This window comes from Cyprinus carpio, chromosome B18, assembly GCF_018340385.1.
Source record: "Cyprinus carpio isolate SPL01 chromosome B18, ASM1834038v1, whole genome shotgun sequence".
NCBI classification, from domain to species: Eukaryota; Metazoa; Chordata; class Actinopteri; order Cypriniformes; family Cyprinidae; genus Cyprinus; species Cyprinus carpio.
The window spans coordinates 21,261,107-21,333,195 of record NC_056614.1 but is presented as its reverse complement, the minus strand read 5'-3'; the positions used below and the strand labels follow the sequence as shown (position 1 = coordinate 21,333,195).

At 35.7% G+C, this 72,089-nt stretch overlaps 2 protein-coding genes across 2 annotated transcripts; one reads left to right on the top strand and one right to left on the bottom strand.

The window, feature by feature from the left end:
* The first annotated feature begins 24,312 nt into the window (after nt 1-24,312).
* On the top strand, nt 24,313-45,946 carry LOC109111212 (protein arginine N-methyltransferase 8-B). Its single transcript, XM_042744330.1, has 10 exons — nt 24,313-25,201; nt 29,223-29,462; nt 31,405-31,560; nt 37,636-37,699; nt 39,048-39,190; nt 39,297-39,384; nt 39,874-39,989; nt 42,297-42,447; nt 43,261-43,382; nt 43,832-45,946. The coding sequence occupies exons 1-10, from the start codon at nt 25,133-25,135 to the stop codon at nt 43,913-43,915; spliced, it is 1,233 nt and encodes a 410-aa protein (XP_042600264.1). The 5' UTR covers nt 24,313-25,132; the 3' UTR covers nt 43,916-45,946.
* A 2,381-nt stretch (nt 45,947-48,327) lies between these two features.
* Nucleotides 48,328-66,732, bottom strand: LOC109062820 (EF-hand calcium-binding domain-containing protein 4B-like). The gene is made up of 18 exons (XM_042743616.1): nt 66,445-66,732; nt 60,109-60,365; nt 57,773-57,884; nt 57,356-57,545; nt 55,856-56,002; nt 54,838-54,928; nt 54,244-54,339; nt 53,082-53,269; nt 52,318-52,389; nt 52,194-52,239; nt 52,020-52,111; nt 51,401-51,752; nt 50,984-51,116; nt 50,287-50,368; nt 49,999-50,113; nt 49,206-49,307; nt 48,898-48,974; nt 48,328-48,412 (listed from the first exon to the last, which is right to left on the bottom strand). The coding sequence occupies exons 2-18, from the start codon at nt 60,295-60,297 to the stop codon at nt 48,328-48,330; spliced, it is 2,169 nt and encodes a 722-aa protein (XP_042599550.1). The 5' UTR covers nt 60,298-60,365; nt 66,445-66,732.
* Nucleotides 66,733-72,089: the final 5,357 nt, after the last annotated feature.

Genomic DNA, 72,089 nt, shown 5'->3' with positions numbered 1-72,089 from the left:
TTTTGAGCAAAATAATTCAATCATTCAATGACATTACATCATTTTACACAAAGATGCTGATTTGTAACCACTATATTTGTAATTTCTGCAAAAGGCCTATAAATAAGTTAGTCAATCTAAATAAGCACAGTAAAAAAGTTGTAAATGAAAGATTATAGAAGGACCTTTTACAAAAAAACACTTTTTCAGCCTTTTAACTTAAAAAACGTTAAAACACTTATTAGCAGTGAAATGTCAAAAAATTGGTTCTGTAGTGAAAATTGCTGCTAGACCAAATTTGTTTCAGTCAATATTTTGGTGAACCGGTTCATAAAACTCAATTCACTCAATGAAATGAATCAAACTCTTGCCACAATTTGACGATTCACCCATTTGTCCTAATTTCTTATCAAATCCGTCAAATTTCATGAGCTATATTATCTACATACATTTCATAACTCTATATTGTTTTCATAAATCAACGATTGTCTCACAAATGTGTCAAATTTTTAGTCCTCCAAAGGAAATTTGAGACATCTGTGACATCTAAGACAATGTGAAATATGAATGGGAACTCCATCAAATCTCTTGAGCTACAAAAGAGCAAGCTTTGCACACACACACAAAAATATTCATGAGATACAGACAGTACGTGAAAGATCATAAATCTTTCTCCACAGGGCTGGAAAGCTTTTAATTAGCAAAAAAATAAAATAAAATAAAAAATGGGTGGAGATGTGTGTCCAAACCTCCCAACAAGTTTGGGATGAGTCAGTGCGGATGTGAAGAAAAGGTTAGAAGCGATATGTGAGTGCGTGACACTGTACCGCACATTACAGCGGTATCACAAGAGGGAAATCCTTGAATTTCATAATCAAAGAATCTGAGGGCAACTAACAGCCACTTTAAAGTTGTGGGAACTGTCATGTTCAAACCGCCATCACCAGAGGCAAGAATAGACTGACAGTGAAACAGCTCTGTGGCTTTTCTTTCCCATCACTGAGATGCAGAGAGAATCCAGCCATTAGAACCAGATAAACAACTTTTGGTTCTACCAAACTACAACACTCACACACACTCATGTTGCTTGCAGGCATAAAGTGGTACACCCTGCCTTGTGGCACAATGTTTGATGGGTTTCTGTTTCGTTATTACTTGGGGACACACAGACACTGATCACATTTAGACTTCTTCAAAAAAAAAACATTGCTGTTCTAAGCAATTTTTGCAATGACTTTAAACCAATTTGCATCAAGGTCAAGGATGTGTAAGGCTTGCATTCGCTCACCATAACTTGAATATAAAGGCATTTAATTAACATTCATGGATTTTTGTAAAACATTTTGCATCTCACTTCAAAATAGATGCCACTTGATATTATCAAATGCAAATGCAGTTCATATATTTTTGGGTCAATGTATGCAAACACAACCCTGCAAAACCAAAATCAAATTGAACATTCTTTTGAAATAAACATTTAATTCTGCCTGGGTTTACCGTAAGTATGAGCAGTCAAATGCAATTTTTAAAGCTGATGTAGGCCGTCTGCTGTGAATGGTATAGTTGCAGGGAGTCCCATTTGCACAAGCATCCTCATAACATCAAGATAACATAAGTGATCAAATGTGATACCACAATGCATGGCCTGCCACATGAGAGCAGCAACAGCTAGTAATGACACTGACATCTACAGCCCGATGTAAAGGATCCAAACCCTCACCAGACAAAAACAAACACAGCTGGCAGTTTATTATTTCACCGATAGGAATCCTGCCTCCCCTCAATCATGCTTTATTCGAATTCTTTGGATTATATTTGACAAACAAAAAATAAGGATACTGTGACAATAGAACTCAATTATTATGAAAGTTCAACAGACCATGATGCATATTAATGAACCAATTTATGTGCAAATAATCTTAATTAGCGCTGTCAATCTATTTAGGTATTTAACCCTGATTAATTTTATATTTCCCACAGTTAACATATATTGTTCACATAATAAATGTAGATAAGAGATTTTCTGTGATTTTAAAACAAAGACTTATTTTGATATTGAATTTACATATTTTGTAAATAATACACCGAATATTGATAATCAGTGTTTTTAGTGCCACTGAGATACTATTTATATTATTTTACTATTTATTATTTACTACTGTTCATTAATTTTTTAATACATTTTTATATTTTAATCTTGTTAACGTTTTAGTTATTTTGTGTTGTTTTGATTTTTTTTTTATTTGTATATGTCTATACAAACCTATTACTTTTTAGTTTTAGTTATCAAGTTAAATTATTATCAAATAAAAAAATGCTGCCTTGGCAAATAGCTAAAAGTAAAAGTTTTTTTATGGTTTGAATTTTAGTTTTAGTTACCTATAATAACCCTGCTGAAAACATATCAAAACTATATGATAAAATCTTTTTAAATTATGTATTATGTAAAGTACATTATATAATACATAAACAGTGACATGAAAGCTATTAAATTATTACAGAATTTTTAAAGACTTTTTTTAAAAGACTAAAAAAACTTTTTAGGTGACCCTGTTTAACAAATGGTATCAGAGAACATTTCTTAAAAACATTGAAATGTTTTCCACAGCTTTTTTTTTTCTAAAATTCTTTGCCCTTTCCTCTCATTTTACACACACTGTGCCAAATGCAACTCACTTCTCTCCAAGTGAGACTCCGCAGTCCTTAAAATGTCACAAGGACAAGAAATATTAGCCATCAGATGGACTTATTTTTAGCAGTTTCAGGTGGTATTCTTAGCCTTTTAGTTCCAGGTGTCCTTGCTAGCTAGGTGATGCGAGTCCCAGAGTGTTTGACAGCACTGTCAGATTTGCCAAGTCGATCGAGGGTTTTATCAGCACGCTCCAGATAGGACTCCTCTCGCCTCGAGCTGAAGTTCAAAGGCTTCAACCATCAGGAAGTGCTCCATAATGCCACTCCATGGATAATGGCGCAGCAATAAATCACAAACGGCTGAGAAATCATGCGCATCTTAACTCACACAATCACACAGGAGTGTTAATCCAGAGGACAGTGGGGATGGTTCCACAGACTCAAAAAAAAGCTACTGCAGCTGTTGTGTAATGGTTATTTTGACAAGGCTTTGACTGATGGACAGCAAACCGAGCGGGAGAAATGAGGAAAAAAGGAAGTCACTTCTTATTGATCATTTCGTAAAATCTATTGATTCTTATCACAGGACTGGAAGATGTCTAATCCTGATGTCTAGTCCTATGTTACGTTCTAACTCCCAAAAGGGAGGGGAGCCTGACAACCCCCTGCTCGGGCCCACCGATGCCAGCGAAGGAGGTATGGAGTCGCAGTGCGAGAAAAGGACACAAACACCAAATACCGTATAAAAACAAAGCTTTTATTTGGCCACGGTAATATTATACATAATAAACCATTTTCTGGGAAAAGGGGAGGACTAGACGGACCAAAACAAAGAAAATAAAAAAAAAAAAAAAAAACCCACCCCTAACCTATACTAATCCCCAATATAAACCCCAATAAAAATAAAAATAAAAAAAAATAATAAAAATCAAGGCGCCCTAACCAAACTTACAGCTGGTGGTCCGCCCAGGTCTAGCTAGTGTTTCTAGACAGAGAAGTATACCTACGGGTGAGGTATGTATACCCCGGGGTAGCTCTAAATCTACTCCCCAACTCCCTATAAACAACAGAGAGAAAAAAAAAAAAAAAAAAAAAGAATCCACAAACACACAAGTGCTCCGTCCTGCTACTACAAGTTCCAAAAAAAAATTGGAACACAAGTTAGGTTTACTACACACAAAAACAGTTTAAAAAAACTATTCTCAGTTGTTTCAATCAAAAATGTCAGAAAACCAAACATACTCACACACAAGGTACAAACCAAACCAAAAACAGGAACAGAGAGATCAAACTGATCCAAAACTGAGCTTTTTAAAGAGCCCAGCCAGCTGCAGCCACTGATGAGTAGGCGGAGTTCCAAGTCCCAATCAGCCGTTGAACCACCAATCAGCTGCCGGAACAAACCACAGAAGCCATCTTACCTGGTAAAAAAAAAAACCAAACACAGACCACAAGCAATGCCAGAACAAAATGACTATAAAATGAACCCAGAACTCTGGGGACGTAACACGCCCCCCCAAAAAGTGTGCAAACCACCTTTTGCACACAATTAGTCCTGGTAAACACGGGACAACGCGTCTGCAACTACGTTGGAAGTTCCTTTGACATGAGTGATACAAACGTTGTATCCCTGTAGAATCAGAGCCCACCGCATGAGGCGGCGGTTGTGATTGTACATTCTTTTGAGGAATGTAAGAGGATTATGGTCTGTGAATATTCTTACAGGCACAACACTAGAACCAACGTATACCTCAAAGAACTGTAAGGCCATCAATAGAGCAAGCGTTTCTTGTTCAATGGTAGAATACCGTGACTGGCACGGATTGAACTTCCTGGAAAAAAAACTAATTGGCCGATCTACTCCTTCCTCATCTTCCTGTAAAAGGACCGCCCCAGCCCCCACCATACTGGCGTCTACTTCCAGCTTGAAAGGTTTGTCAAAATTAGGAGCCGTTAGCACAGGAGCGCTACAAAGCAGTGCTTTTGCTGACTCGAAAGCAGAGCTACACTCTGCGGACCATTTAAAAGGTACTTTAGGACTGAGCAAGGTGGTTAGGGGTGCTACTACCGTTGAAAAGTTTTTACAAAAAGTCCGGTAGTAGCCCACCATTCCAAGAAATCGACGCAACTGACGACGTGTTTTAGGAGCAGGATAGCTAGCAATAGCATCCACCTTGCTAGCAATAGGACGCACTTGGCCATGACCCACCTGTTTCCCCAGATATGTTACAGTAGCCTTACCGAATTCACATTTAGCCAAGTTGAGGGTTAACGAAGCGTTTTCCAAACGCTGGAACACCAATCTCAACGTAGAGAGGTGTTCAGCCCATGTAGGTGAGTATATTACTACGTCGTCAAGGTAAGCTGTACAGTTGGAAACGTCATCAAACACAATATTAACTAAACGCTGAAAAGTAGCGGGTGCATTGCACATTCCAAATGGCATAACTGTATACTGTACAAAGTTATCAGGAGTCACAAAAGCAGAAATGTCAGAAGCCCGTGGGGTTAGGGGCACCTGCCAATAACCTTTAAGCAAATCAAGTTTACTTACAAAAACAGCCGAACCAATCCGGTCAATACAGTCTTCTATCCTAGGCAGCGGATAGGAATCTGGCACCGTTACTGCATTTACTCGACGGTAGTCCGTACATAAACGGGACGTGCCGTCTGGTTTCGGAACTAAAATACATGGGGAGCTCCAAGCACTATGACTACGTTTTGCCATGTCATGTTTTAACAAGTATTCAACCTCACCTTTCATTAACTCACGTTTTTTTGTGTTTACCCGATAGGGATGTTGGCGAATAGGAGATGTACTACCTACATCCACATCGTGCGCCAAAACAGATGTGCTCTTAGGTACATCTTGGAACACAGTAAGAAAAGAATGTATTAGAGACACAAGATCATCTTTTTGACTGTCATCCAAATGTTCCATTAATGAAGGTAAGTTTTGTAGCATCTCTGAATTACTAAGACGTTTACACTGTTGTAATGAGTGACGCAATTCCAAACCATCATTATTATTCTCCTCTAGGTCCACAGTCGGCACAGGCACCACCAACGCCATGCTAGACCCCGCAGACTGAACCGGAGCACTAGAGGGGTTGTCGGAAGAATTACGCACATGATAGGCTTTAAGCATATTGACATGACACAAACGAGAAGAGCGCCTGGTGTCTGGTGTTTTGATAATATAATTAGTATCACTAACTTTGCGCTCCACAACATACGGTCCAGAAAAACTGGCAGACAGTGATGAACCTGGGATTGGTAACAAAACCAGTACTTGATCCCCGGGCAAAAACGCACGGTCTTTTGCTTGTTTATCATTCTGTTTTTTTCATACGTGACTGAGAGGAAGAGAGAGACTCCTGAGCTAGCATGCAGGCAGCATGCAGCCTCTCCCGCATCTGACTTACAAAGTGTAACACATTCTTAGGGGTACTACTAGGCGCATTAGATAAAACGCGCTCCTTTAACACTTTTAACGGACCCCTAGGTGTGTGTCCGAACACAAGGTCAGCAGGGCTGAACCCCAACGATTCCTGCACTGTTTCCCTAACAGCAAACAAAACAAAGGGCACCCCCTCATCCCAATCAGCACCCGTTTCCATACAATACTTCCTCAGCATGGTTTTGAGCGTCTGGTGCCAGCGTTCCAGAGCTCCCTGACTCTCTGGGTGGTAAGCGCTGGAGACCTGGTGCGATATGGACAATGTTTTTAATGCAGAAGAAAACAGTTTGGACATGAAATTAGTTCCTTGATCCGTCTGGATCACTCTGGGGAGACCAAAGGTGGAAAAGAACTTAATCAGACTCTTAATAATTGTCTTAGCTGTAATTATCCGGAGAGGAATAGCCTCCGGGTACCGAGTGGCGCTGCACATAATGGTAAGCAGAAACTGGTTACCTGTTCGAGTTTTTGGTAATGGACCCACACAGTCAACAATCACCCTCTCAAACGGTTCTCCAATCACAGGAATCGGGTGAAGTGGCACACGAGGAACAGGTTGGTTCACTTTCCCTGCAAGTTGACATACATGACAGGTTTTACAGTATTGCACAATGTCTGATTTTAATCCTTGCCAGAAGAAATGTCGGAGGACTCTGTTGTATGTTTTAGTTACCCCTAAATGTCCGGACCATGCAGGGTTATGAGCCAGTGACAATACTTGCTGCCGTAATGGTGATGGAACAACTACCTGCCAAACTGTATCCCAGTCCTCACCTGTTTTATGTGCAGTCCATTTACGCATTAGAACACCAGCGTCCACAAGGTAAGCAGTCTCCTGTACTTTTGCGTTTTCAAAAGAGACCACAGAATCAAAGCACTTATTAAGGCTGACATCCTCTTTTTGCCACTCAATCAGCCTCTCTGATGTGATGGATGACAACACATCACCTAACTGGGGAGCGACCCCGCATCCCCCTTTCTCAGCCTGCACAGAAGGTAATCCCTCTGGTTTACTCTCTACATCTACAGTTACACCCCGTTCAAAAACAGTATCAGACAAATTCACTGTATCCCCCTGCATGTGAGCCTGTGCCCTTGTTAAAACACATGCAGGGAACACTTGAGGGTACTTCTGAACCAGGACAATGTCACAGACATTAGATTGTGGCCTGTCTATTACTTCTAGTACTGGAGCCACCTTACCCCCAGCAATATCGTTTCCTAGCAATAGTGCTACCCCTTCCACTGCTAGCGTAGGCACCACCCCAACACGGAACCGACCTGAAACCAAATCAGAATGCAAGTAAACCCAGTGTAAAGGCACAGAAATTGGGCTAGCTTCAATACCACACAAAAGTATGTGAACCACAGTATGTCTGATCAGACCATGGCAACACATCTGTAAGGATAACTGACTGAGCTGCACCAGTGTCACGTAAGATTTTAATTGCCCTTTGGTCTTCAGTTTTTCCTGTGCATGAAACACACCCTACAGACACAAACGGAGCATACACCAGGTCTGGTTTCTTTGTAAGTACCTCGCTAGCACATCTAGCTTCCTGGTAAGAAACAAACTGAGTTAAACCAACACTCTTACGGACAGATGGAGGGGACTTAGGCTTGTTCTTCAGTAAGAAACAATCTGAGATTAAATGGCCTTTCCGGTGGCAATAAAAACATTCCCTCTCCTCTTTTCTAGGAACAGTAGGAGGGTCTGAAAATCGTGATGCACCGACCACTGGTGAAGCGGATGTCCTGCTCTGACTGGATGCTGTAAACACCATTTTATGTGTTAAGGCATATTCATCTGCCAGGACCGCTGCCTGACCCAACGTCGCCACCTTCTTTTCACTAAGATGCATCACAATTCTTTCAGGTAGGTTGATCTTAAAATCCTCCAACAATATCTGATTTCTCAAAGCCTCATAAGTAGATGTTTTATTGGCTGCACACCAGCGGTCGAACAAGGACTCTTTGTCCCTGGCAAACTCAACAAATGTTTTACTACCGCTTTTTCTTATAATTTCTAAATCGTTGTCTATAAGCCTCTGGCACCAGCTCATAGGCACGCAGCACGGTAGTTTTAACCACATCATAATGTAAACTGTCCTCTATAGAGAGAGAGGCCACAACCTCCTGGGCCTTCCCAGTTAGCTTACATTGGAGGAGTAGGGGCCAGACCTCTTTTGGCCACTGTAAAGCGGCAGCTACCCGCTCAAAGGCAGAGAAGTATGAGTCTACCTCAGACTCACGGAATGGGGGGACCACCGCAATGTTCCTCCCCACATCAAAATGACCTGGCTTGCCAACTGGGGGAGAAGACACCCCAACCTCAAGCTCCATTCGCCGAATTTGAATTCGAGCTTCCTTGTCTGCCTCTATTTTTTTTCTAATTTGTATCTCATACCTCCTTCTGTCTTCCCTGTCTTTTATGTCTGCTTCCAGACGGGCCGTTTTCAGCTTCAACCGAGCGACCTCTACAGACTCGGGGGACACAGGAGACAACGGGTCATACTTTGGCAGAGTTCGAGGCACCGGAGTTTCCCCACCTCCCACACCGCCCCTCAATCGTGCAGGCGAGGGATTTTCTACGGCACCCTCGTCCTCCCTCTCATCCTCTGTTTCCACATCCTCCACAGCCATAACTCCTACCCTTGACAGACTCAATAAATGGTTTTTGATCACCATTACTAAATTTGCTTTACGAGCCTGCCTATCAACTGTAATTTTGTAGTAGTCCACTAGCGCTAACAAATCAACCTTACGCAGGTTAACCAATGAACCCAATGAGGGCTCCGCAATAAAGCCTGCCACATCTGAAGTAGCCGCCATGCTCACACCTCATCCAGTACAATCCTGCACTACTCAGTACTCAAACACCACAAGCTACAAATACTAACAAACTACACGACAGAACAACAACTACTATACTTTACTCACACCCCAACACCACACCCCAATCACCGAGCACAGGGCAATCCGAGCAGCGGGGCGCCCAGATCCCGGACGAGCCCCCATTTGTTACGTTCTAACTCCCAAAAGGGAGGGGAGCCTGACAACCCCCTGCTCGGGCCCACCGATGCCAGCGAAGGAGGTATGGAGTCGCAGTGCGAGAAAAGGACACAAACACCAAATACCGTATAAAAACAAAGCTTTTATTTGGCCACGGTAATATTATACATAATAAACCATTTTCTGGGAAAAGGGGAGGACTAGACGGACCAAAACAAAGAAATAAACAAAAAAAAACCACCCCTAACCTATACTAATCCCCAATAAAAAAATAAATAAATACAATCCCTATCTGGCACACGATCAAGGCACCCTAACCAAACTTACAGCTGGTGGTCCGCCCAGGTTTAGCTGGTGTTTCTAGACAGAGAAGTATACCTACGGGTGAGGTATGTATACCCCGGGGTAGCTCTAAATCTACTCCCCAACTCCCTATAAACAACAGAGAGAAAAAAAAAAAAAAAAGAATCCACAAACACACAAGTGCTCCGTCCTGCTACTACAAGTTCCAAAAAAAATTGGAACACAAGTTAGGTTTACTAACACACAAAAACAGTTTAAAACTATTCTCAGTTGTTTCAATCAAAAATGTCAGAAAACCAAACATACTCACACACACAGGGTACAAACCAAACCAAAAACAGGAACAAAGAGACCAAACTGATCCAAGACTGAGCTATTTAAAGAGCCCAGCCAGCTGCAGTCACTGATGAGTGGGCGGAGTTCCAAGTCTCAATCAGCCGTTGAACCACCAATCAGCTGCCGGGAACAAACCACAGAAGCCATCTTACCTGGTAAAAAAAAAAAACAAACACAGACCACAAGCAATGCCAGAACAAAATGACTATAAAATGAACCCAGAACTCTGGGGACGTAACGTCCTAATTTTCATGTTTGCGGATCATTATGGCAATTTGAAATGCTTTAATTAGATCAACCAAGATTCTTGAATTCCCTGAGGAAAAACAAAAATCCCTTTAATCTTTTTTGATCCAATTCAGCCAGACTTAGTTATCTGCCCTTCATTTGGACTGTGGTTAATAACAGGGCTGTCAACACAAGCATTGGCCTCCTGTCAGACACATGGCACCGCTGTAATCTCTGATCTACAGATATACATTGATTCAGTCCTCTCCCCTGGATCTTATCCTCACAAATACACATAGGGAACTGAGAACCAGATCTGTTTTTAAAAATACTGGAACCAAATTATTTTCATGAGATTTCAGATATGTTAATGAGTAATGCAGACAGATCACAATACTGATATACCCTTATAGTGCACCGCAACTGAATTTACATCAATATGGAAAATAAATTATTGCAATTAAAATGGTTGCAAGTGAGAAACGTGAAAACGTGACGGCCAAGTATGGTAACCCAAACTTGGAATTTGCACTCTGCATTTCACCCATCCAAGTGCACACACACACAGCATTGAGTAGTGAACTCACACACACACACACACACACACACACACACACACACCCGAAGCAGTGTGCAGCCATTTGCTACAGCACTCGGGGAACAATTGGAAAAGGGCACCTCAGCCGTAAGTATTGAAGGCGGAATAGAGTGCTGTTCATACAGCTCTATCATTGCAGTCAGCGGGTGTTGCAGTTGAACAGTCCACAAGATGTCAAATAAAGCATGTGCATCCATAATAAAACGTACCTCACAAGGCTCTGGGGGGTGAATAAAGGCCTCCTGTAGTGAATCAATGTATTTTTGTAAGAAAAATATCCATATTTCAAACTAATAAATATTTTTCTCTCACTTCTGGTATCTGTCATACACAGAAGTCTTTCCGGCAGATGAAGCAGCACATATGCGCAGCGCGCGCCACTGAGACATGCTAGTATCACGAGTTTGTTTATAGGAGCAAAGGAAGCAAAGTTTCCTTACTTAAGCAAAGGAAAACCAGTCTCCTCTTGGTTTATATCGAAATCCTCCGACATTTTTCTTTCCAAATCGTCAGTTTGTACTTCTAATTCGTGACCAGTGTTTTGTTTTGTTCTCTCTCCGCATTCGTCACTAATCACGCAACACTGATGTCTTAGGTCATCCGCTGGAACGGCTTCTGCTTATGACAGATACAGGAAGTGAGAGAAAAATGTTTATTACATTTGAAATATGGATATTTTTCTTACAAAAAATGGATTTGCTACAGGAGGCCTTTATTCACCCCCGGTAGCCGTGAATTTGCCATTTTTGAATTTTTAATGTGTATACTTCTTTTGATGATCCTGGATCAACATTAATGTCCAAAAAAAAAGAATTAACCTAATTCCTACCCCTAAACCTAACCCTACCAATAATTTATTCCTAAAATCAGTGGGAAATGATAGCTGATTTACAAGAGTGTAGAAGCACCTAACCCTGATTGTAAGCCTAAAACAGATATTTCCTGAAAAGTTACATCTCTATTCTAATTGGTTGATTGGAATGTTGTTCCAGAATCAACAAGGATGTTGATCCAGGGACATGTTGTACTTGGTGAAATCACGTTCACCTTATTTACCACCCAGAGCATTGTGAGGCACGTTTTATTATCGATGCACGCACTTTATTGTGGACTGTTCAACTGGAACACCCACTGACTGCATTGATAGAGCTTGGAATAGCCAGGACAATTTTTAATATAACTCCGAACGGATTTGTCTGAAAGAAGAAAGTCATATACACCTAGGATGCCTGGAGGGTGAGTAAAACACAAGCTAATTTTCATTTTTGGGTTAACTATCCCTTTAGGAACGCTGGGGTCTGAACAACATTAGTCCCCATTGACTTACATTGAATGGAAAAAAAACACTAAAACATTTTTCTTTGATATATATATATATATATATATATATATATATATATATATATATATATATATATATATATATATATACACACTGCCCATCCAAAAAAAAAGTCACAGACTCTAATATTTCCTTGGACCGCCTTTAGCTTTGATTATGGCACGCATTCGCTGTGGCATCATTTCGATAAGCTTTTGCAATGTCACACCATTTATTCCCATCCAGAGTTGCATTAATTTTTTCGCCAGGATCTTGTATTGATGATGGGAGAGTCGGACAGCTGCGCAAAGTCTTCTCCAGCACATCCCAAAGATTCTCATTGGGGCAAAGGTCCTGGACTCTGTGGTGGCCAATCCATGTGTGAAAATGATGTTGCATGCTCACTTAACCACTCTTTCACAATTTGAGCCCAATGAATCCTGGCACTGTCATCTTGGAATATGCCCGTGCCATCAGGAAAGAAAAAATTAATTGATGGAATAACCTGGTCATTCAGTATATTCAGGTAGTCAGCTGACCTCATTCTTTGGGCAGATAACATAATCATCCATGCAGTAATTATCCAATGGGAGGATCTTAAATTTCTTTGGGCACATAACACAATCATCAATGCAGTAATTATCCAATGGGAGGATCTTAAATTTCTTTGGGCACATAACATAATCATCAATGCAGTAATTATCCAATGGAAGGATCTTAAATATTTGCTTAGTTAAATCAAGGTGGTGACTTTTTTTTGGACGGGCAGTGTATATATAGGAAGAAATGTGAAAGTTTGTAATGAAACCAGGGTGAGCAGATGATAGAACAGTACAATTTAAAGATACACATTTAAAGTGTTGTTGTTATAAATTATACTTGAATTTTAAAGCTAAAATCAGGATAATCAAGAAATCAAGATACAATAATACTGATTTGGAATATTACTTGCATATAAGGACCTATTACTGGGTCATGGGTTTTCTTAGAAAAATCTGAAATTGCTAAGTAGAAAAAGAACTTAAGCAGAACCTAACTTTCTTACAAACCACATCCAGGAAACCATAACAGAATCTATGTCTCCCAACTATGTTTACTGATTATCTAATGTTTATATGCAATAAATCTTAAGTTTTGTCTTAAGGACATGGAATCTGTGAAATATCTATCTCTGTCATCGACAGTTGGTGTTTGTCTGCCTGAGGCTGGGATGACAATTAATCATGTCTCATTCCAGAGCAGCTACACACTGGGACAGAGAGCTGGAAGAACACGAGACTTCAATTTACTTCAATCTTCAGCTTGTTCACTGTGCTGTCTCCCACAGCCAAGATGTGGGCGAGAACATCAGAAATGTCTGACAACCAGTAAGGCTACCTGCATCTGTGCCATCAAGGCAAATATGGCTTTGCAGCTCATCTGCGCTCCCTGAATTATTGCCTACTTGTCACACTGTGGAAGAATATTGGCTCTGTTTGAGTCATTTGTGAATATGTGAGTATAAAAACAAACCTGATAGTACAGGTACAGCAGCTATAGTTGTAAACAGGAGGGGAACCTTTTTCATATGTATGGAAGAATGTTTTGCGAGTATGAACCTTTAACATCATTCCTGTGAAGCACTATGACTCTAATGGTTTGTGATTGTGTGGCTGTTATGGCTGAGCGCTAAATATACAACCACCTTAAAAAAAAAACATCACATGCCTCCAGACAAACTTGACCACTGCTAAATTGCTGTAAATGTCAAAAGGTGTAAAAGGCAGCACGGTGGGTTTTATGCCATAAGCACTTTCAAAATGCTTTTTAAAATGAGTATACATTAATTTAAAATTGAGCCACCCAACAGTGGTTTTCGACTTGCTTCAAAATATCTTCTTTTGTGTTTCGTGTTTCGTGTTTCTGAGAACTATCCCTTTAAGTAATGTGTTGTCATCTAATGGTGAGTTTGCAACTCAAGATAAATTACCTAAATTAATTAACTGAAAACCAGATGTTATTTATTGATGTATCAAAACCATACTGTACTTTCAGTAAGTGCAGAAGACGTTACCTATTATTACCATAAAGTCAGTGGTGATTAGTAGCATCATTACTAGAAAAAACTTAACCATTTTGCAAGGTGGTATGAAATCGAATGATTTGCTTCGTTTGAAAACACTGAAAATGATTTTTAGAAAAAAGCATAATGGTTCACCCCAAACCCTAGCCATCAATGGGGAGTAAACAGATCATATGAAAACATACAAATAAGATTAGCCACTAATTCACCAAATGTAAAATGCTATGAGATTGTGTTTACCTTCACATACAACACCATACAGAAATTAAAAATATTTTCATATTCAAAGAAAACAGGAACAAAAAAATCCTCTAACTACACTTTGTAAACACTAATGACAATAAAACTGCATTACCTCAAAAAAAAAAAAAAAAAAAAAAAAAACAAGTGTTCAGCTGAATTAACTTAACTTTTAATGTACTGAATGAAAAAAAAATAGTACGAATTCTTCTGCCACATAAACTTCTGCCACATAAACAAAATCCTCAGGAGAGACAATTCAATGTGACAAAATGAATGCAATAACATTCGAGAATTATTGATTGCATGATTAGATCAGTCAGTCCCACTGATGTGACTAGACCTTGGACAATTAGTTTTCCAATATATGTTCATGGAACAATTACGCCAACAATAATCAGCTTTAGTGATCTCTGTTACCCAGAGACATACTCACGGTTAGATTACTGCTAGGCACAATAATCGCTCCGGTTTCTTTAATTACTAATTTTTGATGAAATCTGAGAGCTCTCTGACCCTCTGTAGACAGCAATGCAACTGCAGTGTTCCGAGGTCCAGAAACATAAGGACATCGGTAAAATAGTCCATGTGACATAAGTGGTTCAACCGTAATTTTACGAAGCTACAATAATACCTTTTGTGCGCAAAGAAAACAATAATAACATAATTTATTCAACAATTATTCTCCCCAAGTTACCCAAGTTAAGTCTTCTGCCATTTTGGAGAGTATCCACTGTACGTAAACAACATAATCAGCGTTGTTTACGTTCAGTAGACAGTAGTCACATGGACTATTTTACTGATGTCCTTACTACATTTCTGGACCTGGGAAGAAATGCATTGCTGTCTACAGAGGGTCAGAGATCTCTCAGATTTCATCAAAAATATCTTAATTTGTGTTCCGAAGGTGAACGAAGATCTTATGGGTTTGGAACGACATGAGGGTGAGTAATTAATGACAGAATTTTTGGGTGAATTAACCCTTTTAATGTAAATAATTTAGTTTGATTTATGAATGACAGAATTTTTGGGTGAATTATATATTTTAATTTGTTATTGATTTTATGTTTTTGAATTTAATTATTATAATATAATTATTATTATTATAATTCATTTAGCTCCCTCAGATTTATTTAAAAAACAAACATTTTGTTTCTATTAATGTGAATTTATGCTGTTATCAGTTGAAGTTGCTGTGTCTGAAGTAATTTTAATTGAAAGAGAGCCATTTTGTTTCACGTTATGTGGTTCTGTTGAAGACTAGAGCTATTTGTTTACTAATGCTGTTGTGTTGTGCCCCCTGGAGCTGTAATTTCATCACAGCTGTGTTTTCTTAAAGAGATTCCATCTTACACTGATTGTTTTATCTTTAATCGGACCTAAAAATAGAACACAATGTGCACTTAATATCCACATATCTAAACAGTACCACACACATCACTTTCCAGACTTCTTTGTGGAGTTGTCTTTACTTTTCCCAGCGTGAATGAATGAACTCAGTGGATGGAAGTCCTTGTCTCAGAATAGTGAGCTGAGCATGCAGGACTAATCTGTCCTCGCCTCATTTTCTCCCTAATGAGATGAAGATCAAAGATGATAGAGGTTCCAAAACAAACAGCTAGCTCTATATCAACACAGAACCCAATCAATTTCCACACATCCTGGGCCGAAAATGAAAACATTCAGATAAGCGATTTATTATAAAGAGAATCATAATTAGGAAAGGGCGTCGCAAATTCAGTGTGAACTTAGCTTGACGGTTTCGATCAGATCTTGGAAGATGGCTGTGTGTGATCTGCCTCTAGTAGAATCAAAGAAAATTCTTCTGAACAGTGACACGGTGTCAGTTAAGTTCATTATGCCCTCTGAAATAAAACACAAGAAAACGTTCATTTATGATTCTAGGGATGGGTTTCCAAAAGTATGTAGTGAGGTCATGTACTCTTAAATACTAGATGGGCTTTTCTTCAGTAAAGGCAGTTGTATTAAGTGTCTCAGAAAGAACAGATTGTAAAGCAACTGATCCGTGCACTCTAAGGATCGGTGGAGAAATCTGCTGGCTCGGTAGGCGGACGCCAGAATGTGACACTTTTTGTGAAGAACGTTCTCGCTGGCATTACATTCACTAGGGAAGTTTTCAAGTCCTAGTGACAAGTAGGTCACTATGACAACCGCACTGGCAAAACTATGCTGCACTGATTTAAAACAGGCATGTAAAATGCAAGTGTTTTGGCGTCTTTTTCATGTAAATGTTAAAGGTTGTATCTGATCAAAACCTTAAACCTTCAATCTTTTCAACTTCACCTCAGATCATCTTTCGATGTATATGCAAAAACCCCAACGTCTCATATAACATACGCTAACATTCAAAGGTTTGGGGTCAATGAGATTTTGGAAAGTTTCTTACGCTCACCAAGGCTGCATTAATTTGATAAAAATAAAGTAAAAACATTGTGAAAGATTATCATTTAAAATAACTGTTTTCTATTGTAATATATTTTATAATGCAAATTATTCCTGTGATGCTAAACTGAATTGTTTTGTTGACTGAACAAAATGTAATAATTTTTTTGAATGATTGATGAACATTAAATGATTTGGTGTTCAAGAAACTATCAATGTTGTACTGTTTAATCTTTTAGGATTCTTTGATAAATAGAAAGTTTACAAGAATATAATTTATTTGAAAAAAAAAACAAACAAACAAAAAAAAAACATACATATCCCTAATTTTTTAACTTTGATATATGGTTTGTTAGGATACTACAATATTTGGACGAGATACAATAATTTGAAAATCTGGATTCTGAGGTTGCAAAAAATGTAATTATTGAGAAAATCTTCTTTAAAGTTGTTCAAATAAAGTTCTTAGCAATGCATATTACTAATCAAAAATTAAGTTTTGATATATTTACGGTAGGAAATTTACAAAATATCTTCATGGAACATGATCTTTACTTAATATCCTTATGATTTTTGGCATAAAAGAAAAATCGATCATTCTAACCCATACAATGTATTTTTGGCTATTGTTACAAATATACCTGTGTTACTTATGACTGGTTTTGTGGTCCAGGGTCACATATTTGTTTTTTTCAAAGTAATAAAACATATATAGTAAAAACTGCTATGTGAATAATTTGTTAATCTGAATTCAAATTTAATATAAAAATGAAAAAGGTACTAAAAAATACAAAACAGTTTGTTAATAAAGTGGTGTTTCTATCCCATGTGTTCAAGAAAGTAAAATAAATTTAGAGGAAACTGAAACATTATTATCATGAATGTTTTGATCTAGAAATTCATTGTATAAAGATGTTTCCATTTTACAGCAGTTCTTACAAATGCCTTCTTATCATATAAAGAATAAAAACAATGAATGGAAACCCAGGTACAGTTGTGCATTTCTTTAGTTAACAGAAATATCATAAATAAAAAACAGGAGGATATAATGATGTTTTGGCATATTTCCTTGTATCTGAAGTCATTTAGGGTAAAGCCAAGCCCTGACTTTTCTTTTCACCCATGTACGCTCAAAGCCGTCAAACAGATTTGACTCAGAGATCTACTGTGGCTGCATTAGCTCAGGATTCCTGCCTGACTAGAAAAGGCTAAAGGCAGACTGTATTATTGAAGAGAGTGCTGTTCTTTTCTCAGGTTAGCTCTGCAGTGGCCCATTTATCATGGATCATTAAATATGAATCCCACCCCATTAAGGTGTAAAGAGAGGAAAAGAGTCACATACCCACATTTTTTTAAATCCGATATTTCGGCAAACTCTCTGCATGTATATAAGGTTTGGATCAGCACCAGCACTGCAGGGTAACACCAGCTGCAGAGATTTTTTTGCACAATCCCCAGCCCTCTCTCTCTCTAACACCATTAACCAGGGGCAGATGCCTAGTGCTAAATTTGTCAGATACATCACAATGTCAGTGCCACAAGGTAAGACACTCCAGTGTGAGCACACACACACACTCACCCAACATGCACACAGGCTTGCACACTCACAAACTGCTAAACATGAAACAACAGCAGTCTAATTAACCTGAGAGTAACATGCCACCTGGACTCCTTCCATCAAACGACACACACACAGTTTTACACACACAACGCAGGATGTGCATTGACGCAAATCCATAGCATTTTAAATGATGAGCTTGCATTTTGTCTATTGCTGTGTTCCAAATCCTAGTGAGCTACCTTGCTGTCTACTGCCTACATAGGCAACTGTTTCCCAAAGCATTAGCACTAAATGTGTTCCTGCTGCAGGATGCCTGAACATTATTTTGCAATAAAAACATTTTGGCAGCAAAAATAAGATGTGATTCTGTGTTGACAACAAATCTGTTTTCTTGCTGCACGCAGTTCAAACTCACTCAGAACAGCAACGTCAATTTCTGACAAGTATCATTTGTATTATACCCCTTCATGTGTAACAAGGACAAAACTTCTGACTATGGTATCTTAAAGAAGATCTCACATGAGCAACTCTCTAGAATAAAGAAGAAGCAGAAACAGTGTTTCATGTGCAAAATGGACAAAAGACTCAATAACTGATTTTACTAGGTCTTGACATTAGCATGTTTTTAAGCTTTATTGTAAATAATTGTTTCCTATTTTAATATATTTTAAAATGTAACTGAATATTCAGCACCCATAACTCAAGTCTTCAGTGTCACATGATCCATCAGAAATAACTCTAATATGCATCAAGAAATGTCTTATTATTGTCAATGTTGAAAAGAGTAATGTATATAATGTGTATATACAGTATATGCATCAAATTATACAATATATAATTAATAATCAATAACAATTATGTATATATACATATATATGTATATGTATACACACACATATACATACACACATCATTACTTTCTAATTTCATATAATTAATAATTTATTCTAAATCAATTTATATAATATTTAAAAATATATATAATATTTATATTTTAATATAATTAATAATCAATTACAATTAATTATGTATATTTTGTATTCTATACTTTTTGCCATTGAATAAAAAATATATTTACAATGAATATATCTCTTTCTTCATCTACCGTATATTTTTATTTATTTATTTTTGTAGCTAGTTGCAATACATTGTTGGATCCTTCGCAGACAAGGATAAATGCATTATTTTTTTTATTTTTTTTGGCCCAAAAAGTTATCAGCCCATTCACACAGAACACAGGAATGGTGAAAAAAAATAAGTGTTTTTTAAAAGCTTAAGTTAAGTCTTTGGAACGCTGTGTCATGTACAAGATGCAAAAGACTTGAGACCATCAAAGATGTCCATCTAGCCTTTTTACATCGAAAAATAATGGAAAAGTAGTGCAGTGGATTGGAAAAATGTTGTCTTTGTGAATGGCTCCTTAGAAGATATATACCTTTTGGAAGGCCTTTGCATCAAGGATGCACTTATGATGCCTTAAAATGCTGCCAATGTAGACAGATCACTAGTTTTGGAGCAGAGCAAATGTCTATGGGTAAAAAATACTAGACTAGATGGCCTTTACATCACACACACTCAGCTGGCTCCTCCTGCAGGGATTCAGATTAGTCAGAGTCAATGGGGCTCCTCGCTCTGTGCTACCAGATTAAATATATGCTCGAGACGGAGAGACAATGATATTTCTCAAAGTCACAGCTGGCCATAGGTTATGGGGCAAATGGATGCCAAGACTTTCTGAGTGACAATTATCCTCTTTTACTGAGTGGATGTGTGCAATTGCTTCTGCATTTTGAGCTTACTTTCCCACAGTGCAATGTTCTTGTTGAAAATTTCGATTTCTGATCACACTGATGTATTTGTCATGTTGAAAACAAAGGCTCAGATGCTTTCAAGATGATTCTTTACTTGAAGGCACTGTACATTCCTGCTTGTCAAAGAAACAGATAAACCATTTCAAAGACTCAAACATTCACAAGATAAAAGCACAGAGAAAGCAAATATGAAAGTGCAAAGAGAAGTGTGTGCAGAAGAGTCAATTACTGCAAACAAAAGCAGCTTGGCCCTATTGTGAAAGTTTGTTCTTCAAAAGTACCAGACATTTCACCTTATTAACACCAAGCCACACTGCTAATAAGCTGAATTGTTATTTGAGTTTTGTGACGGTCGATACAGTACAGATTCATAATAACATTAAAAAAGTAGAGAGGATACAAAACACTTCTGCTCAGAACTTTCTTCCACTCCATAATTACCAGTGTCGCAACAACCTTGCTGAAACTGTGAAAAATCTGTAAATGTTCTTATTTGTTACCATGCATAGACTAAATTTGTCATAATACAGAATGTTCTATTGGCACTGCCATACTTTTCCAAAAAGCAATTCAGAGAGTGTCTATGTAAAGGAATAGTTCAACCAAAAATGAAAAATTGCTAAAAAAAACTAACCTTCTTCATCAGAACAGATTTGGAGAAATTTAGTCCATGTTTACTGATGGATCCTCTGCAGTGAATGGGTGCCATCAGAATGAGATTTCAAACAGCTGATAAAAACATTCAAATAATCCACAAGCAATCCAAACGACTCCAGTCCACCAATTAACACCTTGTGAAGTGAAAAACTTTGTTTCTAACTTCAAACCATTGGTTCTAGCTAAAATACAATTTATGCCTTCTCCAGTGAAAACGAGGCAGCATTTTGAGGCATCAGGACTTGAAGTTATATTTTAGGTTATAGTGACAATGCTTACAGTCTTGTAAAAGGTCAGAACAAATGCATTAGTAATCCCAAAGAACCAACTCTGCTGGCTAAACAATAAAGCCTCGATGTCATTCTTTAAATAGAAACACTTTGGGTTCTTGTCTCGAACGCTTTACATCAATATAGTTCCATGATAACAAATTATAAAACTAACATTCATCACACTGGCCACATGCAACAAGCTTAATTAGCTTTCACACATGCCATATCCACCTGCCAATCATCCAATTATAAGAGCTCTCTTGGGCTCAGAGTGATGGCTCAATTGTGGGTTAGCAGGTGTCACGACTGGGTATGCATAAAAATGAACACCAGCGGTAAATACTGATATGCCTATTTTGGTATATTAATGAAATGGTGCTCATAGAGAATCAGTATCTTGCCACACACAGAATATTCTTTCTCCCTTAGTATCTATAATATAATATAATATAATATAATATAATATAATATAATATAATATAATATAATATAATATAATATAATATAATGTAATGCATTTTAATTTACTTGAATATTTATTTATTTATTTTAAATAATTCAGCCTGCTACTATATTATATGTGGTTTAGCAGGTGTCACAACTTATTACGCCTAAAGTTAAATATCACTGGTAAATATGCCAATTTTGGTATATGAACTGGTATTTACAGAAAATGAAATATTTTTCTTTCTCCCTTCACAAATAATAATATCTAATAATCACCCTTAATATAATATATTTTAATATAATATAATATAATATAATATAATATAATATAATATAATATAATATAATATAATAATATTTATTTTAATTTCAATTAAAGATGAATTATATTATATTATAACTTTTTTTTTTTCATTTTAATTTATATAATGAAATAAATGTCAACTTTTCATCACAAGCTAATTGTGGTTTGCTCCATACATGCCAATGGAGATACTAAACACCAGGGGGCGCTAATGAGAAGTGTGAGATGAACCCCATGAACCAGGATCATGACTTTGTACATGTATTTCCACAACACAAAACCCACAAATGACAAAAAAACCTAGCAACCAACGCCTTTTGAATTACTATTAAAACAACACATAGTCTGCCTCTTCACTAAAGCTCATGTTGATAAACCAGAATTCATCCTGCCTTTTTACACCTATACACCAACTTGTTTCCTTCAGTCAACATGGCTGCAGTCAGTTTGATACATTTTCTGTAAACTCTGCGATTGCGTAAAAACCTGACATATCCACGCCTGTCCACCCACTTGGTGCACAGTTCGGCTTAATCTTCCTGAAACACCCACAAGCCCATGCTCTTGTTCTAGCACCACAACTCCCACAGCTCTCAGAAGAGTGCAGAATATTGCCTCATGCTCCGCTCAAAATTCTTGGCTGCTGCAATCTTATCTTAATATGCAAATAAAAGCAAAGCCAGATTATTTCAAGTGACATACAATAATCATTCTACTTTTATAATTAAAGACTCGAAAACCCCCACATATTTCCCGCACTTCATTTCTATATTTAGTTCTCCTAAATGTTATAAATGCAATTTAAAAGAAGTGTAAAATAGCATACAACAACATGTTGCACAATAAAATCAATGCAATGACAAAAACACAGTTGAAGAAGTTGAAGAATGACATATCCACCACATCCACCAGGTCAAAGGGCATCTTTTGTTGAGACTATACCATTATCGTTTGTTCAATTCTGTTGCTTTTTTCATACCACCTATCCTATGCTAGAAGATGAGAGGGCCATATCTTAAATTACTGCACTTTGTAAGATGAGAGCAATCTGATAAGGCCAAGAGAGGTAATTCATAGAACATTACAGCTAACAGCAGCTCTTCAGCGGAGTACAAAGTGTGAGCGGATGTTACATCCACCCTGCTGTCATTAGTTCTTTGAACCACAAGCTCCATTAAACATCACGGGCAACACAAAATTCAAAGAGGAGCCAAGAAGTTTCAGAAGATATATGGTTGTTAAAAAGGAATATGGGAGATATCATATAAATGTGAGGACACTGACAAACCATAAAGAGGTTTGATAATGGAGCAAAATTAAAAATAAATTAAATCCAATAAATTAAATATATATATATATATATATATATATATATATATATATATATATATATATATATATATATATATATATATCAATTAATAATGACAAATGAACGATTACACTACTACTACTACTACTACTACTAATGTCAACATGGCCATTTCTAGAAGACAGACATGTCTGAGCCCTCATTTATCAACAGTGCGTACGCACAAATGTATGCGTAATGAGTGCGTAAGAACAGTTTTACGCAAAGTGTGGGATCTACCAACTTGTATTTACGTAGGTGTAAATATTAGCACAACTCTGAGCATGCTTACGTAGAGAATCTAGTGGTAGAATATCGATATTACAAAAAGAAACTGCCGCTTTTTTTGCAGGACATCGGTGAGGACGTATACATTCACGTGATAATAAAGGGAGGTGCTGTCACCATAAATGGTTCATTGGAGGCGTTTCTGAATGCAAATTACCATGAACGTGAAAGAGCATGGTGCTTAAGAACATGTGGGATTTATCAATAACGATTACTTACTGGTGTGCGTAAGAACCCCGTGCGCACGTTTGGTAAATACATAGACTGTATTAAATTCTACATTTCATTCATAGGACAAAATATGGAACCTTTTCTATACGCACTCTTGATAAATGAGGGCACTGGAGTTTTCAGCATGTGACTGTAAGCATTTTAACATTGTCCCGAAAGTGGAAATAGTTTCTTTATTTATAAAACTTTTTAATTGGAAAGAAAGAAAGAAAGAAAGAAAGAAAGAAAGAAAGAATTTATTTAAAAATAATAATGAAAGATTGATAGGATGATAGTAATAATGAAAGATTGCTGAAAAGGAAAAATAATTATGATGACAAATTAACGATTCTAAAAATAAAAAAATAAAATAAAATACTAATGTCAACATGACAATAAAATATAAACTATAAAAATAAAAAGTGACATGTTTTTTTCAGCTATTGATTATAAACATTTTTAATAATGTCTCTAAAAGTGCTAATCCTTGCACTATGTTTAAGTGTGTTTAATTAGAAAGAAAGAAAGAAAGAAATTAAGAATTCATAAATAAATAAATCTTTACATAATGTATAATGACAAATAAACGATTACCAAATAATTAATAATAATAATAATAATAATAATAATAATAAATGTAAATAAAATTACTGATGCCATAATGGCTCGGAAAAATAAAACAAAAAATATAAAAAATAAAAACCTATTTCAGAATATCGACATGTCTGGGGCTTATGTGATTGTAAACATCTGAACAATGTCTCGAAAGTGCAAATAAATGAAAAGCGATAGAGAAACAGAACGCAAACTGATAAACTCCAGATGTGTTTATTTTCCGCTTATTTGAGTAGATTATTATGTGTGCACTAACTGAAGTTTACCGTGTGCGGGGGGCAGCAGCAGCACCGGGACCTGCTCAGCTCCTCATCACGTTCTGCCGGTCAGAGGATGGAGGCGAGGTGAAAACACATCTCATTGGCTCCCGCTGCTCCATTTAAAGGAATCCAACTGGTTTGTCCTTTAAGATCCTTCAGCATCCAGTAAGAGGAACTTTAAACCTTCGCTATTTTCTGAAAGGGAGCATACATTTGGGAAGATCCGATTATGAGCGTGGAGCAACGTCTTTGAGCCACTTTTATATAGGCTATAGCCTAGAATCTCATCAATGATCGACGAACGATTTCTTAGCAGCAAAAAGCAATATTTCTCGCCTCACATAAATACTAGCTTATAATAGAGAGATTTCTGTGGTGCACGAGGGATCTCTATAAGAGCTTTAAAGGGTTACTTAGGGACTGTATTCCAGATCCAAAGGATGGCGATATGAACGATTTACACTTTTATTGACCGGCTGATCTAATATTACTAAAGTCATGGAACGATGGGGCGCTTTTCTATAAGTACACAATAATTTCCCATGATATGGAGAGTTCGCCATGCGCTCCTTTGGGAACCGCTGCTGTTGGTAACTTTTATACCATGGATTCAGGAGGGCTTTCAACAAGTTTTATGGCTCGTTTATCTTCTGGAACATGATTCGAATTGATTCTGCGATTTTGTGAGGTAATTACGCGAAGGCTGCAGGATTTCTGAAGACTTTTGAATAGGTTTATGTCATTCATTTATCGCACGAGCCGGAGAAGATATCGTCGACTCTTATGGGAATTAAACACTCCTCCCGCTGTTTGCTCCTCAGGAGAAAAATGGCGGATACGGAAAGCACTGAGGTAAGCGACGTGGATTAACAGATCAAATATAAGAAGACTTAAATATGTTGTTATCATTTTGAGTTACGACCCCTTAATAGATCATATTTTGCGTTTAAAAGTAACTCTGCGTTCGAGGTTTTGAGTTTCGACGTGTTTATAACAGCGTACGAACCTACACTGAACTCTGCAGTTGGTCAACGAACTTCTAATTTTCGCGGCTCAATTTGTTTGAGGTTCCTCTCGCGCAAACCAAATAGCTTTTCCATGCCTCGCTAGCATACTTCACATGTCATTGAATTTTTATGAAATGTAAACCTATAATAAAGTGCTAAATATCGACAGTATTTGTATTTTGTCAATACTTGTCCTAAAGGAAAGTGTTGGAGCGGCGTTCTGTTGCTATGGTTACCTTTGCAGGTGCACGCGACTTATGTTCTTAAGCGCTTTCTGTTAAAATAAGCCTAACGTGTACGCTAACTGTTATGGTTATTGAAATATTTGAAAACGCTGTTGAAACGTCAAATATTTACATATACATGATAACTCACTCGCGTGCGATATTAATAGAAGCGAGCATGATCTTCCTGGAACGGATGCTTCCTAGAATGCTGCTTTGGGGTGGACAAATAGTTAAAGATCTGGGGGTTGTTTCATAAAACAAGTTTACCAAACAACCCAGGCTTATTTAAGTTATTCTGACTTATTTTGAACCAAATCAACTGACAACAAGTCAGACTAACTGAAATAAACCTGGTTTATAGGTTCAATTTCTGCAAAGGTTAACGCATTGAGTAACACAAACAACCTCAACCCCACTCCAGAGGTAGGCCCTACTGCTCCTGTGAAAAGTGTACTGTCTATGAGACACTTTACAAGCAATTCAAATTACTAATTAGTGATTGATTAGTAATTAGTCTCTTGAGCAAAGCTGCTAATGTTCTGTGATGTTGGGTCAGGGTTTGCAGAGTCTGGTCGCTGTCCTTGGTGCTGCACCTGCGTCGGGGAGAGCAGCTGTTTAAGAAATAACTTATTTACACTGATTTAAGAAGAATATCTTTTTGATTGTTTTTTTAAAAAACATCTTTCATATGAAATCCATATTAAAATATGTCAAATTTATTGCAGTCTTAAACAGTAGGCTATAAATCATGAAACATCCAAATGACTAACCTGACATAAGTTTTGTTTTAAAAATGACGTTCATTATATAGCTGAATCTTGCTTGAACATATCCCAGTGTCGACTACTTATTGATGCACTTCTGCTGCACCTTAGTGCCCATATCGGTGTGAGGCCAGAGTTTTAGTGTAGGGAAGTGAGGGCATTTACAGCTGGGCAGAAAGCTGAATATCTGAGTCATCATCCACATAGTTGGCTGGTGGTTTAATCTCAGGACTACCAAGGAGTGGAAACAATGCATGGGACGGAAAGGTTACTGAGGCTGCAATTTGGCTTTGCCACTGAGCTAAACACTTTGATGAATTCCACTTAGTGGCCTTGAACTTTAAGCAATACTCAGTGAGGGATTATCCAGCTGGAATGTATTGACATAGTCACGAAAGCATGAAATCTAATCCATGTTCATTAAGTATGAAGAAAATGGCTGTATATAAGGATGCTTTTTTTATAAGTTCCTTGAAGTTCAGCGCAGCAGTAGGTCAGCGTATAATGTCAAGGGATCTTTAAAACCCTGTGATGGATCCTGCCTGACCTCTGATACCTCTCCCAAAATAGCAAGTACACTGAAGACTGCTCTGTACTAGTGCTGTTAGTCTGTCAAACATGGATGGAACTACAATCTTAAAAATAAAGATTCCAAAAGGTTTTTTTTTACAGTAATGAGTAATGACAAAGAATTACCACTTTTGGTTCCCCAAAGAACATTTCAGTGAATAAAAGAACCATAGTTTTTTTAGGGTTAAGGACATTTTAATTATCTTAGGAACCTTTTTTCCCCACTATAAAGAGTCTTTTGTGCAATGGATAGTTTAAAAATGTTAAAGGTTCTTAATGGAACCTTAATCCCAATTAAGAATAATTTTTAAGAGTAAAGGCTTTAAATGAAACTCGCTCTGCTAAAGTGTTTGATTTTGTTTTTATTTCTGAAGTAAGACAAACATAAATCGAGATGATAGCCAAAAATTAAATACCATGGATGACTATTGAGTAATCAAATATTTTGGGATGCTATGGTATAATATATCATATAATACAATACATTACTGCATGTATGTCTTTCAAACATAAATAATACGTAAAATATTTACATATACATGACAAGTTTGCAAACCCACTCGCGTACGATATAAACCTGAATGTTTGGGTTTCAAAGGTATAAAGCTTACAGTTGTGGTTCTTGCTGCAGAAAACACCACTTAGCTCTGAAATGCACACTGGCAGTTGCAGCTTTATAAGACGATGCCCAGCCAAAGCAGAGAGGGCTGCCCATAAATCTGCAAAATTCATAAGAGCTGTTCTGAACACATTAATGATTTAGATATGCAATGCAAAACAACTCAAACTCTTAAGTTGTTCCTTGTCATAAACCTACAGTAGAAAAAAAACGCTGGCAGTTCTATTTATGAAAGGTTCCCAAGAGCATCTATTTTTCCTCTCACGCACATCAATCCAGTTATGTCACGAAAAAACTATTAGCGTTTTCAAGAGTATGGTTGAAAGGTGTAGTGTTGCTGAAATGTGCCATTTGTGGAGGTTAAAAATAGAATGTGAATGAGATTTGTTAGCTGACTGGAGGGGCAAGGACATGTGTTCCTCCTCCCATCATTCTAATAGATGCAATCCGAACACCTTTATTCGTCTTGATACAGCTGCTCTTCCCCTCTGCTGACACTCATTATTTTAAATCCCCTGAGCTGAGAGGCTACACCCCCCCCCCCCCCCCTAAATTGCAAAACAGCATATGAGATATGTAGGATATTATTAGGGCCAAACATGAAGAGTTTTGTGCTTTTATAGTAGAAAATTGTTCTGGATTAGAGGTTTTCAAACTTTACACAGCCATGGTCTGAGCATTCAGACTCTTAACTAACTCCAGGACTCTTGATATAAAAAATATGTATTTTATATTAAATAACTTTTAGTATATAAGAATACATATTAACTATATTAAGCATAACACACACACACACACACACACACACACACACACACACACACACATATATATATATATATATATATATATATACACACACACACACACACACACATTTTTCTTTTTTTTTTCTAAGAAAATTTGTATTTGTCAAAGCTTTTAGTGGCTAATGGCACTTTTATACTCATTTGTTGTCTACAGTGTGGTATAATGGTTCATTAGTATTTTCTCTGCAAGGTAGAGGAATGGCCAAGCTTCTCTGCAGGATGTAGATGTGCTAATCAGAGTCCGAGAGGCTCACCATATGTAATGCTGGTCTTAAGTCATTTCCACGCCAGTCTAACTGTCCTGTGCTCCCTTTGCTCGTAGGGCACAAACTGCCTCTGCCAGGTTTAGGAATTGCTAGAAATTTTGGGAAGGCTCTCCTGACATGATAGCAGTTTTTAAACAGCACTTAATATAGTGTCACTATTTTGCTTTTTGAAGGATCATGTACAACATTAATCTGTCACAGTTTGGGTGATATCATTAAGAACAGTCCAGGTCAATAAAATAAAATAACAAATAGTAAATAAAAAAATAACAATACAACAAAAATACGTTCTGTAATATAATAAATGATCTATAAATACATTACATTTAAATAATACAGTGACTCTATGAAACATTTGGACACTTAAAAATCTGAATGTTATTGCATTAGAAACATGTAAAACCGCATATAAAAACGGCATTTAAAAAAATGTTAGACCTTTTCTTAGCTTGGTTTAAGTGTCACAATATTTTTTAGTGCTACTGTATAGCTGTAATTATTTTTTACTACCATTTATGTTTTTATTAATTACCACGTTGTTTATTTTGGGGTAAATAAATTAGCATTTCTTTGTCAGATTCACCTGTTTAGCCATCTTTTTCCTTTTTTAGCAACAGCCCCTGAGTGCCGCCCCATCCCAGTCGGTCCAGCCATCTCCTCTGCCCAAACCAGTGTCATCGGTCCATCATGCCCAGAGGCCCACACACCCATCCCACGCACCTCACACCCCTCACTCAGCCAGCTTACCCAGTTGCCCCGGCAGAGGAAAGATGGCCAAGTTCCTCAACCCCGACGAGATGACCTCCAGGGATTACTATTTTGACTCGTACGCCCACTTCGGCATTCATGAGGTATGCGCACATCAGAGCAGCGGATGCTTGCATTTAAAAGACATGCTGAGACGTGTGATGTAGCAGGATATAAGTACTCATGGTAATCGACATCAGTCATGTTGATTTATGCCGGGAGTTATGTATAATGCAGAGTATGCAGAGAAATGGAGCAGGAGCGAGAAGTGGTGGGGGTGTCATTGAATTATAGGATGAGAGAGCAGGGAGAACAGGAGGTTCAGGCGAGACCTGCAAGATTAATTTTGTTCAGACTCATTTTTAGTATATAGGTCAGATCTTTTTCCCTTCCTTCATCTCAATGTGACAGAGGCATAGACCCAAAAAGCTGCATAGATCTGAGCAGACATGCTGTAATGGTGACAGCAAGTTTTTTACATTCTCACAGGTTGTCAGAGATCCATGTAGTAGTCTTATTTTGGTTTTTGTACAGTAATGCTAATAATAGCCATGGTTGTGAATGACTACCTGATTAATATATGTTTTTATGGTACTACAAAAAATCATGTCCAAAAAAACAAACAAAAGAAAAACAAGACAATACCATAATGCTTTTTAGTATAAGTGCTTTTAAACACACGTATAATGCCTGAATGTCAGCTAGATAGGTATATCACTACTTATTGAATTTTTATTGATTAGATTTTATAATTGCATTGTTTTATTAACCCTGTATATGTAAACCAATGAGATCTTTAAAACAGTATAGCAGACTATGTACACAAAATGCATATAAATATCAGTCGCTCTATCTCCTAATAATATGTCTTAGTAAGATGATATTTATAGTAAATGTTAATAATTTAAAGGCCTAAGAAATGTGTGTGTATCACATGATACAGAAGGCTTTATATGGTTAAACATGTTTGAATCTATTGACTAATTTGTTGGCTGTGTTTTAAAACTGAATGGTACGGTAAGATATACTAAGATATGTCCATGCCCAAAAAACATCACCATGGTGCATTTTTTCTTAAGGGTGAAGACTGAATAATTCATTGGATGAGTTTCAATACAAAGTGAGCTGCCTACCTAGACAACAATTTATATGCCCTTTACAAAAAAAGATCTAGTTAACCCATGCTGCAGTGATGTATTAGTAATGCCATGGTATTTTTATATACAGTACACACCATGCTAATGAGTTATTATCATAAAAGAATTGGTGTAGGATGTGCTAAACAATTTCAACTCAGAAAGTGCTAGTAAATTCAGCAAATATTTAAAAATAAACAGGAAGTAGAACATTGAATTAAACAGAATATTTTGAAGTAGGAAAACTAAAGTAGTATTTTCTTGTAAAATCTACTTGGCACTCAGAGTTATTATATATTACTGGCATATTGGCTGTTTATTGGTACATATAAAGCACATATTTAATGCCTTATTCTGCATGGCTGTATTTTAGTTCCAATTATCCTACCAAATATCTAAATTTAAAGGCATAGTTCACCCAAAAATGAAAATTCTGTCATAATACTTACCCACCCTCATGTCGTTCCAAACCCGTAAGACCTTTGTTCATTTTTGGAACACAAATAAAGATATTTTTGATGAAATCCGAGAGCTTTCTGACCCTGCATAGACAGCAACACAACTGATACATTCAAGGCCCCGAAAGGTAGTAAGGACATTGTTAAAATAGTCGCGTGACATCAGTGTTTCAACCGTAATTTTATGAAGCTACGAGAATACTTTTGTGTGCAAAGAAAACAAAAATAGTAACTTTATTTAACAATTTCTTTTCTTCTGTGTTAGTCTTCGCTGCACATTCAGGAGAGTACCATGATGCATTTTCATTTTTGTGTGAACTATCCCTTTCTTCCTTATTAACTATTTATAGACGGCAAATTAGGAGTTTATTGAGGCAAAGTTAATAGTTAGTTAATACTGAGAATTGGACCTTAAAATGTGACCGTGTGTACATCTGTGCATGAATGTACAGGAAATGCTTAAGGACGAAGTGAGGACGTTGACATACAGGAACTCCATGTACCATAACAAACACATCTTCAAGGACAAGATCGTGCTGGACGTGGGGAGTGGTACTGGCATCCTCTCCATGTTTGCTGCCAAGGCCGGAGCCAAGCACGTGTATGGGGTAAGAGGGCGGCCCTCCTTATGCCTAAAACCGCATGAGCCTGTAGCCTCCTACCCTGCTGGAACCATTTGCACAGCTCAAAATAGCATCATGTGTGGCAATCGCACCAAGAGCCTTTGAAGGTGTAAACGAATAATCCTCTTTTGTAGGGAAATACGATGTCATATTACCATCTACTTATTTCATAATATGGATCATAAATATAAGTTCAAAGCAGTTCAAAACAGGAAAGTGGTCTGTTTAAAAGCCATAACATCATGTGATATTCTAGTCTCTTTATACAGTATACATGTTTTTGTACTGTATATTATTGCAAACACTTGTATGTAATAACTCATTTATCATTCAGTATTCATTATATATCAGCCAATGTTAGATAATTAATTTTGCATGCTCATTTAATCATTTTTACATTTATATTACCTTTGCCATCATAATGTAATGCAATTAAAGTTAGTAAGTTTTATATATGTAGTGATTTATACATCAGATTTACAGTCAATAATAATATCAATAGTATAAATGTTTAAAAGTTAAGTTTATTTTCCATTTTTACATATTTTATTGTTTTATTTTTAATACTGTAATACTGTATTATTTTAAGACAATATTGGAGTATTTTAAGACAAATGATTCATTTTAAATTATTTGAGTATGAAAATAATGATCAGCTTATCATTATCAGCTGTATACACACACACACACACACACACACACACACACAAACACTGTCACGATGAAGACGGAATAAGATTTTATACCAGCACTATAGCATAACCACCATATAATTATTTTTTTTTCTTTTCAGGGGGCCCTTCTGTTTTTCTGTCTTGCAATACCTTCAATTTCATTCTATTTCTCTTTCTCACTTCCCGTCCTGTCCATTAAAAGCTCTCCCCTTCAATGCATTCCTCCCCAGTGGTTAGTGAGGGTTCTTAGCGGGCAGCCTTTATTGGCCGTGCTGATATATCAGGCTCTAACACACTACATTGTGAGTCTGTGGTAATTGGCTCTTTGGATAAAACTGAGAAAGAGACAGTGGAAAAAGCAGTAAAGGTCAGAAAGGCCACATTAACCATGTGGTGCTTGTTTTGCACTTTCGCTTTGAGAACTAAAGCCAAAGCTTGTTAAGCCAAGTTAGAGTAGGAGCAGAGAGAGAAACTGTGTCCTGAAAACCTCTTGGGACAGAATGTTCTGAGAGCTTTTCTCGGTTTTCAGAGGAGAGTGAACTACCTCGGGAGGCTGAGCCGCGTGCGGGTGTCAGTCTGAGCTGCAGTCTCTGCTGTAATTGAGCTGATATGATTTGCACCTCGCTGCTCTTATCCAGTTGCACTGTGATAATGAACAATTCTCTGAATGGCTTCATCATATTTAAATGCCAGAGAGCGCAAACTCTCCTCAGTGTCTATGTTATAGTGCTCATCACAAACTCAAAAATACCACTTGCTCAAAATTGCAATGCAGAATATAAACTAGATTATTACATTTTCTGAGGAAAATATGAGTGAAGCTTGCCAGCTCAAAATGCTCTGCCACAATATTCTGGCCTTTATTTCCACCTTTTTTAATGCATGAACAGACTTTGCCATGTTTGAACATGAATTGTGTCAGGGTTTCAACTGTTTAGTTATTTTAGATGTACAAAAACAGTTCATTATGCAGCAAACTGGTATTTGTTGTAATATTAATTATCTATTTAATTATTTTTTTATCGTAATCGTAAACACATTGGGTTTTAGCAGAAATAGTTGTAAAGTTTACTGTACAGTTATTCTTATTATTATTTACCTATGGTGGCTAATGAGTTTGAAGTCTTGCACATTTCACAGGAAATATCTTATGTACACATTGAAAAGTTAGGTGAATATATGGTTCTTGTCTGTCTTTTATTGTAAGTTTTCTGGATTTTTTTTCACCCACTTTACTGTCTGCCAGACAAAAACCATGTCCATAGCTCTTTAGAATAAACTTCTAACCATACACTATAACAGTGTTTCCCAATCCTGGTCCTGGAGAACCCCCAACACTGCACATTTTTGGTGTCTTTTATCTGACACACAAATTTGAGGTCTTAGAGTCTTCACGAATGAGCTGATGAGTTGAATCAGGTGTGTTTGAGTAGGGAGACATCTAAAATGTGCAGTGTTGGGGGTTCTCCAGGACCAGGATTGGGAACCACTGCACTATAAGAACAAAATCTGTAGAAAATCGTAAAAGGTATTAGTCATTTTCTTCCAGGACATTAAAGCTCCAATATGTAGGAATTTTGTAATAAAAATTCCAAAAATAACTTGCACAGTGTGATATATTTCCTCCAGTTGTGTACTTAAAATATCTCAAAAGTCTCCAAAGATTTTTTATTTCAGAGAAATTCCGATTTTAAATAACTGGCCGTCCCGAAAAAAATATGTCGCCTCTCAGTGACGCAATGTCCGCTCTATACTTTTTTTCCGGTGTAGACCATGTGATGTTCCACCACACCGGAATATCACATGGTCAAATGCGGAAGTGGTGGTTATGTTATAGCCAAGCGTATGGTTTGGTTGTCGTTGTTATGGATCACGATAACTCTTTGGCGAGTATTGAAGTGCCAGTAAAACGTAAGTTATATTGCTCTTTGTACTAAGGTAAGGATTTTTATCACGTGTGGTGACCGAGATTATGGCAGTACAATTAAATACAATCGGATATGTGTTGTTAAAAATATATTTAGTCATTACTTGCAAATGTTCGTTCAAATTTACTTTTAGAACGATTGGTTTGAGCACGTTAAACAACACGGCATTGACCATAAACACGTAACACTGCACAACATTAACCCAACAAATCATTTAACAAATTAGCTGTAAGTTGTAACGGGATAATATAGTATAACATTTCACGTTCCTTCAGTTCATTAATTATGATGACATAAAATAATACGATCATATATACAGGTAATACAAAAACCGAATAAATTACCTCATCCGTGATCATGATTCGTTTATCCAATTTAGATACATTGCTATGGTGAATGATGAAAACGCATTAAAAACGACATCTCCCATCGTCACCTGCTTCATAGCCTCATCAAGCTTCGCCTTTGTTATTGTTGGAAATGCGCCCTCTTGTGGTCAATTACAAAAGTCACATACTGGAGCTTTAACAGTTAAGTTTACAGACATATTTTTTAACCCTTTAGTATGTGCAATACCACCTTAGCAAACCCTATAATTACCACATTAGTTAAAAAAATTATTGTATTTATATATATTTATTTTTATAAATTATTTAAAAAATATTTTAAACTGAATAGTTTGTTTCGAAGTGGTTGGCAGCTGGATACATATTTCAGGGTTTCCACAGGTCATGGAATTTATGGAATATCATGGAATTTTAAAAGGTCTAAGGCAGGGACTTTTATATTTTTTTGTCGAAGTCATGGAATATCAGGGATTTATTTTTTGTCGCTTTAAATTTTAGTTTCCATTTATCAAAATGTACTTTTTCTATACCGTATTTTTTTTTAATCGCATTGTTTCATGCATTTTGCCTATTGTTATGGTTAGGCAGCTATTTTTCTGTGCCATTTTATTCCCTTCCCACTTGTCAACTGGCAATCACTTAAGTCAAATACAGTCACCAGGCTGTACCTGTTAACTAATGCTGGGTACACACCACAAGATAATCGGGCTGATTTTGGGCCAATTTCTCCACTTCTGACAATCCTAGGTAATGTCCCGATTATCTTGGTGGTTCTTAAGATTATCTTATCATATTTTCCTGTGGTGTGAGGTGTGTTAAAAACCACCAAATTTGCTCGGAAGAACGTCGGAGGTGCCCCGATCGTGAATCGTAAATATTCAACATGTTGTATATTTTCGATCAGAATTCCTGATGTGTGGGGGGGAACCCCGAGGACACCACACACTAAAGGAAGCAAAACGGTTAAATCTAGGATTTATTTCCCTCATATTTGTGGTCTCTCACAGTTTGAAGATCTTATAAGATTTTAAAAATCTTTTAGTGTGTTCCCAGCATAAGGCAAGCATACCAGCAAAATTGAAATTTCAGGAGGTTTGGCTACAAAATGACCACTTAAAAGACTGGGTGTTAAAAGTAGATGACAGAAAAACTAACTAACAGTGAAAAGCAACAAATAAAAAATAAAACATAAATAAAAAATTGTGTGTATGTGTTTAACTTAGTTTTGTCAAAATCATGGGTTTTAACTCCTAGGGAATATATAAACTTATAAAATGTATAGCATAAAATGCAATATAACCGGCTTCAGGTAAGAGCATCTGCCAAATTCATAAATGGAAATGTAAAATATTCATGGTCTACAAATAGCTCATGACTTTGTGGATGTTCATGATGTTTAAAACTAGATAATTATTTGTTTTCACATGTAACTTGCACCTATAACTTGGTAAATTATCATAAATGAATTTTGACTCAGTCCTTAGTTTGCAAAAAAGTTTTAGTAATGCATTTACACGAGAAGTGTATAGGACTTTAATTTTGTGACTGTATTATTTATCTGTACAAAAAGTTGTCTAAATGATCTTTTTAGCAGTTTTAAATTGCTGTTTTACAATAGGTGGATAAACTCATGGTTATGTTACCTGCATAATTATTTTCATTGGAAACAGTCCTTTTATGTCCTACAAATACCATGCAAAACATCTTAAATTTGTCATGACATGAGAATACAGTGGAAATTAGCACAGTAAGTTACCTTTTTGATTGAGCTACTTGATTGAAACATGTTCTTTCAAAATTAAAACAAAGAGTTAAGCCAAAGGGTAACTGTTTTTAAGTTTGAACCATAAACCTGATAATTTGGTGCTAAATTAAAATGGTGTCAAATCACACTAAATTGTTTAAATGAAAGGAACATCAAAAATCAGTTTGAGTGCATTAACATAATTCTGCAATCTCATGGCTGTAATTTTGAAACAGTGTCTATTTTAACATTTACGTTGGTACAAATACTCATAGACTTCCAATGTACTGTGAACAGTTTTACAAACTGAAGCAAAAGTCAAATTATTTTCTTGGATGACATGTATTGAACCAGGAAAAGTCCATTAATGCTTAGCAAAATATTTCTGAATGAACAAAGCATGCTAGTAGCTGTTGAGCTACTAAAATGGATATTTTCACCAAATAACTCAAACTGTGAATGAAAGAAAGAGATAAAATCATCTTGTTAAAAGTTGTCTTCTTCGCAAAGTTTTGCCCTTGATCTCTGTTTACCGCAGCCCAGGCCCAGGCACTTTCCTCTCGCCTTGATCGTGTACATCAAGCACATTTCTTTTGAGATTGGAAATGTGCTGACTGTGTTATAGCCTTCTCTGATTACTTTTAAACTTAATGCTGACCCACTGCAGTACGTGAAACGTTTCCAGAAACAGGTGGGCCTGCCATGTATGTTCTGATTGTTTGTCAGTTGAAGCGAAGCTGACTGACTCCCTGTGCTCCACTGGAGTTGACGGCAATGGCTATGGACACTAACGATGGCTGGGAAAACACAAGGGACTTCACGAGGCAGAGGGATCTGTGCTGTCTGGAATCAGCCTCTCACTTATACAGCTGACGGCTTCCTACTTAATCTCTCCTCTTCCCTTTAGCCTCGGGCCACTGACAGCCCCGTTACTCTGTGTGCTCGTTTACGTATAGTTCTGTCTGACAACGGGACAGGAATCTGGTTTGTGAATGCTAAATAGGGCTCTTTGGGTGGCTGGAGGCTGATCAGAGGAACATGTCTAATGGGTAGGACTGCAAGTTGCAAGAATCATAAGCTTTCGATGTTGAGAGACTGTAAGGGGAAGGAAACCGTCTGTGCATGTCATCAACAACAAGATACACTAGCGTTTAAAAGTTTGGGGTCTGTACAATTTTTTTTCTCCAAAAAAATTATTTTATTCATCAAGGATTCAAATCACACTAATTGGAAGAATCAGTTTCAGTCTTGTCTGAAAGAGGATATAAGGCTAGAGAAGGTAATAAGAGGTCTACCAGCTATAACAGAATCACAAACTAGAAAGTTTAAATCTTCATGTTGTTCTGTTTTTTTTCCCCCTTCCTCAGATTGAATGCTCAAGTATATCAGAATACTCTGAGAAAATCATCAAGGCCAATCACCTGGACAGTGGTAAGCAGATATGACGTGTGTAGGTATTGTATAAGTATGTGTTGCTGTGTAGTTAACTTACTTGTGTGGGTGTGTGAGAAAAACAGAATGACAAATAGGATGAGACATCGACAGGATAAAGAGTGGTTGTCAAGCGTTCTTCTATTCAGCCTCCTAAATATACATAATTTAAAACCTCTGCAGTATTTGAATATTAAGAGAGAATTTAAACTGTAAATGTTCAGTATGATTCATAATAAATATAAATGATAAAATGATTATCAAGGACAAGGTCTTCCCAAAAAAAGACATTTATTATTTATTTTTGTCTCATTTTCAAATTAAAAATAACACTACCATTCAAAAGTTAGGGGTCTTTTTTTATGTTTTCGAAAGATTTTATGCTTATCATGGCAAAATACAATAGAAACAGTACTTTTTTAAAATATTACTGTTGTCTATTTTAATACATTTAAATATAACATTTAAATATAATTTATTCCTGTGATGGCAAAGCTGAGTTTTCAGCATCATTGCCTCAGTCTTCAGTGTCACATGATCCTTCAGAAATCATTCTGTATGCTGATTTGGTTATCAAGAATAATTTCCTACAATTTTCAGTGTTGAAAACAGTTGTGCTGCTTAACATTTTGTGGAACAGAATGTTTAAAATAACAGCATTTATTTAATATATATATATATATATATATATATATATATATATATTGTAACAATGTAAATTCTTTAGTGTCAATTGTGACCCATTTAATGCATCCTTGCTGAATAGAAATATTAATTTCTTTCAATAGATAAATTAAAAACTCTTGTTGACCATAAAACAAAATAGATTTAGTTAATAATGAAAGTGCTGGTTTACTGGAAAACACAAAATGCTCTCTCTCTTTCTCTCACTCTGTCTCTCTCTCTCTCTCTCTCTCTCTCTCTCTCTCTCTCTCTCTCTCTCTCTCTCTCTATGGCTAAAACATATTTTTATTAGTACAATTGCTGCCCTGTGTGAGTGTTCGTAGTCATAAAAACATGTCATAGTCAAATTAAACATTTCACTTTCTGTATGTTTTCAGGTAGCCTTTAGTTAGCAAGAAAACAGTATATTTCTAATAGTTTAAGGCTCTTCCTATTAGCTAGAACGAGACATTGCTATAACATGATGCTCCATTTTTGATCAGGTGTTTAGACCACTGCAGTATCTTTTTTTGAGAGTTCAACAAAAGCTGATGCTGCAATCTTAGCTGGAGTCTCTCTGACATACACGCATGGTTTGACCCACATCTTTTAACTGGCCTTAAAAATTCAAAGAGTAGAAAGGATCTGTCAAGTGTCTGTATGGCCTTATTTGTCTGTGTTCCAGTTATAACCATCTTTAAAGGGAAAGTGGAAGAGACAGAGCTGCCGGTAGATCAGGTGGACATTATCATCTCAGAGTGGATGGGTTATTGCCTTTTTTATGAGTCCATGCTCAACACAGTCATCTACGCCAGAGATAAATGGCTGGTCAGTGTTTATGTGTGTGTAGTACAGAACGTACGTGTGAGTGTGTGTACTTTATATACAGCCAGTGTCTCTACAGAATGAACAGTCACACTGTTTTTATCTTTAGAAACCTGGAGGTCTGATGTTCCCAGACAGGGCTGCTCTATATGTGGTGGCCATTGAAGACAGACAGTACAAGGACTTCAAGATTCACTGTGAGTCCCAAAACACGCACACAAAAACATCTCATATTCTTAAAGGAGGGTTTTATCTATCCAAATACAATCATGTTTTCACATTTCTAAGCTGATACAATAAAATAGGTCTATAATACTGCAAATACATTTAAAATGTCATGTTTGTCATTAATAATACATATATTAATAATACATTATGTCATGTTTGTTCTATTTGAATGCATGGTAGATGAAAAGTTAGAAATATGTAAGATCTAACTTGGTTAGATATAATGAGATTTAACTTTTACAGATTTTCTTCAAGCTGTTAAAGTGTGTAAGAGAAAATTGACCATAGGACAGCTTATGCTAATGCCTTCTTCAATGCATATATCATTCACTATACATGTGGATTCAAATACATTTTGAGACATGTAATCAAGTGCTTATTTTTACATACTTGTAGAGTATTTTTTGGGCCTTAGTTATGCTGTTTATCAAAAATCAAATGATTTTATGTTTGAGCAGGGTGGGAGAACGTTTATGGTTTTGACATGACCTGCATCAGGAACGTAGCTATGAAAGAACCACTGGTGGACATCGTGGACTCAAAACAAGTGGTATCCAACGCCTGCCTGATCAAGGTCAGCCGTTAAAACACTTCACAGAAGTCATGTACTGTATGTGCGTTTCTCACTGGATGAGAAGCTCAAGTGAGATCCACAGAGAATACAGCAGCATTAGTATGTAACTGATCATTAGCTGTATCACTGAGTGTGACAGTTACATAATGATCCATTGAAATGCAATTTCATTTCATTATAAACCACTGGAGAAGGTGCTGATTAGATGATTATTGGCTGAATCGGATTCATCAAGCCTAGAAATTTTAGGGCTCCACAGATGGACTGTGAAATGCATCTGCAAACCTCTCATTTTAACTGCTGAAAGATAATATGAAAAAATATATTTGAAACAAAAGGCTTTTTCAGCTTTTTACAGATATAAATTTAGCATCTCTGTCACAACTGATCCGATTTAAAACTTTGATGTAAATCAGAGAACAATTTGACATATAATGACATTCATGCATTTTAGGTGCCACTTAATTGGCCAAATACCATTTGGAGTCATTCCTTTTTCTACTGATTGAAGCGTGTCCTGAACTGACCTTAGAGGAAATTATATCGTGATAATTCAGCCTATTCTACTCCAGTCTTTCTTTAAAGTTTCACTAAAGTAACTTATTTTAAAGATCAGATCTGCCAAATGAAGCAGAGCTGGGACATAATGGATGAAGGCACTTAAATTAAGTGGTGAATGGAAGTGTGACGCACACACACTGTTGGTTTGTTTGATATAGTGATTAATGCTCCATGTCAAACTTTGATCTTTATAACTTAATCTAAAGTAGATCGGACACGTTTACAAATGGGAGACTCGATGTCTAATGGAAAGTGAGAGTGAGAGGAATATAAAACAACAGAGAAAGAGAGAAAGGTTTACACTTAAATAAGTTTCCAGTTGTTTTTTCAGGTAAATATATCAGAGGTGGAGGCAGGGCTCAGTTTACTGTCGGGAAATGATGGAGTCTGAAACAACTGATCCAAGAGCAGTAATAACATCCTAACATGATTATCGAAATGCTAGCAGTACAGTATGACATCTCAGAAGAAGAGATTGATGCTGAACTTTTTTACTCTCTCCCACAGTAAAGAGAAATTACTAAAGAGATCTCTTTAATATTTAATGTTTCTCCTGGACAACATTGAGATTAAATGGAGAAGTCTCCTGCTTTTCAGGTTAATCTCAAGAGCCCAATATTTTCACATACATCTCCTCCGATGTCACATACTGTGTTCAGAAGATACTAAAGTCGCCAATGAAGAGTCAAAGATCTCTGATTTTTTTCATAGAAGTAATATTGACAGAGATATTTAGACATTTGTGACAGAAAAATGCATTTAAAAAAATCAGTGGAGTTTGTGATGGCACCCGGTGGCTGTTTGTGGTATAACGCCATAAATAAAATATCAACTTCAGATTTGGAACATAACTTATTTAGACATAAAGCTTTCATTTTATAGCAATTTTGGATTCAAAAATATTTTGAAAAATATTTATTTTATATGAAATAAAATAAAAATGGCACAGTGCATTTTCTTAACTGTAAATTTAAACTTCTTTAACTTTTTGATACTTTAATATTTTGAAATGATTCCACTTCTGCAATAATCTGCAGATTGTCTTCTTAAAAAAGACTCCAGCCTTAGGTCTGTATTCCAAAGTGTCCATGAATTATAACAATTTAAGTTTGAATAGTGCACTTTCATATCTATATTCAAAAATGGAGGGTGACACTTAAAGGGTTAAAGGTTTAGCCCTCTCTCAGGTCATCCAAGATATAGATGAGTTGATTCACCATCAGATTTGGAAGAATTTAGCATTTACATCACTTGTTCACCAATGGATGCTCTGCAGTGAATGGGTGCCGTCAGAATGAGAGTCCAAACAGCTGATAAAAACAATAATCTAGAATTAATCCACAATTTTTTTAACTTCAAACCACTGTTTCCAGCTAAAATATGAGTCCTCTATTCATAATATTGCTTTCTCAAGATAAGGTCATCTTGTCTGAATCAGGAGAGAAATATGCACAGATCAAGCACCATTTACAAGCCAAAACAACACCATTTTAAACAAATATACCAGTGGATTTTGATGTGAGAGGACAACAGGGGATGGACTTTTGGATATAAGCAATGGTTAAAAGTAAAAATGCCTTAATGATAGATTTTCATTTACATTTTGGATGACCTGAGGGCAAGTACATTTTCAACAATTTTTTATTTTTGGCTAAAATATTCCTTTAAAAGAAACCCAGCTGAGAATGCCATTAAGTTTCTTAGGCCATGCAATAGCAACTTTAAGCTTTCCTCATCTTTTCTCAGGAAGTGGACATCTACACAGTGAAGCCAGAGGAACTGTCCTTCACCTCCTCGTTCTGTCTGCAGATCCAGAGGAATGATTATGTCCACGCTCTGGTCACCTACTTCAATATCGAATTCACCAAGTGTCATAAAAAGACTGGCTTCTCCACAGGTGTCCTGTTTTATACTTCTCTAGGTTCTGCATCTTGGATCACAATACTTTGTGGTTGATGTCTGCCCTCAAGTGGCTCAGTTTTGACATAGCACTTCCAAAGGCATTGAACCAAAATAGGCAACAAGAATAAAGTAAACAGATTTCTAAAATGAAAACCAGCTACATACATACAGTGATCTGAGAGCTCTGTTAATGTCTATTGACCTTTGAGGTTCAGTATTGCTCAGTCAGCACATATGTTTCCTTCTTATGGGTAGAAGCACAAGTTCTCTTTTGTTTGGCAAGAAAACTAACACTCAGACACCGTCTCAGGTCCTTATTTTCTCTTTAATTCACATACATAGCATTTGCATCTTTTTTTGGTAGTGGTCTTGAAAGAAATACAGGCTTAGAGAGGTTTATGTCTGGCAAGGCTTTAAAATCTGAATTTGTGAAGTGAATCTGTCAGCATTAGTATAAGATTCACTGTTGTATTTTATGTTGTATATTTTTATGTCTATTTGAAAAAAAAAACACATACACACACAGTCAGGACGATCATGACCCTGTAATATTGATCAGCTCACTGTAGTTCATTCTTCTTATTGCATGGCTGCTTCTGAAATAATTATATACTTTGACATGAAATATAGATTTAGATAATAAAGTTTAAATTATATATAGGCTATGGAGCCTGGAGTGTTCAGTTGATGCAATTATATTTGACCTCAGAATCCAATAACTGATCAATCAGAATCAAGTGTTTCAGACAGTAGCGTAACAATGTGTTATATATTTAATATTTTATTGTATATATTTTCTCTACCATAGCACCAGATGCCCCATACACACACTGGAAGCAGACAGTGTTTTATCTGGAGGAATACTTGACTGTGAAAAGAGGAGAGGAGATAGTCGGAACTGTCAGCATGAAGCCAAACGAGAAGAACGCAGTAAGAACCCACCTAATGAATAATAAAAAAAATAAAAAAAATGCTTTTAAGACCCATTTTATTTTATTTTATTTTATTTTAGATAGTCAGTTATATATTAACTTATTTATTAACTTTTAGTTAATAAAAGTATATCCAAAAATATGCTTTCCATATGTTTTTTTAAATATATATATATATATATCAATAGAAAATCTTATTGACCCAAAACAAAACAAATATATATATTTATAATATATATACTGTAATATATATACAGAATTTTGCTGTAATGTTATAAAAGTCTCTTAAATTAATCCACACAGAATAAAAGTATTACCTTCTTTTGAAAATAATAATAATAATGCCCCCAAACTTTTGAATGGTACTGTATAATTCAATGCAACTTTCTTATATAGTTTATTTCTAATAATTAAAATGCATTTTAACTTTCTTGTTTATCTATCCAGCGTGATCTGGACTTTACCTTTGAGCTGGATTTTAAAGGTCAGCTATGTGATGCCGCTATCGCTCATGACTATAAGATGCGCTAAGTATCCAGCAGTGGCGAGAGACGGTTTGTGACAGTACTCAGAGAAGCACAGGCAGGGGCTGCTCCGGATCACAGCTACAGCCCTACTGCTGGGAACAGACACAGACCGAGAGAAAGACCAGCACAGAAGTTGTTATCTCTGGGAGTCTTGCCAACGTTTCTGGAGTGGAGTGGCACTTCTAGCAATAGCAGCCTTGCCTTCGCCGACTCTAGCCTGCACTAGTACGCCATCTCTCCGACTGTTCAGGGGCCAACTATGACTACACCCCTCTGCAAACAAAAGAATGTCATGCTCTTATGAATGTTAAGTGTTAGTTTATGGTTACTTTGCTTTTAGATTAGAAGTGTGAGATAAGATATTTAATACTGAAGGTTGTGCTTCCAAGTCCAGGCATTAAAAATATGTCGATTTAACATATATTATGAGAATAACTCCACTTACATAGTAATAATTCATTTGCTGGACTTGAATAATTTCAATGCAGTAAAGTAAGTGATCTTTTTATTTAAATCAGGTTTTAACAAAAATCCAGGTAATTCTCAGAAAAGAGTAGTTTTTTGCTAGAAATAATCCATTGCTTACTTAAATATCATTGGCCAATGCTAAGAACAATATTTTTTTTCCCTGTAAAGCCTTAATAATGTTTTTTTTTTTTTTGCACCTACAAGATTGGCAAATACAACTAATGCTTTACAAAGCTTATATACATAAATACATAAATATTGATGAAGTCTATAAGAAAAACCTTGTGGTGAAACATTTTTATTTCACCACAATGTTTTACTAAAAATATCAATTATGTTTAAATGTCATGGCATAATCAGCATTTTTATTATACATAGACCATAAAAGAATATTTACATTTCAATAAAAGCTAAATTTAGCTATTATTATATTATATACTATTATATATAATTGCATGGCAGTTTCATGCTGCACTAAAAACTAAACTTTTTCAGATATTATTTATGTTTGATTTTAAAATGTCTGTGAATTACACACCAAATGTAATTTTATAATATAAAATCATTAGGGTTCTGCATCCTATTAATTATAAGTATATAGTACATTGTGTGGACACCATGTCCTGAGAAGATTCAGTGCGTCGATAACAGTTATAAGCCAAAAAAAAAAAAAAATGTTTCTTGCTTATGATTATCAGATGAAAACAAATCAGATGCTAATAATGGAAATTACAAGATAAAAAGACTGATTGCAATACCCTGATGTGGTAAAATTGTACATTTGTTTTTCTAGTAACTTTATGAGACTGCAATATGTAGTGTTAGTATTATTTATGATGCTAGGTGTGTGTAATTACATTTCAACTTACATCTGCTACCTGAGCACAGAGATGAAAATAGAAAAAGAGAAACAGCACATGATACATATCAAAATATAGATGGCATGTGAAATGCTGGCTCTGTCTGCGGTGAGATCTTGATGAGCTGGACTCAGATGGCACCTGCTGCTCTTCACCTGTGCTCTTATTAGAGTCTTTGCCAAGGCATGACTGGGATCGTCCCGGTCCATCTGTGACCCCCGTGTCACAGCTGATTACACTGTTCAAGTCCTCACCAAAGACATTCAGTTCACTTGCAAAGCACATTGTTCATTATGCGTTATTGTTCATAGTTTGTTTTTAGTATAGGTGTTTATCTGATCCCTTGGTGGAATATTGTGCGATATTGGAAAGTGTGAATAACTATCTTCTCTGTGCAAGGAATGTTTTTCAGCTGGGTGTTTGGTATTGTATTTGAGGTTTACATGTTAAAAAATGTTTATTATGATTATTCTGCCATGATTTGAGCATCTATCAAGATAATAGTAAATAAAATAGCTGTAAACGAATTAAAGCTACGTAAAATGTTTATAGGTGTAAAATAGCATGCATCTGAAAGCATATTTGGCTGTTTATTAAGACATGTTGCTGTTGTGATAAAAACATGAAAGTGAAACAAAAAAGTCTGAACATTTCTGAAACGTTGGTGATGTAAGATGGTAAAGCAAATAAAAGTCATTTGTCCATTATGAGGTGTAATGCTTGATTGTGCTCTAGTCTAAATGTAGTACCAATTGTAGTCCACAAGGGGGCTTGAAAGGATTATAAATATAAAACAAATGACACAAGTCTATTTGAAGTACTTACGCTGACCATACGTCCTTTTCATGCTGGCTGGGTTTCTAAATTGCCTAAAATGTCTGGGTTTTGGCTTTATTTTCCTATTTTTTTCTCTACACTGCTTATAATACAATACATGTACGTGTATTTGCATTGCTTGACCGTTCTTCTGTAGATCCCACCTTCTCACACGCCACGATTGGCCGATTATGTACAATGCCTGCACGCTATTGGTCAAACTACTTTTCAGTCATTACTTTAAGCAAGCATGAAAATAATAGGAAAGCAAAGCCAAACCTGGACATTTTAGGCAATTTTTAATTCTGGCCTAGACAAAAATGATGTATTGTCACCCTGACTTTGTTTGAAATGGAATAGTTGAATATTTGTTACTATATATTTTTCACAGTATGCATGTTGTAAATGTATTAGTAAGGGAAGCATGAAATATGCAGCGCTAAATTTTAAACATTTAAAGAGTTTATTTAAACTGGTAAAAACCTGTTGAGCTTTCAGAACAAGGCCTTGTCCTTGTTTTCCAGAGTTCATTGTTCAATGAAAGTAAATTCCCAGAAAGCACAAACTGGACTTAATGCAAACAAAGTATTCTTTAGTTCAATATTTCACTCAAAATACATTTCTATTTAGTATTTACACATTACACATGTACATAATAAAGCAGGAACATTTATAAGACTAAATAAGTGAAAAATGATTTAAAACATCCACATTGTGCTCAAATCTAGTGTCATTCTGCCCAGTGGTCATACAGTAGCTGTGATAGAGAAACTTGCCACAACTTATGTATGATTCAATATGAAAACTCAAGTTACAGATCAAGAATCATATTACTGAAACACTTGAGAAATCACAGCATAGGCCTTATCTCAAATGTGCATAAATCCACTGTCTGGTGGACAATTAATGCATCTCTTAATTATTTATGGTAAATGTGAACATCAACGACTGCTGTGAGATATTTTACACTGATTTAACACCGACTGCATTAAATAGCAAATACAGATATAAACACAGTACTGTTGGCACAATATATAAAATACAAATCATAAAGTGATCTGAAATCAATACTGGACTAAATCCATTTAATTAAATCAATGGTTTATCCAGTACTGTAAAGTGAACAACAACCATAAAACCATATGTTCGCTTCATGGCAGTGTATTAAAAATATTCATGCTGATGACAGCAAACAGAGCCATTTTTCAGGGTATGTCTGCTTGCTAGGAATAATAAAGGAATAATATAAATAATACATTTGTGCAAACGAATGTGCAAACTAGTGTGTAGGAGCTTATTTTGCTCATTTAAATATACTTTCCAAGACCTTCATATTAAAAAGATAAATTACAACAACTACAGTTTTGTTTACTTCAATAGTGTGACGAGAGATTTAAATGACCTTAATAGGGACACGCTTTACAACTATATAATGTACAAAACTATAGTGCTCTATTTCAATCCCTACATCTAACTATTATCATAAAACTCATCCGTTTCACATTGTAAAGAGGTACTGGTATATAAAAAGACCAAATAGTTTTAACTCCACAGTGGTCATTCAAAAAAAGAAAACAGGAACATAAGAGGAAGAATAACAGATTCGCATTAAAGGGATACTCCACCCCAAACTGAAAATTTTGTCATTAATCACTTACCCCCATGTCGTTCCAAACCCGTAAAAGCTCCGTTCGTCTTCGGAACACAATTTAAGATATTTTGGATGAAAACCTGGAGGCTTGATACTGTCCCATAGACTGCCAAATAAATAACAGTGTCAAGGTTCACAAAAGGTATGAAAGTCGTGGTCAGAATACTCCATCTGCCATCAGACGTGCAATCTGGGTTATATTAAGCGATTAGAACACTTTTTGTAAGCGAAGAAAACAAAAATAACTACTTTATTCAATAATTCCTTTGTCAGCAGTCTCCTCTGTGTCTCTCCATATCACCGTATGCTGTGCTCTTCATTATTTTTGTTTTCTTCACTTACAAAAAGTGTTCCCGTCGCTTGAACCTTGACACTGTTATTTATTTGGCAGTCTATGGGACAGTCACAAGCCTCCAGGTTTTCATCCTAAATATCTTAAATTGTGTTCTGAAGACGAACAGAGCTTTTACGGGTTTGGAATGACATGGGGGTAAGTGATTAATGACAAAATTTTCATTTTGGGGTGGAGTATCCCTTTAACACCAAACCATATTAAAGCAAAAAGGGTTGTTGGAAGGGTTTGAAGGTTCTTGTGGTTGTTTTTAGTGTTTATTTGTGATTTTATAATGGCTTCTTGTTTTCTTGTCTGTATAGTGGTTGTATAGTTTTGATCTCTTTTTCTCTGTCCTCTTGGTCTTTCAAAACTCTGACAGAGAGAGAGAAAAAAAAGTAGCACATCTTATCAGATGAAGTGCAAGAAAAAGAAAACTGTACTCGAGATAAAAAGATGTTAAGAATTATTCTGCCAAAAGTCTGTTCACATACTGAAATATACTGTAGTCTCATAAAGTTACTAGAAAAACAAAGTTACAATTTTACCACATCACTGTATTGCAATTACTCTTTTGTCTTGTAATTTCCAATATTAGATTCTGATTTGTTTATATACTTCATAAAAATTTATTTTTCATTTTGTTTTTAAATATTATTATTTTTATGCTTTGTCATTTTTATTATTATTTTTTAAAAATATTTAAAAATAAATAATATGTATCATGACCAACATACTGTATATACTTATATTCTTGTAGTCAAAAATCTGGTGTGAATGTATTCAAAGGCACTCTTCTGTGTACTCATTAAAAAAAAAAAAAAAAAAAAAAAAAAAAAAAAAACTTGTTAACCTCTTACCTTGCCATATGAATCATGCACTCCGTCACATTGTGGCTTGAAAAAGCACTGCACTCATAGAAAATCAACTGAAAGTCCTAAAAAAGTGGAAAGGAAATGGCAATATAAGATACTTTTTAGAATAATGGGTAATTCTTACTGCATGCCATTCAGTGTGGTTCTTTATCTGGTGAGTTCATGCAACAGTAACTGACAGGAAGCCACTTTATGCATCTTCATTGAGACAGGAGAAAGGACTTCCTCACACGCATGCTTGAAGTGTTTCATGGTGATCCATTAGTGCCACTCCAGGGCCCACATTCACTCACCTTGGCTAATTTCTCTGCCACTCCCAGTGGAACCTCTCTCTGGCCATCTAGATCGGTCTTGTTCCCCAGGAGCATGATGGGAATGTCCTCACCTGCTCCCTCCTGTAAGACAGAGAAAGATAAACACTTCCCATTAAAACTGCCTTACCGCATTGACGATACAGCTGACTTGCTTGAAATAAGCATTAAATTGCATTTTTGTTGTATATGTATTGATTTCATTATACACACTAACGTTCAAAAGGTTCGGGTTGATAAGATCTGTTTTGAAAAAAAGTCACTTATGTTAACAAAGGCTGTAACTTTTGATCAAAAGATCTTTGCTGAATAAAGGTATCAAAAATATCATACTTTTATTCAGCAAGAATGTCTTCAAGTGTTCAAAAGTGACAATTAATAAAAGTATAAAAAAATAAATAAAAAAAACTTCCTGACCCCGGACTTTTGAACCTAGGACTTTCATTATCTACTGAAACAAAAATTGGAGTGGAACAAATTCCTTTTTTTAGGCCAGCATGCCAACAGCAAATTTTCATAAAAGCCTTTTGAAAGTTACACTTCTAGCACTAATAATAATAATAATAATAATAAAAAAAGTGTGTGTTATTACTAGATGGAAGCAAGTAGTACTTATAATTCAAGCGGAAGAGTCATTTTTAAATCTAAAGTGCATTTTACTGGACAAAATTTCACCGTATTTCATAACTATTTAAATCAATTCCCCAAAGGTGTATGTGTACATAAGTATAAATATAATATTTTACCCAAAAGAAAGTGGAAATGAATCACTCACCTGCACGCTGGCCAGCCAATGCCTCACTGCTGTGAAAGTCTGCTCATTAGTGATGTCATACACCACTACCACGCCATCGGCCTTGCGAAAAAACTGCTTAGTGATGCTGCGATACCTGTCGGCAGATCCCCACAATAAAACGTCTTTAGCATTCACTTATTTTTGCAGTCAAAAGATGCATTGAAGCGATCAATGAACAATTAGTTCTTACATACTGATTGTAATTACTTAAGATTGTTAACAGAAACATAAACCTATTCGAAAAAAAATCAATAAAACTCAACTCACCTCTCCTGTCCTGCTGTGTCCCACATTTGCAAGGCTACCTGGCTGTTGTCTACTGTAAGAGTCTTCACACTGTAGTCAATACCTGCACATGGCACAAAATGAAAAAAAAAATTAGTCTGAAGGAGAAGGAAAGGACTAGGAGTCATGCCATTTAATGTTTTCATGCTTTTGTTTCCATCCTAGAAGCAGCACCACACACAAGCCCTGACTAAAGGCCAGACGGAATTGATTGGTGGTTTTAGTCATAACCAATCAGCTAAATAGGAACCATGCAAATGTCACTTTATTTTTACCTCTTCAGTTTTATGCACAGATACTTTGCTAGCAAACTGGGCCAAAAAGTACAGTGGTATTACCTTTTATTTTTTTTTACCATGGTATACTTTAGTATAGAAATAGTCGTGAGTGCTTTAAATGTAAAAATCTAAAGTCAGCAAAACCTCATTGTTGTGTGAGACTGATTATGGTTAAACAGTGTTACTGTCATCAGCATGTGGACAGTTAACAGACCTAACAACAAATTGCGAAACAAGCTGTGGACTCGCACCCAAAGACATGGTTTCGGAGCAGCATGATGGTAAGTCGATGACAGAATTTTCATTTTTGTTGAGCAAGTGCCTTAAAATTGAGGCTATTTAGGTTAAATAAATAAAAATACCCCTGGACACTAGTAAATATATGAAAGAAGGCCACTTACCTACAGTAGCACATGTACCAGAGTGGAAACAGTTGTCACAGAAGCGACGTAGAAGAGATGTTTTTCCCACACTAGAATTCCCCACCAGAACTATCTTAAAGAGACGATCTGGTCCTGAACTGACCCCTTCCTCCTGAAAAAAATAAAAAAATTACAATTACTTAATAAAAAGGGGAAGAAAGCCGGGTCTACGTGACCCAAAAAACTGTAAGTGAACATTTTTGATGTTAGTGTAAAGGACGTAAATATTCGTAAATATAAAAGAACTTTATTCCAATATAAAGAACCCTTTGTGCAATGGAAATGTTCCATGGCTGTTAAAGGTTCCTCATAAAGAACCTTTATTTTGTAGAGTATACTCATTTTGAAATCTTGACGGATGTCTGAGGTTCAGACCAAATCAAGCTGTTTTCTCACCGACTGGACTGTCTCTTTGCCCACAGGCTGTCCTCTGGGAGAGTTGGGTGTGGGTGCGACTCCTGGAGGGGGTGAAACAGAGGTCGGAGTGCTGGATGTGGGGTAAATATTGCTCATCCAGAGGTCCATGCCCTCCTCCAACTCATTATCCTCACTCCAATCTCTGAGATGGGCTTGATAACCCTGCTGAAGGAGTTGAGGAAGATGGTCCTCCTCGATGGAGATGATCTTCTGGAGCTGGTGTTCTGAAGGAGGTCGACAATCTACCACGTCCTCCAGGTCCATGCTGTGCCCATTTACACTAATCACGTTCTTCCGCTTAGATTGTGGCAGAACCTCTTCATCCTCATCACTGGAGAAGACAACATCCACATGTATTCTTATTTATTTACTAAAATGACATCAGCAATATGGAGTACCACTTCTTTTTGATCACTCAAATTATAAACATCAAGAAAACATCTTATTGATGTCTTCACAATAAGATTTGATTAAACTCAAGTCTAAAATGACTAGCTCTTTTATCTTAGGAGAGTCAGATTTTTTGATTTTGCAGATCCACTGTATCTTTTCATCTTGAGTACCGTTGAGTGTACAGATGGCATTTTCACAGCCATACCTCTTAAATGAATGCCTCCGCTCAGACTGCTTCACAGTAATTGACCCAGACCTCTGTTTCCAGGAGAGTTTTGCAGCAGGAGTATTTGGTTTCTGAAAGACAGCAAACAATTACTTGAAATGATCAAAATGCAGGATCAGTACAATGTCTAAAATAACATCGATTTGAACCTACTTGATAGCACATGTCTCTTTCATCTCGTAAGTGTTTGTTCATTTCCCTAGGAGGAATGAAACCGAACACATGAAATCTGGCCCAAACATAAAGACCCGCACCTTCATTGATAGTTATTTCTTACCTTAGCAAATCAAGCTGCTTGAGAAGAGTTGCCCTCTCTCTTTGCAAGCTTTCTGTAACCCTATAAATCTCCCTGAAAAAATAAATAAATAAATAAAAACACTAACTCTTTTAATGATAATATTTTTTGCTAGCAAGAATGATGCCAAATCAAACAAGGGACAAACTTTACAAACTAAATTCGAATTATTAGATAGTACACCAGCTTTAATGAAATTAAATAAACAAACACATACATTTTTTTTTAAAGTAATGTTTTAAATGTAATGCATAATAAACTGTTAGATATTACTTAGCTTATGATGATTTCAATAAATATATAATTGTAATGTACAGTAACATCATTGTAAGAACAGTAATGAGAATCAGGGAGAAAATAATGACAATTACAGAAATAATGACAAATAAATTAGACAATAATCACAATTACACACACACAAAAAAAAATTGTAGGGAATGACAGTAAAAAAAAAATATATATATATATATATGTATTATATATATATATATATATATATATATATATATATATATATATATATATATATATATATATATATATATATATATATATGTTTTTTTTTGTGTGTGTGTGTGTGTGTGAAATTTGACCCTGATATGCTTTGAGCACAGTAAGTGTACAAATAATGTTTTATTAAAAATGTCATTAGAGCATATTATTATATTATATTACTTTTGAATTTTATTTTACTATATTGGAGATAGTATGCAGCGGCGTAGCACTAAATGTCATATGATCCTCACATCTCTCTCTCCTCATGCAGGCGTGAGGACTGTTCCTGCAGCAGCATGAGTTGCTCCTGGGCCAGACTCAGCTCCTGGGTGGTGTTGTCCAGCTCACGGCTCAAGTCCTCATTACACTGCTTCAGTTTGACGTTCTCCACGGCCGTCTCCCGCTGCTCGCTGTGCAGCTCACAACACTGACGCTCCAGCTGACGGACATGAAACATACACACATGTGCAATGAAACAATTAACACGTAACATATCATAAACATAACTGGAGAACAAGAAGCTCTTTGAAACTAATTGTGCTGGATAACCAGACATGCCAGCCATGTATATTTACACCACTATCAAGAACTTGGAAGGATAACCTTGGAAGTGTTAATGTGAATGGTTGGATGAGACATTGTGGGAGGAATGGATTGATAAGAAAGCTCTTACACTCATGCTTTTCAACACAACTATGCTGCTAAATATAGACACAAAATAGGACACAATCCCATTTCTATGACCAAACTTCAGCTCCTCACAGCAGGAAAGCAGTTTTGCTTGCTTTTGCACAAAGTTGCACTGCAGCAAAGAGCACAATAAAGGAATTAATTTGCTTTAGCTGTTTGCAAATGTGAAGAGAGGAAAATGATGCAGGCAAAGGAAGCATTACGACTTTGTTACTTTCGGTTCGTTCATTAGCACTGAAAGGCTTTGCTGGGTTTTGTCTATTTTTGTGTGTGTCAGCACTGACAGATGTGGTTTTCGGAAAAGTTGAACACAAATTTCCAGCAAATGATCAAAGAATCTGAGAATAATACGAGCATTAAGACCTAAGTCCTTAAAATGTAGATGTTAGTTTGTTCTTGAGTTCAAGTTACAGCCTTTCCTTGACCTTTTATTAGAATTAAAGCCCTTGCAGGAAATGATATCACTCTATGTAAAATTCACACATCTTTAAATATATATATATATATATATATATATATATATATATATATATATATAATATATATATATATATATATTCATTCAATTATATATATATATAAAAAAAAAAAAATTTATTTCCTTAGATGTATTTATTCTATATAAAATGAATAATTTAAATAGTGAATAGATGTGCAATGTCTTCATAAATATTTCTAGATAAACTGGTTTAATGACAAGCAAAGGAATTTGTTGTGACCCACCCTTTTCTGTTTGTTAGAAAGGATTTCCAGCTCTTTCTCTTTAGCAGAAAGTTGATGCTCCATGTCCTGACTGCGAGACAAGAACCGCTCAGAATCCTAGAGAACATACAGTTCACATGACCCATACAATTTACCATGATACATAGTAAAGCCCTGTATACACCAAGAATGATAACTATAAAGATAACAATATTAGCGTCCACACGAGCAAACGATATTGTCTGTTCATCTGCCGCTTTAAATTCTCAAGCTCGTTATACAGTAGCAGGATGGATTCTGATTGGGTGTCAATGTTTGTATCAATCATAAACTGGAAGAAAATCATCCTGAAACTGTTTCTACTGTAAACATAACTTAATTTGAGTTTGTATTTTTAGTATAAAAATTCTTAATATTTTTTTTTTTTTTTTATTTTTTTTTATTTTTTGTGTTTTTTTTATTTTTTTTGATGGTATTTTATGTTATTCCCTCTCTTTTTTATAGACCTTCATAACGTTTCCTTGAGGTTCAAGGTAACACATTTAATATTCAAGGTTTGTTTTTGTTTTTTTCAAATGACCAATTTGAGTAATTAATAAGTAAGAATTGTTTCACCTCTAAGAGTATCCTGTCCTTTTCATTCTTGATCTGTTGCTCCATTTCTTCATACAGCCTCTGGATTTCATCATCATGTGTTGCCGCTTTCCTATGAAAGACGTCAGATCACTCAAAAAGCTTTTGAGTCACTTAGTCATATGAAAGAATAGAACACTATTCATTGTGTACATGGAACAGATGTTATTCAAAAGGCATTTACAGGTCAGCTCATCTTTAAAATCCACAACAGACATGACTATTAAGCCTCAGAACAGGCACTCCATTGTGATAAAAAGAGAATAAATGTGGTATAAATTAAAGGGATCAATATATTTGAAAACCGAGTGATGCTTATAATCATGTGAGCATGCATTACACATTATTTACTTTTTTCATTTGAATGTTTTAGAGAAAAAATATATTTGCTTGCTTGTAATATATCCTTTAATGGTTGACAGAATACTGTAAACTCACCACTCAACACCAAAATCTTACCTTTGCTAATGCTCAGAAAATCAACTTTTGGAGCATAGTACAAGCCAACTCTGTTACCAGTTATACAGTCAGTCTCAGCTGTGAAAATCTCATGCAAAAGCCAGCTTTCTTAGTCCTTGCATCACATCTGTCCATTGAGTCGTTTTAGTCAAGATACAGTATGTGACTGTCAAGTCAACCAACATGGGATTCATATAGTGGGCTGATACTCAAAATGTATGAATGTCACCGAGTAGATAACAATAACAAAATATCAAACCAAGTCCCATTTATTTTAAAGGTAGCACAAACACATTTTTCAAGAAAAAAAAAAAAAAAGTATTTTTTGATGCTCTCTACCATAACTTTTGGCCGTTTTTAATGCATCTTTGCTAAATTAAAATAGATAAATAAATAAATAATATCTTACTGACCTTAGACTTTTAAACAGTAGTCTATAAGTGTCTAAATACTGTACTAAACACATTTTACAAAAGTAACATCCATTCAAAATGCATGTTCAAATTCTGAAAGGAATAAAGGTGTTTATTAGACATCTGACCTTTTAAGGGCCGTCTCCATCTCTTTCTTCTCCTGGTTGGCCTCTTTGATCTGATAAGTGACCCTGGCAAGAAACTCCTCAAAATTGGACAGAAGGTTAGGCTCGTCTCTTCTGAGCTGCACCCAAAGACTCCGCACTTCTCCTGGCCTGAGAAGTCACAACATGCTTACTGCATCATTTATCTCACCAAATTCTCGTGTTTTACCTTTATATGACCAAGTTTTATCTATTATAGTATCTTACATCACACTCCACAAAAAATGTGCTCCACCGTTAAAAATAATTATAAAGTTACAAAGGCCACAGTCAGATAAAATCTAAACTCAATACAGTAACCTTCGTCTTGGAAATGCATTAAATCTGAAGCATAAAGGCTTTTAGTGAAGACATTCACAGTCTTTTCTGTTGCAGAAAAACCCTCATACTAGCAATATGTCTCTTGAAAGGATATCAAAATTACATCATGATTTTGTAGAACTACAGTTAAAAAAAAAAAAAAAAAAAGCTCCTTTTATTGAACTGCAAAATGAAGCTGACTGTGTATGAGATGCAATCAGAATCTAATCCAAACTGTCAGCTCCTCTTTGAAAAAGCAATAACCATACACAAGGAATACAGTCAGTCAGAACGATGAACTTTTATCATTGATGTCTTCCACCATCATCGTTTGCCTTTCAGGAGTGGCGGTAGTTTGCGGTCATGTGTTACAAAAATGGGCTCAACGCACCATATGGTCAATAAGAAGACAAGAATCGACCTTTATTAACATCCCTTGTTCTTATCAAAGGTGTCATGTCTTCTTTTGGGAATGTGCTGTCTCTTTATTTATTTATTTAATGCCATATCAACAGTAAAGGATATTTTCATGGCAAACTCAAAGTCGATATTACAATAATAAATAAATCATAATAACAAAAAAACTTTAATAGATAAAGAAAATTATATATAATATTACATATTTATATATATATATTAAATCACACTATAAAAAATATTTAAAAATAGCATATATATATAAGCTTACTTTGATAGAAAATCTAAATTTTTCTCAGGAGAAGAAGAAAAAAAGTTTGCTGTCTTTTACTATTAATTGATTTTGGAGACATTTGTGTTGTATATAGCTGATTAAATTCCTATGCTTTTTTTCATTTTGGTATTAAGTTGCTTTTCAAATGTATATTTTTATGATAGTCAGAATTACAGTAACTATAGTTATGGATAAAAATACACAACTAATGTGTTTTATAGCATGAAAATAGCATCTTAGCTAGTGAAGTTCCATGCAAGAATACTTCTAAGAATGTATGAATCATATAACTGAAATATACAACAACATAAAAATTAATTATTAAGATTAATTTTAGGTTATCTATTTCAGTTATTTCAGAATTTATACATAAGTGGGAATATTCTTGCATGGAAGTGCACTAGGAACTATGCTACAACCATGAATATAAATTTTAGGATCCATTTCAAATAGTTGACTGAAATAACTCTCACTCTTCAAAGATGTTGCTTGCCCCCAGGTTCTCCATTAGCATGCAGAAGTGTTGCTCCTCGTCATCGTCTCCCCTGCTGTGTCTGTCCTCCCATTGGCTCTCGTAGAGCACTTCTGGAGTCTTTGCTGAGACTTGCTCCTCGCTTGTATGTGGATCTACTGACACCACACCTGGACCAAACATAAATTCACCTGAATGGGAGACAAAAATACATTAGCAAACTTTTAAAGGATACAGACAGCCCAAAATACAACATATAATATCAATCAGATGTTTCAATAATCGAAAACACACAGACACACATACATTTTATATATATGTGTGTGTGTGTGTATATATATATATATATATTTTTTTTTTTTTTTTTTTTTTTTTTTTTTTTTTACTGAATGCTGTATAGATTCAAATGCAAACACACTAAAGCCGGAGGAGAACTCCTCAAGGGTCAGATATCCATTGCCATCTGTGTCCAGAGTGTCAAAGACGTTCTCAAGTTCCTCAGCACTCAGCGGAAGTTCTCCATTTAATCTCTACAACACATTACAGATGATACAGGGGTGTTATGAAAAGCATAATGCATTTTGCATCACCTGAAAATAAGCAAATTAAGAGTATACTGTAAATAAAAACATAACATTTACTTTACAGTATATCTTATGTAACTTTACAGTTAGCTTAGAAGTCATACATGCTGTATATAAATAAAAAATATTTATTTTTGGTTTTACAATTAATTATAGTAAATCGAAACTCACAAAACATTTTTATGAGGCAACTGAATGTCACTACAAAACCAAACTCGACCACATATTCTCCAATCTCTTATCAGGTTATTTGTATATCATGAGTAAGGTCTCAAACTAAATTGAAATTTGATATCTTTAAAAATCAGTCAGGCTGTCGATTTCAGTGATCAAGTCAGTTAACACACAGTAAGAACGCTACTATTCTTAGAGAGCAAATAACACACCCTGTGTGGGAACCTGACACATGTTTGCTCAGATATGCCCTGGGATCAGATGTCCCATAAAACACTACATTTAATTCTCAGTGTGACTTTAGCTTGCACTTTTGGCTTTTTCTGTACTTGTAAAAGTCAGTTGTAAATGCTGATGGACGTGTGAAAACAGTTGCGTAAAAATTAGCACGAACTGCGAGCCATCACCCAGTTCCTCCGGTAAGCCAAAGTGACAGTTTCTAAAAACAGCAATAAAACTCCTCCTGTGGCTTTTCTGACGGCCTGAAGGTTTAGAAAACACTGTTCTCTGAAACCCCAATAGTGCTGTCAGCGTTTTCTGCAAGACCAACATGTGGTGGACCCATGATGCAAGTTACTTTGCCAAGCACGTCAATGTTTTGTCACAGTCTTCACGATAGCATATACACAATCATTTAACAGAAAGATTTAAATACGTTTGGATTTGTGGGATTTATTTAATCCAAATGGGTTGAAATAACAAAAGGCATCATTTAAATAAAGATGAGGAACCAATGTTTATTAATGCTTTTTCCATAGACACTGTATCAAAGGTGTGACGCTTCTGAAAAAGGCTCTTCAGAGCAAGGCCTGAGAGCCAGACTTCAAAGGAAACATATGCAATGAATGGACAATCTAAGAGGTGATCGAATCTGCACAATAATACAACTGAAGGGGTGGTTTCAGAACGCCCACCACAATTTTTGGATGGTCTCCCAAGCTCCTACGATGCGACATGCTGCAAAAAGCTGTACTAAAACTTCTTATTTCATATAAATCAACCACACTGATGAAAGATTAATAGATCTCACACACTATGACCAATAGGTGGAACAGAAAATATAGAAAATAATTAAAAAAATACGGTGATGGTACAATGATCTGATGCCACACCACGGTATTTGATAAAAGTATTTGAGAGGTACTGAATGATTACTAAAATAATTAACAGTGGTATTTACATGAATACTACACAAGTCCAAAAAAAAACAAACAAACAAAAAAACTAGTGTTGGGCAACAATTAAAATGTTTAATCACGATTAATTGCATGATTGTCTGCGATTAATCGAAATCAATCGGATTGTTATGCACAAAATTCAATAATGAATTCAAAAGTAGTGTATTTTGCACTTTTTTGATTTAAAAGTACTGCTATACTGTATGTAACTGCTATACTGTATATAGTTATATGCTATATTTAAAAGTACATGCAAAAAAATAAAAAATTAAAAACAGGAAGGGGGCAAAAACATTTTCACAGCACTGTGTATGTATATATATATATATATATATATATATATATATATATATAAATGTGAGTTGGTCTTTCTTTCTTTCTTTTTGTTTTTATATTGTTTGTTTATAGTTTTTTCATAATTACATAGTGATAAAATCAATAATAGTGGTCAAATATTTTAGAGCTTAAAATAGTTAGAAACATATTTATTTACTGTAATAAAATTATTTTATTCATTTATATAAAAGAAAAGAAAAGAAAAGGAGTTTCAGTACAGAAGCATGTTGTAATAACATTCCTTTTCACAGCAAATTGCCAATTATATATTTAACAAACTATGCCTTTAATTGGGTTTCTTTGTAAGTTAATTACTTTATTCAGATTGCTGCTTGTCTTCTGTTGTAAGTAAACAATTTATAAGGGTGAGCAAACACAAATTAGCTCAATTAGCTCATGGTTCCCAGCTGAAACAATGCCTTTACTAATAAATCTCTAGGCCTAACGAAAAATCACATGGACGCCCTTCCCAACATCCTTACCTGCATGTCCCGTCGTGTAATGAAGCCTTTGCCCTCGATGTCACAAATCTGGAAGAACTCTCTGGTCTTCTCAAGCACAGCACTGCAGTCGCTGTCACTGGGCATCCCCTGCCTGTCTTCTCCTCTACGACGGGACGCCCGGTCCACCTTGGAACCACAGGTGCTGGAAAAAGATGTCATGCCGTCCATGTGTGTGTGTGTGTGTGCATACTGTATGTATGTGTGCGCGAACTCCACTCTCCTCACATGGGTCAGCCCTTGACAGAAGAGAAGAGAGAACAAAGCTTTTGAGTTACACCACATCACATCCTCTTAGAGTGCCGCCGAGCGCCATCTCTTAGCAACCACCTCTTTAATTAGACAACGAGAGCACTGAGATTGGTGCAGGAAAAGAAATAGCGTAAAAAAGGGAGGAAGATAGAAAAAGCATCAAGGTGAATATTCAGAAAGTTTATTTGAGTATAGATGGTCATAAACTGTCCATTTTCTGAATTCAGAGAAAGCATCATCGCATTTACAGTACAACCCATTATGTGTGTCATAGCTGAATCGCACTGAAACAGTTAATGATATTAAAGAGGGGAAACCACAGAGGCATCTGCTTTCAATTGCATAGCTGTGACAAAGGAGACCCTGAAGTTATAGGATTTGCTTATTATAATGTAAATAAATAGCCTAATATTTAAATATACAGGTTAGGGTTCAGTATTTTTTATTTCTTTTCATGAAGACAATACTTTTATTCAGCAAAAATGCATTAAATTCAAATGTGATCAATAAATTCTGTTCTTTTGAGCTATTTATTCGGCAAAGAGTTGTAAAAAAGTTAAACAACAGCAAAAAATATTAAGCAAAAACAAATCCTGAAAAAAAAGGTTCATGCTTTCCACAAAGATATTAACTATTTTCAATATTGATGATAATAAGAAATATCATACGATTTTGGAGGATCACGTGACAGTGAAGAATGGAGTAAAGGCTGCTAAAAATTCTGTTTTGCCATTGCAGGAATAAATTACATTTTAATATATATTAAAATAGAAAACAGTTATTTTAAATTGTAATGATATTTCACAAAATTACTTTTTTTTTAACATATTTTAAATCAGTGTAGCACAAGAACTTGTGAACTTTAGAGACCTCTTTCAAAAACAAAAAACGGGGCATTTGGGGTCTTTCTTTGTAGTTTCTAAGGTGTTCAGAGTGGTTGTTAACATGCTGCCATGCTGTTGTTTACTGGGCCAAGTCAAATAATTCCACCTCGATAGGATATTCTGGGGCTTGTACCATAATGGTGGCTGAACAAACTCAGCATTGCAGGATTATTATCGGGTTGACAAAATCAAACCAATCCATTCCAGCTTTGTTGGTACCATGACACTGATCAAGCTTATTTCTATTGCATATTATCTATATATACAGGTGCATCTCAATAAATTAGAATGTCGTGGAAAAGTTCATTTCAGTAATTAAACTCAAATTGTGAAACTCGTGTATTAAATAAATTCAGTGCACACAGACTGAAGTAGTTTAAGTCTTTGGTTCTTTTAATTGTGATGACTTTGGCTCAAATTTAACAAAAACACACCAATCTCAACAAATTAGAATATGGTGACATGCCAATCAGCTAATCAACTCAAAACACCCGCAAAGGTTTCCTGTGCCTTCAAAATGGTTCTCTCAGTTTGGGTTCACTAGGCTACCACGATCATGGGGAAGACTGCTGATCTGACAGTTGTCCAGAAGACAATCATTGACACTCTTCACAAGGAGGGTAAGCCACAAACATTCATTGCCAAAGAAGCTGGCTGTTCACAGAGTGCTGTATCCAAGCATGTTAACATAAAGTTGAGTGGAAGGAAAAAGTGAGGAAGAAAAAGATGCACAACCAACCGAGAACTGCAGCCTTATGAGGATTGTCAAGCAAAATTGATTCAAGAATTTGAGTAAATTTTACAAGGAATAGACTGAGGCTGAGATCAAGGCATCAAGAGCCACCACACACAGACGTGTCAAGGATTTTGGCTACAGTTGTCGTATTCCTCTTGTTTAGCCACTCCTGAACCACAGACAACGTCAGAGGCGTCTTACCTGGGCTAAGGAGAAGAAGAACTGGACTTTTGCCCAGTTGTCCAAAGTCCTCTTTTCAGATGACAGCAAGTTTTGTATTTCATTTGGAAACCAAGGTCCTAGAGTCTGGAGGAAGGGTGGAGAAGCTCATAGCCCAAGTTGCTTGAAGTCCAGTGTTAAGTTTCCACAGTCTGTGATGATTTGGGGTGCAATATCATCTGCTGGTGTTGGTCCATTGTGTTTTTTGAAAACCAAAGTCACTGCACCCATTTACCAAGAAATTTTGGATCCTTCCTTCTGCTGACCAGCTTTTTGAAGATGCTGATTTCATTTTCCAGCAGGATTTGGCACCTGCTCACACTGCCAAAAGCACCAAAAGTTGGTTAAATGACCATAGTGTTTGTGTGCTTGACTGGCCAGCAAACTCACCAGACCTGAACCCCATAGAGAATCTATGGGGTATTGTCAAGAGGAAAATGAGAAACAAGAGACCAAAAAATGCAGATGAGCTGAAGGCCACTGTCAAAGAAACCTGGGCTTCCATACCACCTCAGCGTGCCACAAACTGATCACCTCCATGCCACGCCGAATTGAGGCAGTAATTAAAGCAAATGGAGCCCCTACCAAGTATTGAGTACATGTACAGTAAATGATCATACTTTCCAGAAGGCCAACAATTCACTTAAAATGTTTTTTTTTTATTATTATTGGTCTTATAAAATATTCTAATTTGTTGAGATGAATTGGTGGGTTTTTGTTAAATGTGAGCCAAAATCATCACAATTAAAAGAACCAAAGACTTAAACTACTTCAGTCTGTGTCCATTGAATTTATTTAATACACGAGTTTCACAATTTGAGTTGAATTACTGAAATAAATTAACTTTTCCACGATATTCTAATTTATTGAAATGCACCTGTATGTACATTAATTTAAAATAAAAGCTTAATAATAATTATTAAACTAAAAGGGTTGTGTAATGGTTTAAGAGCGTAATAGTTGAAGTAGTGCCCTTTAATTTGGAGCAAGAGAAACTGTGGGAGTGACTTTATTGTGTCACAGAAGCTGATTGGTTCCGAGATGCTTCCTTGCATCTCTAAATCTTATCAAATCTTAGTGGGTTCTTAGTCTTAGAAGATTGGTATGGTGTTTTGAGGCAAAATAAAGAAAGCAGATAAAAAGAAATACATTTATGATAATGATTGCACCTCTGGGTTTCTTGGCAGACGTGTTGATTAAAACTTTTGTTTGCCTGTTTGTTTGCTTGTCTAACAAGAAAAATCAAACTTACTTTGCATTTCTGCTGCACAAAAGTAATTTCAAAGTTTGTAAAGCCCATTAGCCCACAAAGGATCACATCTCACTGACAACTTTTCTGTGACAGCTTCTTGATTGCCTACAAATTGAGTTAGTTGGCTGTAATATTGCAGGTAAGGTTTTGGAAGGTAGTCAGGCATATCCTACAATTATGTTTGCGTGTAAAAATGTGCTTAGCAAGCAAAAATGTCTTTATGCTCACATTTTTAAAGTGGTCAAACTAGTTGTGGCACTTACATACTGTACATCTGAATTTCATCAGGGTCTTGTTGGGGAAAAAACACATCTGGAAAGGCAAAAAGCAATAAGTCTTCGGCTGCTGAGAATAGCAGAAACTAGTGGACTGGAACACTGAAACGCACGTCTCTCTTATTTAGCGGAATACAGACGTTATTTGTGCAGTGACCACAAATTAAAAGTTGATGGGATTGATGGGAGCAGACAAGCCATGCCACATATATGAGTGTGGTGATGCGCATTTCCTCTGGGTATTGACCGGGAAAGCCACAAGTTTGCTGTTTCAAACTTCTGAGTGCAGTGGCACAGAATGACGCATTCAGCGGCCTTAGTAAACCCAACCATCAATCACAAACTCCATACTAGCCCACTAAAGAGAGACCAAGATCATGTCACAGATGTCAGTCTTCAGCAAGGGTCTTTGATACTTCATCTAATTAAAAAAAAAAAAAAAAAAAGTTGCAGAAAAACACAATATTCAGTGAATTTCAACCAACCAAATTGCTAAAAAGCAAAGTTTAGATAAATGTATCATTGTCCCACCCACTTTATAAAATGTAAGTTACAAATGCAATGTACAGTCTCTATACAGTACACTACAATTTAAAAATTTAGGGGCGGTAAGCTTTTTTTTAATGTTTTTGAAAAAAAGTCTCTCATACGCCTCAAGATCAAAATATATTTGAATAAACATACATACAGTGATGTTTTGAAGTATTATCATAACTTAAAATAACTGTTTTCTGTTTTAATATTTTAAATTTTTTATTTTATTCCTGTGATGGCAAAACTGAACTTTCAGCAGTCCTCAGTGTCACATGATGTGTCCTCAGAAATACTAATATGATAATTTGTGGCTCAAGAAACATTTCTTATAATTATCAATGTTGAAATCAGTTGTGCTGCTTAATATTTTTGTGAAAAATTAATATTTTTGTGTTTGTCAAGATTCTTTAATAGATTCCTTGATAGTAGATGTTTTTGTAACATTACACTAAACCGATTCATCTTTGCTGAATATAATTATTAATTTCTTTCAAAATAAATAAAACCTTGAAAAAGTTTTTGTTTTGAATTATTTGTAAATTAGTTACTACCTTTCAGAAGAAAATACAAAAAGTAAATTGACCAAAGCTAACTTAAGCCTCCCTCTATGAACTTCCTTCACTACTGCTTTGCATGAAAACTTTATCTATGCTGCCGTGTCAATAAAGATAACAACGTAGTGTGCCATGAGGTTCAAAATGTTTCGGTGCATGGACAGAGACTTACTAGCTTCACTTAAATATCATGTTTAAAACTTTTTTGTAAAAACCTTTTTACAAAAAGACACCATTTGCATTTTTGAAACAGACTACCCTTTTATAACTAGACAGTTCAAAGTGTATTTGATTTGACTGACAAGAAGTCTTTTAGGTTTCTACTTACTAAAACTATGTATCCAACATATTACAGCAAAAAGCATGACCTAATTTAGTAATAAGCAAACATTATATGTATGAAACTGACAGATTTTTTATGCAAAGCAACATACAGTACATTTGAGGTATGCATTTAACAGTAAAGGCTCCATGATCACCCCTGTGACCCTACAGTGGATATGTGGTTTGGAGAATTACCAGTAAACCTAAAGGAACACCATTTGTGATTCTTAAAGGGGTAGTATTATGCTCTTTTACAAGGTCTTGATTTTGTTTTGGGGGTGTACTAGAACAGGCTCTCATACTAAGTTGTTCGAAAAACATATTTTCCACGTATTTTACATTATTACAACACCTCTATCCCAGTCTGGCATGAACGAATAGTTCCTGCATAAAATGAAGGCCCGCCTTCTGAAATACGAAATGTGCTGTGATTGGTTAGCTGCGCCGGTCTGTGTTGTGATTGGTTAGCTGGGCCAGTGTGTGTTGTGACTGACCACTCTAAGCTCGTCTGCTTTGGGAACACTACTATAGCGTTGCTCCGATATAGTGATAACACTCGTTGCGTTCTCTAGTGCAGCTCAACCAGGTCTCGTCCCATTTGTTGATCTTTGCGATGTCACAAATCCCGGAAAATATGCATTGTAGTTTTTGAAAAGTGATTTCTGTTAAATAAAATATCTCCTTTGGAATTGGACTTTGATCTTTGTAACTTTGCAGATCTTTTTTATGCTCAAACAGCAACATTACAGACTAACTAAAGTTGAAAAAGTGAAAAAGCATAATAGCACCCATTTAAGTTTAGCATAAACAATCCACACTCTGTACAGTAGTTTGTGTGTCAATGTGGAGTCAACAAAGTTCTTGCACTATGCAAACATTTTGTTGTTATCAAAACTCAAATGAAAAGCATTTCTTGTCAGTCCAGTTAGACTACACTTATAATAGTTATAATAGCTTACTGAATCAATAGTTTCTACATTTAATAGAGAACAAAACAATTGTCGTGCTACTAAATATACTGAAAAGTAATGTCAGGGACAGAGACAAGGCAATGCACTTTCAAAGATGGACTATAGTGAAAAGAAAAGTCGTGCTCTACATGAAAACAATATGCAACTCTACAAGCAGCTGATGAAAACAGGAACACTTGTTTCTTCCTCTCACTAGGAGATTCCTTCTCACACTTTCTTTCACACTTCCTGTTCTAAGTTGCCAAAGCACGAAACGGAAATGGTCGAGTTAAACAGACAGATCAAGGTAAATAATAATAATAATAACTTTACTGTACCTTTAAACAGGCAGCCGCTGATGTTACTTCATAAAGTCCACCCATGAAGCGACAATGTTGAAATGTACTGTTAAGAGTGAAACTTTCCACAATTTGACACGGAGTGCAGACAATTTCAGCAAGCAATAACTGAGACTGAAGTTTAAATGAACGTCCAGAAGATTGTGAAACTGAAGCTGAACGCGTTATGGATTGATGACTACAGAAAGCTGCCGACAACTTTGAGCAAACACTCACTTCTGCGCGCTCACGGGGAGGGACTCGCGTCCACGTGGACCTGCATCCGTCTGTTTCTATAGCAACAGAAGAACGCACGCGGAAGTTAGTCTACCACTTATGAGTCATTTATATAGTTTCGTCTCTTATACATAAAATTACTACTACTACTACTACTACTAATAATAATAACCTGCCATCTGATTGTTTTTAGTATTTTAGTTTAAAAGAAGTAGGAAGTCACACACACACACACACACACACACACACACACACACACACACACACACACACACAACACACACACATTCTAATATACACTGCCGTTCAAAAGTTTGAGATCAGTAAGATGTTTCATGTTTTAATGGAGTCTCTTGTGCTCATCAAGGATGTATTTATTTGATCAAAAATACAGAAAAAACAAAAACAAAACGTAGGCTACTATTGTGAAATCTTATTGCAATTTCAAATTGGGTTCCCTTTTTTTTTTTTTTTTTTTTTTTTTAATAAAGACTAGGCCTAGTCAACATTTGAAGTGAATCAAAACCTTTCATCAAAGTTGTCCTAAAACCTAAAACCAAAATGTGTTCTTTGTAACTTTGATGAACTTTTTTGATCCACTTCAAAATAGAATTTATTTCTGTGACGCAGCGCTGAAGTTTCATTTGGCTACTCCAGTCTTCAGTGTCACATGATCGTCCAGAAATTATTCTAATATGCTGATTTATTATCAGTGTTGAAACTGTTGTGCTGCTTAATATTTTTTGGAACCTGTGAGACTTTTTTTTTTTTTTTTAATCTTTGATAAATAAAAAGTTAAAAAGAACAGAATTTATTCAAAATAGAAATTTTTCTAACAATATAAGTATTTACTGTCACTTTTATAAAATATTATAAAAGTCACTGAATAAAAGTATTAATTTCTTAAAAAATAAAAAATACTGACCCCAAAATTTTGAATAGGTTATATTATATAACACAAAATGTCTATTTTGAATAAAAACTGTTCTTTTCTTCTTTTTTAACATTTTTATTTATCAAAGAATCCTGAAAAAAGTATCACTGCAGGTTCCAAAAATATTTCAAACTCTTTCCAACAGTGATGATAAATATTAGCATATTAGAATGATTTCTGAAGGATCACGTGACACTGAAGACTGGGGTAATGATGCTGAAAATTCAACTTTGCTTCACAGGAATAAATTGTAGTTTAAAGTATATTGAAATACAACACTATTGTTTTAAATTGCAATAATATTTCACAAAATACGTTTTTTTTTCTGTATTTTTGAAACAATAGTTAAGCATTAGAATCTTCTTAAAAAATAATAATAATAAATACAACATGAACATTTTTAATTCCAAACCCGTAATATACAGTGCCACCTAGAGTTTTTAAAGCAGATTCTCTTGTCAAGGCAACAGTGAATATTAATATTGGAATTGAGAAATTAGCCTATGTCAATTCTTTATGTGTTACAGATGCTGTGTTAGTTGGCCCTGGCAGTTTAGACTCCTCAGTCATGTTTATGCACGAATACATTGATTAGTTCATTTAGCAGTGGTGTCGGCTGCATTTCCCAAAAGCATTGTAAGCCTTCATAGATCTTTGAATCATAGTGGCCTGTATACGATCAACTTAGCTCACAATGATTTTGAGAAATGCTGCCCAAGTTGGGTTTCCTGTCTGTAAAGCACAGAGCCTTCTATTCATGTTGACGATGTGCATCAGAGCTTCAGTATAAATGTCAACGTCTTAGCATAAGTCAGCATTTTGTTTGCATGGTTTCTCTGAATTACTTTCTTGATAAAAGTAATTGCACACTTGCATATGCACATGCACCTATGGTTGTGGCTGTTCAATAGACAGAGTGAACACTGACTAGTGCGGTTTGTGGTTGTGCAAAGGAAAAATTTTAACCAGGAAGTGGTGATTAAGTAAGTTGCAGAATTAATGAAATCCCCTGTAGACTTTGAGCCCACCACTGAAGTACTAAACGTGGAAGTTTAAATATGTATTGCATATACTGTAACACAAATGTTTATTGGTCAAATGTTGTTTTGGACCCCACTGACTTTCACTGTGTTAAAAAAAGAAAAAAAGAAAAAAAACGTCTTGTTTGCAACAAGGATTAGTAAACTGTAAATTGATTAGTAAATGATGACAACCTCTTCATTCTTGGGTGAACTATCTCTTTATGAATTACACTTGAGCTTACATTAACCCTCCACTTGGTGGCGCCAAATAATTAGATCAATCAAATGTGGATTCGCTAGAAAATGCTTGCAGTTGTTTACTGACAAGCTGCTAAGAGGCTAAGGGTGACATTCATTCAGCTCCTCAGATGTTATTGGTAACAATAAGATGGAAACCACTGATTTTGTTTGGCAGGAAGAAAAAGTTTACCTTTCATCAAAAAGATGCAGTGTGCCAGTCAGGACTGAGACAGTTGATTCAGTGTAAACACATTTTAGCAATCACTTCACATAAAAGCATTTTTGTACTTTATGAATCACATGTTGCTTTGTGAAATATACAAATGTAAAGCAAAGGTTTATTCAACTTTTTTTCTTTCTTCTGTGCTTTTAAACAAGCTCAGTTACTGTCTCTGTTTCCAGCACTAACACCTAACAGTAGAAGAGTGAAACGGTACCCACAGGAGCAATTTCCACAAGCCTCTCAGTTCTGAAAGAGCATGGAAACAGTGAGAAGAAGAGAGAGTGAGAGCAATCACAGGCCAGACTGCATGGGAACAAAGGAGACGTCTGTAACAAGCCTTTAATCTGTCCTTCTGAGAATATAGATGGTTTTCTTTGCCTTTGTTCAGACAGGTCGCAAAAATTGTCTGTTTAGTTGTTTGTTTTCTGATTCTGCAAAAACCACATGAAATGCATACATAATATATACACTGTATATTGACTGGTGAATGTTGTGTATGTATATATATATATATATATATATATATATATTTTTTTTATGTTTATATATTTTTATATATTTTTAAAATTTGTCTTGACAAACCTTTATTTAAAAATGACAGTAATGTGAATTTATTTCATTTCAAATTTGAAATGTAGTTTTGCATTCTCTTTTGCTTTACAGTAAATTGGAACGTAAAGGTATTCTGGTCCCTAAAGGTCCCTAAATGTGATATGAACACATCTAGAATTTTCGTAGCAAGCAATAGCTGCATCGCTGTCATTTTTTTTTTCATAACCAAAAATCACTAATGTTTTTTATTAAAGGCGTGCAGTTTGGTTAAACCAGAATTTGATGTGAAAACTGAAGACTTCCATCATATTCAGTGAATATGCATTCAAATGTATTCTCTTTGTGGGATTTTATAAAGTCTATTTATATTCTAATCATGTTTTTGGTAGATTCATTGAATTAATAAAACATCTATATTTCAATTTTAAAGTACTTAAGGCTATAAGCTAGACCTCTGCAGTGTTTTAGCTTACAGAATACCAAGTCTTATGCCAAGCCGTGTGTGTCCCTGAGTCTGCTCTGATTTCACGTCTGCAAAAGATGTTGAAATTTTTTCCATGAATGCAAATGATATCGAAGAAAAAGGAGCCCGACTTGAGAAATGCGTATGAAGTGTTATGCTGTAAAGTGAGAGAAGTGTCAATGTAAGAATTACCTGTAAATAGCCTGTAAGTGGAAAATGTGGGCAAGACCACATGAGTTGATGCTTATACACTTGCCTGCAGTTGTAGACATGAGTGCTTTTATGGCGCAGAATGCCATAAAATTATGAGAGAAGAAAATCTGTAATCTTTTGAAGGTTTTTTTTTTTCTCTTTCTCTCTGGGTGACACTGTCACTTACTATCTAAGCGTGTCCTGCCTCACTGCACTGGACAAGGTAATTATACGCCCCATTTTCAAGCAAGCCGGAGCTGGGGCGGGTTGCCAGATCCTTCTATGATAAGAAGTCTCAGTTGCCCCAACCAGTTGTCAGAGGTCCAAAACCTTGCCTGCTTCCAATTGAGATTAGCACAGGCTTTTTACTAGTAATTAATTAGCCTGCCTGTGAAAGCACCACTGATTGAAAGGCACTTGTTATTCTAACGAGCAAGATAGCTGTTTTTTGAGTTGCTTGCAAAAAAAAAAAAAAAAATTACTTTTTATATTTGAATGTAACATAAAAACATATGGTTTCCATTGCATCCTTAACAGCTCCAACACTGCATAAACCCAATAACCATTAGCTAACGAAAGCACATAGAATTTTAACTTTTAGTCCTGGGGTAATGCACCGCATGCATTATACTGCAAGTATGCAATTTTACAGATAGTAAAGTTTTGCATTGCAATTGCAATTGTAGAGGATTACATTTGCTTAAAAAACAAACAAACAGCCAAACATGTAAATAACATTTCTAGATTATGTAAATGCCAAATTTAGGAATGCATTTACACTCTTAATTATAAAGGTTCCAGAAGAGGGTTTTCACAGTGATGTCACAGAGGAAGCATTTTGGTTCAAAAAATCATTCTTCATTCCTCAGACTTTTTCTTTTTCTCAGAATTGTAAGATATAAACTCAGAATTGTGAGATAAAAAGTCACTATTTATTTATTTATTTATTTATTTACATAAGGAGAAATTTGTCTTGAGCAGTCAAGAGAGTAGAACAACTTTACAAAAAAAAAAAAAAAATTATTCACAATATATTCTATTTACATACACAAAATACATTTCACAATACCCACACATTTCCCACAAGCCCTATTGCCTATTATTAAAAAAATTAATTGATTATGGAACTATAGCGAGAATTTACCTATTTAACAAGTTGGTACCCAATGCCTCCTACCTGAGGACATCAGCTCATACTCCTTTTGGAGAATATGCCTTGGATTTTATTTTATTTTATTTTATTTTATTTTATTTTATTTTATTTAATTTTATTTTATTATTTTATTTTATTTTATTTTATTTTATTTTATTTTATTTTATTTTATTTTATTTTATTCCAAAAACAGGCTTCCATAAATTTCTTCAAAATTGTCAAACATCATCTTATTTGAAGCTATACAGTAGTTATGTGGTTGAAGAACTTCTCTCTTGTGTTGTATTTTCACCTAATGTCAGAGGTGCATTAAAACTGATGGACAACATGACTGTTTTGTTCAGTTAGTCACCAAGAGTGTAGTTTTAAACACCTGCCTTTTAATTTCAGGTCCAATTCTTACCACGGCAAGTGAAAACATTCTCTTTATTCCTTTCATTTGGCTTAGCTCCCCAAAAATCACCTTTTTTACAGCCCACTGGAGTCAGAACCCAAGACTCCACAGAGGAAAGAGACCGAACGGTTTAACCTGCACTACATAAATATAAATGTTGCAAATTGAAATGAATAGCAGGTGTTATTTCGACGAATCCACGGTCTATATTTTAAGTTAAATATTTAAAGCTTTT

Coding starts and splice junctions, on each gene's coding strand:
- LOC109111212 (XM_042744330.1), top strand. CDS start 25,133: ATGGGAATTAAACACTCCTCCCGCTGTTTGCTCCTCAGGAGAAAAATG. Junction 39,385..39,873: donor CAAGGACTTCAAGATTCACT/GTGAGTCCCAAA, acceptor ATGTTTGAGCAG/GGTGGGAGAACGTTTATGGT. Junction 42,448..43,260: donor AAAGACTGGCTTCTCCACAG/GTGTCCTGTTTT, acceptor TCTCTACCATAG/CACCAGATGCCCCATACACA.
- LOC109062820 (XM_042743616.1), bottom strand. CDS start 60,297: ATGGACGGCATGACATCTTTTTCCAGCACCTGTGGTTCCAAGGTGGAC. Junction 52,390..53,081: donor CTGCATGAGGAGAGAGAGAT/GTGAGGATCATA, acceptor TTATTTTTTCAG/GGAGATTTATAGGGTTACAG. Junction 50,369..50,983: donor TGGTACATGTGCTACTGTAG/GTAAGTGGCCTT, acceptor TGCCATGTGCAG/GTATTGACTACAGTGTGAAG.